The 72,089-nt window shown below is 36.3% G+C and overlaps 1 pseudogene; it reads left to right on the top strand.

Moving 5' to 3' along the window:
• Nucleotides 1–32,834: 32,834 nt before the first annotated feature.
• Nucleotides 32,835–64,047, top strand: LOC103008763 (ATP synthase F(0) complex subunit B1, mitochondrial-like; annotated as a pseudogene).
• Nucleotides 64,048–72,089: the final 8,042 nt, after the last annotated feature.

Raw genomic sequence — 72,089 nt, 5'->3', positions numbered from 1 at the left:
CCCTTTAGACTGTAAATTCCTGCAGGACAAGATTCTGTCTTATTCTTCTTTGCATTCCTAGCACCTAATATAATAGATGATGAAGAAATGCTACTTGAACCCAAGGAGATAATCTAATCCAACTTCTTTATTTTATGGAGAAGGAAACAGACCCAGAATGCGAAGTGATTTGTCCAAGTTTCTAAGATAATCAGTGGTAATGTCCTACTCTGCAGAAGAGTTTTCAAAACCAGCTTTTATTTTTTTCTGTCACAAACTATTTGCTCACTCTGTGCTGTGCAGACTCAGCCAGAGAGGAACATATTAAGCACACGAGGCCACTTGGAGACATCATAAGAGATTTTGGGCAGTGGGACCATCATTTGGCTGGTGGTCCTTGGCTCTCCACATTTTGTTCTCATAGTTCCAGATGGTAGCATAATTTCACATGCCCAGTGTCTGGCTAAATGATTTTGTCCAAACTCAGTATCAAGAAGATAATATGGTGCAACTTGGGTGGGACCAACAATTTGGAACCTACAACATAAATAATCTGGGCTTTTTAATTTAAGTAAATACATTTGTATCTTGCTACACAAAGGCTAAGTGCAGATCATTTTTATATCTTTGTATCTTCAAATCTAAGTAACTTTTAAAACTTTAAAACCTTTAGGTATATAAAACCTTTTCTCTTTGTCAAACAAAATTCTGTCACTTCCCCATTTGTACATAATACATACATACATATAAAAATATTAATTGTGTTAACAATATTAAATGTCTTAAAATTGATGAAATAACTTAGATGTTTTTAAGACATATATTAGAATGTCAGTATTTCATTACTCTTTTATTTCACAGGTGATATTATTTCCTAAGAAATTATTTTGGGGTATTTCATTGCAAGTTAATTCCCCCCGAGTATTTAAAATGGTTTTCCTACATAACTAAAGGTTTGACTTACTTTCTATAAAAATAGAGTGTATTATTCAAAATAAGAGACATTGGTTGCTTTCCAAAAAATTAGTATCAACTATTTAGTTCACATCCGAGCTATAATACAACATTGTTCCTGTTTTGACTGCTGTTTTGACTTAGAATCATTCCTTATTTAATGGCCAACAAATGTTGAATTTGAATATAGAATTACATACATTGGATTAAACGCCATATACAAATAAATACAGTATGCTGCTGTTTAAGGACTGCTGGGGTAACCTACCATCAAGTATTGAAACATTAAATCCTACTACTTTTCTACTAAGTAATAATACAGGCATGAGGTGCTCTGGAGAATAGGAGGTGATGCAGCTATTGAAATCAACAGAATCAGGCATCCTGTCACCAATTTGGGCTGGAAACTTGCCAAGGTAGATTTTATTTTATTTTTTTAACTACTGTTAAAGCTGTCAGAATTAAAATGTACACATACACACACATGCACACTACAAATAGGGACAAAAATGAATACCAGTCAAGGGGTCAGGGACTTTGGGATTTCAGTTTCTTCTCATGTAATATAGCTTAAGTTACTTGTTGGATCATTTCTTTGTCCTCACATCAAGATACCTATTTGGATACAGTGAAACTACCTTTAAATACTTGATGTAATATTTCTTTTTCTGGCTAAAGGCCAGTATCTGTGTTCAGGTCTATATTATTTTTTCCCCATTGGTGAAGCTCTACTTCTCTATAAAACAAAAACCTTTATAGAAATAAAATAGTTGCAAAAATATGTCCATGTCTTTTCTTTTCTCTTTTAATAAGCAGGGTATAATACATTCAAAGTGTATATCACCTCGGTGCATTGTGGTATTTGGGTAGGACTTAGCAAGCGCAGAAATTCTTGGCATTTCTATATGCTTTTATTTCTATTATCTCCAATACTTTCAAATTTCAAAGAACAGTTTTGGTGCTAATTACCAGATTCTGACTTTTATGAAAACCCCACACCACATGTCCTGATTTTATAGTTGCATGTGGAATCTGAAATGCGGTTTTATCAAAATAAACTCACACTTTGGTGTGTGGAATTTCACTTGTAAAGGAGAGATCATAATTTCAAAAACAAACACAAATTGCACTTGGTTTTGCTTGAAAAAATAAAATGCTTGGCTGTGATGAGATGAAAAATGTTTTACTCAAGTACTGGCTTTTCTCTGAAAAGCATCTCCGGTCAGAGCCAAGTGGTCGTGAACAGCGTCATCTTGCATGTAAACACCTTGGCATCTACTTATCTAATTGGTATTTTAAAACAAGGAGGTATTTCCTCCCCCCCACCCTTAACATTATCTCATTCTTTTTCTGAAACCCTAGGATATGTTCTAACATTTTTTGCTTGTTTGGGTCAAGAACAGTATTTGTAAGAACCAGTTACTGGGAAAATAGAAGATTCTTAAATTACTAATTAAGTCCAAGAAAAAAATTGAATCCACTGCTATCTAATGAAGAAATATTCAGTTATTTTTTGGGAGGCAGTGTAGCGGAAGACAAATCTGTATTTGAATTCTGGTTCTGCTACCTACTAGCTCTTTTACCTTGAGCAAGTTACATAACCTCTCAATGTCCAAACTCCCTCATCTAATAAAATGGCAATAATTAAAAGAATAATTTTGAAAGTGAAATGAGAAATGAGACATGTAGAATCTCTAGTGAAGTGCCTGGAACATAGTAGCCAGTGAAGCTGCTGGTGCCTGTGATAGCATTTTAAGTTCATGGAAACAGAACAAAATCAAATATCATCAGAACACTTGAGTTACTTAGATTTTTGTTTTATATGTGAAATGAGAAAGCAGTTTGTGCTAGTTTTACCTATCATAAACTCTATAAAAATTATTGATTTTGTTATGCATTAAAGCTATTTCAAAAGAATTAGCCCTCATGATCAAACAGGCCCATAGCCCAGTAACAGAAGTATGCAAGAAAAGTTCCTGCAAGAAAGGGACATACACTTGAGACTCGTTTTGAAATTTATAAGGTATACAATACATCCCTGGAGGCCTCAGAGGGGAGCATAAAGCAGAGAGAGGTGGAGAGTGTGGTCCTGTTGTCAACAGATTTGGGTTGAGAACCACTCCTACCACTTACTACTATAAAGCTTTCAGCAGGTCAATTAGCCTCCCAAAGATGAATAGTGACATTTATTGCAAAGAGTTATTTTAAGAATCAAATGAAATAATACATCCAAAGTTTTAGCAAGGTCCCTGACACGTGATAAACATTCAATAGATCTCAACATGATTATTAGTCCTCCTTTCCTTTTTTTTTTTTTTTTTTTCCCTCCTTTTCTTTTGAGACTCTTTCTTGGTGACATCTACTTACCTTTCTGGAAAGAACACAAATGGACTAGAATACACAATTATGCTTTTTTAAAAATTTGAATATTTTAATTAATTAATTATTTTAAACATCTTTATTGGAGTGTAATTGCTTTACATTGTTGTGTTAATTTCTGCTGTATAACAAAGTGAATCACTTATACATATACTTATATCCCCATATCCCTTCCCTCTTGCGTCTCCCTTCCACCCTCCTTATTCCACCCCTCTAGGTGGTCACAAAACACCGAGCTGACCTCCCTGTGCTATGCGGCTGCTTCCCACTAGCTATCTATTTTACATTTCATAGCGTATATATGTCAATGCTACTCTCTCACTTCGTCCCAGCTTACCCTGCCCACTCCCTGTGTCCTTAAGTCCATTCTCTACATCTGCATCTTTATTCCTGTCCTGCCCCTAGGTTCTTCAGAACCATTTTTTTTTTTTTAGATTCCATATATATGTGTTAGCATATGGTATTTGTTTTTCTCTTTCTGACTTACAGCACTCTGTATGACAGACTCTAGGTCCATCCACCTCACTACAAATAACTCAATTTCATTTCTTTTTATGGCTGAGTAATATTCCATTGTATATATGTGCCACATCTTCTTTATCCATTCATCTGTCGATGGACACCTACATTGCTTCCATGTCCTAACTATTGTAAAGAGTGCTGCAATGAACATTGTGGTACATGACTCTTTTTGAATTATGTTTTTCTCAGGGTATATCCGCAGTAGTGAGATTGCTGGGTCATATGGTAGTTCTATTTTTACTCTTTTAGGAAACCTCCAAACTGTTCTCCATAGTGGCTGTATCAATTTGCATTCCCACCAAAATTGTAAGAGGGATCCCTTTTCTCCACACCCTCTCCAGCAGTTATCGTGTTTGTAGATATTCTAATGATGGCCACATTCTGACCAGTGTGAGGTGATACCTCACTGTAGTTTTGATTTACATTTCTCTAATGATTAGTGATGTTGATCATCCTTTCATGTGTTTGTTGGCGATCTGTATATCTTCTTTGGAGAAATGTCTATTTAGGTCTTCTGCCCATTTTTTGATTAGGTTGTTTATTTATTTATTTATTTTAAAAAATATTGAGCTGCATGAGATGTTTATATATTTGGGGGATTAATTCTTTGTCCACTGATTCACTTGCAAATATTTTCTCCCATTCTGAGGGTTGTCTTTTCATCTTGTTTATGGTTTCTGTTGCTGTGTGAAAGCTTTTAAAGTTTCATTAGGTCCCATTTGTTAATTTTTGTTTTTATTTCCATTTCTCTAGGAGCTGGGTTAAAAAGGATCTTGCTGTGATTTATGTCATAGAGTGTTCTGCCTATGTTTTCCTCTGTGAGTTTGATAGTGTGTGGCCTTACATTTAGGTCTTTGATCCATTTTGAGTTTATTTCTGTGTATGGTGTTAGGAAGTGTTCTAATTTCATTCTTTTACATGGGGCTGTCCAGTTTTCCCAGCACCACTTATTGAAGAGGCTCTCTTTTCTCCATTGTATATTCTTGCTTCCTTTATCAAAGATAAGGTGACCATAGATGCGTGGGTTTATTTCTGAGCTTTCTATCCTGTTCCATTGATCTATATTTCTGTTTTTGTGCCAGAACCATACTGTCTTGATTAGTGTAGATTTGTAGTATAGTGTGAAGTCAAGGAGCCAGATTCCTCCAGCTCCGTGTTTCTTTCTCAAGATTCCTTTGACTATTCAGGGTCTTTTGTGTTTCCATACAAATTGTGAAATATTTTGTTCTAGTTCTGTAAAAATGCCATTGGTAATTTGATAGGGAATGCATGGAATCTGTAGATTGCTTTGGGGAGTATAGTCATTTTCACAATATTGATTCTTCCAATCCAAGAACATGGTATATCTCTCCATCTGTTTGTATCATCTTTAATTTCTTTCATCAGTGACTTACAGTTTTCTGCATACAGGTGTTTTGTCTACCTAGGTAAGTTTATTCCTAGGTATTTTATTCTTTTGTTGCAGTGGTAAATGGGAGAGTTTCCTTAATTTCTTTTGCAGATTTTTCATCATTAGTGTATAGGAATGCAAGAGATTTCTGTGCACTAATTTTGTATCCTGCTACTTTACCAGATTTCTTGATTAGGTCTAGTAGTTTTCAGGTGGCATCTTTATGATTCTCTATATATAGTATCATGTCATCTGCAAACAGTGACAGTTTTACTTCTTTTCTGATTTGGATTCCTTTTATTTCTTTTTCTTCTCTGATTGCTGTGGCTAAAACTTCCAAAACTATGTTGAATAATAGTGGTGAGAGTGGGCAACCTTTTCCTGTTTCTGATCTTAGTGGAAATGTTTTCAGTTTTTCACCATTGAGAATGATGTTGGCTGTGGGTTTGTCATATATGGCCCTTATTATATTGAGGTAAGTGCCCTCTATGGCTACCTTCTGTAGAGTTTTGATCATAAATGGGTGTTGAATTTTGTCGAAAGTTTTTTCTGCAACTATTGAGATTATCATATGGTTTTTATCCTTCACTTTGTTAATATGATGTATCACATTTATTGATTTGCGTATACTGAGGAATCCTTGAGTTCCTGGGATAAATCTCACTTGATCATGGTGTACGATCCTTTTAATGTGCTATTGGATTCTGTTTGTTAGTATTTTATTGAGGAATTTTGCATCTATGTTCATCAGTGATATTGGTCTGTAGTTTTCTTTTTTTGTGACATCTTTGTCTGGTTTTGGTAATAGGGTGATGGTGACCTTGTAGAATGAGTTTGGGAGTGTTCCTCCCTCTGCTATATTTTGGAAGAGTTTGAGAAGGATAAGTGTTAACTCTTCTTTAAATGTTTGATAGAATTCACCTGTGCAGCCATCTGGTCCAGGGCTTTTGTTTGTTGGAAGATTTTTAATCACAGTTTCAATTTCAGTGCTTGTGATTTGTCTGTTTATATTTTCTATTTCTTCCTGGTCAGCCTCAGAAGGTTATGCTTTTCTAAGGATTTGTCCATTTCTTCCAGGTTGTCCATTTTATTGGCATATAGTTTCCTGTAGTAATCTCTCATGATCCTTTGTATTTCTGCAGTGTCAGTGGTTACTTCTCCTTTTTCATTTCAAATTCTATTGATTTGAGTCCTCTCCCTTTTATTCTTGATGAGTCTGGCTAATGGTTTATCAATTTTGTTTATCTTCTCAAAGAACCAGCTTTTAGTTTTATTGATCTTTCCTATTGTTTTCTTCATTTCTTTTTCATTTATTTCTGATCTGATCTTTATGATTTCTTTCCTTCTGCTAACTTTGGGTTGTTTTTGTTTTTCTTTCTCTAATTGCTTTAGGTGTAATGTTATGTTTTTTATTTGAGATGTTTCTTGTTTCTTAAGGTAAGATTGTATTGCTATATACTTCCCTCTTAGAACTGCTTTTGCTGCATCTCATAGGTTTTGGGTCATCATGTTTCCATTGTCATTTGTTTCTAAGTATTTTTTGATTTCCTCTTTGATTTCTTCAGTGATCTCTTGATTATTTAATAGCATATTGGTTAACCTACATGTGTTTGTGTTTTTATTACTGTTTTTTTTCCTGTAATTGATATCTAGTGTCATACCATTGTGGTCAAATAAGATACTTGATATGATTTCAATTTTCTTAAGCTTACCAAGGCTTGATTTGTGACCTAAGGTATGATCTATCCTGGAGGATGTTGCATGAGCACTTGAGAAGAAAGTGTATTCTGTTGTTTTTAGATGGAATGTCCTATAAATATCAATTAAGTCCATCTTGTTTAATGTCACTTAAAGCTTGTGTACCTTGTTTATTTTCATTTTGGTTGAGCTGTCCATTGGTGAAAGTGAGGTGTTAAATTCACCTACTATGATTGTGTTACTGTTGACTTCCCCTTTCAGGCAGTTAGCATTTGCCTTATGTATTGAGGTGCTCCTATGTTGGGTGCATAAATATTTACAATTTTTATATCTGCTTCTTAGATTGATCCCTTGATCATTCTGTAGTGTCCTTCTTTATCTCTTGTAATAGCCTTTATTTTAAAGTCTATTTTGTCTGATATGAGAGTTGCTACTCAGCTTTCTTTTGATTTCCATTTGCATGGAATATCTTTTTGCATCCCTTCACTTTCAGTCAGTATGTGTCCCTAGGTCTGAAGTGAGTCTCTTGTAGACAGTATATATATGGTTCTTGTTTTTGTATCCATTCATCCAGTCTGTCTTTGGTTGGAGCATTTAATCCATTTACATTTAAGGTAATAATCGATATATATGTTCCTATTACCATTTTCTGAATTGTTTTGGGTTTGTTATTGTAGGTCTTTTCCTTCTCTTGTGTTTCCCGCCTAGAGAAGTTCCTTTAACATTTGTTGTAAAGCTGGTTTGGTGGTGCTGAATTCTCTTAGCTTTTGCTTGTCTGTAAAGATTTTAATTTCTCTGTGAATCAGAATGAGATCCTTGCTGGGTAGCATAATCTTGGTTGTAGGTTTTTCCCTTTTATCACTTTAAAAATATCCTGCCACTCCCTTCTGGCTTACAGAGTTTCTGCTGAAAAATCAGCTGTTAACCTTATGGGGATTCCCTTGTATGTTATTTGTTGTTTTTCCCTTTGCTGCTTCTAATATTTTTTCTTTGTATTTTATTTTTGATAGTTTGATTAATATGTGTCTTGATGTGTTTCTCCTTGGGTTTATTCTGTATGGTACTCTCTGAGCTTCCTGGACTTGGGTGGCTATTTTCTTTCCCATATTAGGGACGTTTTCAACTAGAATCTCTTCTAATATTTTCTCAGTCCCTTTTTTTTTTTTTTTCTTTCCTTCTTCTGGGACCCTATAATTTGAATGTTCGTGCATTTAATGTTGTCCCAGAGGTCTCTGAAACTGTCCTCAATTCTTTTCATTCTTTTTTCTTTTTTCTTCTCTGTGGTCATCATTTCCACTATTTTATCTTCCAGGTCACTTATCCCTTTTTCTGCCTCAGTTATTCTGCTATTGATTCCGTCTAGAGAATTTTTAATTTCATTTATGGTGTTGTTCATCATTGTTTGTTTGCTCTCCAGTTCTTCTAGGTCCTTGTTAAACGTTTCTTGCATTTTCTCCATTCTATTTCCAAGATTTTGGATCATCTTTACTATCATTACTCTGAATTCTTTTTCAGGTCGACTGCCTATTTCCTCTTCATTTGTTTTGTCTGGTGGAGTTTTGCCTTGCTCCTTCATCTGCTGTGAATTTCTCTGTCTTCTCATTTTGCTTAACTTACTGTGTTTGGGATCTCCTTTTCACAGGCTGCAGATTCATAGTTCTTCTTTTTTTTGATGTCTGCCCCCAGTGGATATGGTTGGTTCAGTGGGTTGTGTAGGCTTCCTGGTGGATGGGACTGGTGCCTGTGTTCTAGTGGATGAGGCTAGATCTCGTCTTTCAGTTAGGCAAGACCAAGTCTGGTGGTGTGTTTTGCAGTGTCTGTGAACTTATTATGATTTTAGACAGCCTTTCTGCTAATGGGTGGAATTGTGTTCCTGTCTTGCTAGTTGTTTTGTATGGGGTTGTCCAGCACTGGAGTGTGCTGGTCGTTGGGCGGATCTGGGTCTTAGTTTTGAGATGGAGATCTCTGGGAGAGCTCTTATTGATTGATATTAAGTGGGACTGAGAGGTCTCTGGTGGTCCTATGTCCTGAACTCAGCTCTCCCACCTCAGGGGCTTAGGTCTGGCACCTGGCCAGAGCACCAAGACCCTGTCAGCCACACGGCTTTAGGGAAGTCTGAGGTATTCTGTCATCATTCAGTAGGTGTTCTGTAGGAGTTTTTCCACATGTAGATGTATTTTGATGTATTTGTGAGGAAGAACGTGATCTCCATGTCTTACTCCTCTGCCATCTTGAAGGTCCTTTCTACAATCATGTTTTTAAAGCTTCTCTTTCTAGCCAAGATCCTCATCATTTTATTTGAATGTTTTTCTAGAGAGCTCATGGCTATATAGAGAGCTACATTCCATTTCAAGAGAATTGGGTCTTAATTATTTGAATATGATAATCAACCTCCAGTTTCTTTATTTCTTCATCTTGGATATCCTAGAGCATGTGTACACTAGTAGCTGTAGGCTTTTGGACTTCATCATGAGCAACCTTTTTATGAGCCTGTTGTTACACTCTTTATCTTTATGAGATTTATCAAAGTAAGTAACACTGCTGGTTCTGTAAGAATCTCTTATTACATGAATGTTTTACAACAAAGAGGAGCTACTTTATTAAAAGGATCTCATGCTCCAGAGGCTCTTGTGATGTCAAAGATCTAAGTAAGGGTTGCCATTACTATATGAGAAAAAATACATGTTTATTAATGAGAAATAAAATTTGTCAATTGATTGGGTAGTCCTCAATTTTTTATATTCCTCTTCCTTTGTTTCTGTCCCCTAATCAATTTCATTTGTTTATTCAACAAATATTTCTTGAATGTTACAATGTCCTAAGCCTTGCCAAAGAGGCAAGTAAAACAGGCAGAACCTCTGTTGTCAATGAACTACTAATGATTCTCACAGTGGGCTGCACATTAGAATGATTGGGGATTTGTTTATAAAAAGATCCACACCCAAGGATTATATCTGAGTCATCTGGGGTGGGTGAAGAGGCAGGTGGAATCTACTACTTCAGAGAGTCTGACAAAGGCAGTGTGTTGCACTATAGTGGTCAAGAAGTAGAGGGTAGGAGATGGATGTGGTGGAGAAGCAGGAGCCTGAGCTCAGAGCAAAAGCCCCAGAAGCTGCTACTTAAAATAAAACTGGGTTTAACAAAATATTTATTCAGATTATCAAATGCAATCCTTTTTCAGGAACCCTCCTACACTGTTGGTGGGAATGTAAATTGGTACAGATGCTATGGACAACAGTATGGAGGTGCCTTAAGAAACTAAAAACTGAGCTACCATATGACCCAGCAATCCCACTCCTGGGAATATATCCAGAGAAACACATGGTTCAAAAGGATACATGTACCCCAATATTCATTGCAATGCTCTTTACAATAGCCAAGACTTGGAAGCAGCTTAAATGTCCATTGACAGATGAATGGATAAAGAAGTTGTGGTACATATATACAATGGAATATTACTCAGCCATTAAAAAGAATGAAATAATGCCATTTGCAGCAACATGGATGGACCTGGAGATTATCATACTAAGTGAAGTAAGTCAAACAGAGAAAGACAAATATCATATGATACTGCTTATATGAAGAATCTTAAAAAAATGATAGAGATGAACTTACTTACAAAACAGAAACAGACTCACAGACTTAGAGAACCAACTTATGGTTACCGGGGGTGGGGGTGGGGAAGGGAGGAGGAGAGGGATACATTGGGAGTTTGGGACTGACATGTACACACTGCTATATTTAAATTAGATAACCAATAAGGACCTACTGTGTAACACAGGGAACTCTGCTCAATGCTCTGTAATAACCTAAATGTGAAAAGAATTTGAAAAAGAATAGGTACATGTATATGTATAACTGAATCACTCTGCTGTACACCTGAAACTAGCATAACTTTGTTAATCAACTATAATCTAATATGAAATAAAAATTTAAAAAAATAAAATGCAATCCTTTTTCAATTTTACAATGAGAGTTGGATATTAAAAAGAGCCTTCTGAAGGACTTGTGCCTCATTCCAAATATATACTACAATTTGAAATCTGCATAATGTGGTCTTCACATTAGCTTTTCAAAGCAGGAAAAATGGGCCTCAAATATCTATCGTAAAATTTTCTTAATCACTTGAACTACAGATGCTAATTCTTTCATCTCCTTTCTCTTGCAACATTTTGTTAGTAGAATATTTCATGCATCCAAATGCCATGAATTATTCACTAAAGGTTATGAACACACACTTCCTTTTTACTTGGCTATTTATACATAGTTTTCCAAGTCCATTGGTTAACTTATCATGTGACTTCAATGTCATCACTTACTTACAACAAAGATAGGATGACAGAGTAGAGTAAAATGACAGTCGTAAAAGTGTGAGAATTTTGGAATTCATTAGTATCATTGGCATGTATATTTCCTGAAACTTACTTAAAATTATATCTGGATAAAGTTATGAGTTGTGATGCTTTTAATCTGCAGCCATAATGTGGATCTGACTTAATCTTATTGCATGTTTAGAAGGATGGATGCATGCATGAAAAAGTCATCTAATGGTCTATTAAAACATTGATTTGTTTGATTCATTAATGCATAATGAAATGTATACTGTAAGGAACTACTGAAACATATTTCTTTGGCTATAATTCAAGAATGCTTATGTGATTGGAGAGAATTATTTTTCCAGGAGAATAAAGTTTAATAGTAATCAGATGTTCATTCTGGAAACACAAGGATAGTAATAATATTTTTGGAAATGATATTCCAATGTTTGCCTTATATTGAGCCTGTTGTTTTTGTTGGTGCAGAACCACACTTATAACCAGAATACATAGAGAAGCAAATCTTGCTTTTTTGGGTATTTTTAATTCTTCTTCTTTTACAGTTTGGCAGTTCTAGAAGCCAGAATGAACTTCCATAGAGAAGCCCAAGGACGTCATGGTAATACTTGCTCACTGTTCTAGCAACCTGAACCTAAGTGTAGGTTTCCTGTATCATACAGCTCCATTGACCTGTGTTTGAGTGATGCCCCCATTTGTGCAAAATGACAGTGTTACTTATGCAAAAACATTTGATTTCTGTGACATATTCAAATCTGTGAGATTTTCACACTACTGAGGAGAGTGGTTTTAAAGATTTTTTGAATGTTGTACTATAGTCAATAGGCTATTAGGTAAATATATGAGCTATATTTCTTTCATTTAATTGGAGGAAGTGCAAAAGAGATGTACTTGCCAGTAGAGAGGCTGGTAGGTTTTAGAAATATTAAGTGGAAGAGAAAGTCAAGGGAAGAGAATATCCTGAGCTGGAAACTGACGGAAGGAAGAATGAATTAAATCTTGTCAATTCTTATCTCTTTGAATTTCTTGATTCTGTGTCCTTCCATACCTCCTCACTGCCATTGTTTTAGTTCTTTCATATTTTTATCATTTTATGTAGTTGCTCTTGCAACCTCTAGTCTTAAATCAATCTTTACCTTGAACTCTTCTTCCAGAGTAATCTTTCAGGATAAAAATCCAAACATATTAGGGGTATATTCAGATTCCTTTATGACCTGGTTCTGGTTACCTTTCCAGCTTCATTTACTCTTAGCATTCTAGGCTTCAAGAATACTTTTTTGGACTTTTCCTAACACTGATATTCCTCCTTTCTCCCAGTCCTTTGCAAACTTCCTACCTTTAGTTACTATGACTAGAACTTTAAGACTTGGCTTTGACATCACTTCCTCTAGCAAGTGTTCCCTGACAATTCTATACCTCCAATAAGAGCTCTGTACAATCTTCTTGTAACTCTTGCTAAGGGGCATTTTAATCAAGTATTGACTGATGTGTCTCACCTCACTGGATTTAATCTCATGAAGACTTGGATTGGGTTTTTTTAGTCTTACATTCCCAGGATCTGACATAATGCTTGACATCTATTAATTGCTTAAAACTCATGTGTAGAATAAATGAGCAGTTAAGTGAATAAATAAATAATTAAGGAGTGAATGAAGGAGCCAGAAAGGAATGGGAAGATTTGGGAAAGCGAAGGGAAAAAAAGCCCACAGTTTTATTTTTAATATTTAAATTTTTTCCGTTAATTTTTTTTTTAGTTAAAAATTTCTTGATATTTTTGATTCTGTCATGCCAGTTACAGTATCTTCTCCCTTGACTCAAACCAATAAAGAAGACTTAGGAGATATACATATATATACACAAACATATATATATATATATATATATATATATATATATATATATATATATATATGAAGTAGCAATCATTATCCCTCATTTTTATCTTGTCCTATTAGAATCCTACACTATCTACATATCATTTGTTTTTTACTGCATAAACCTTAATATAGAATTGATTGTTCAGAAGAAGATTATTAAATCTTTACTGGTAAAGTTATACTGTGGGACTAGCAGCCTGTGAAAAGGCAGATGAGTGAGCTAAACATGGTGGGAGACAGTCCCGGGATGTAAGTCACAGGGCTATCTGCCTGGTCATCAAAGATTGCTCTTTAAAAAATAGAACTCTTGAAAGGCTAAGATCAAGAAAGATCCTGCAGGTAAGAACATGCAGCAGATCCATTTACTGGAAGTTGCATAGTTTGAATTTGCTTATGATGTCCTATGAAAGCTCCACAAATGGCAGATTAGTACATTTGGGTAGATCCATGATCATGGATTCTACTGTGATAAGGGTCAATTGGCTTAGCTCTGGTGTGACATTTTGCATGTGATAGGCAAACTATAAAGCATGGTCCTGATAAAAATGTTGACAAGAGAGGACTCAGACTCAGATAAGCAGAATTTTCACTTCAATTTACTCCTAACCTGGTAATCAAGCAGATTAAAAAAAAATGAGGGTGGACATAGCTTTTCAAAGGCTCCCCAGTTCCTCTCCTGTCAGAGGAGCACCTAAAGTTCAGGGATCAGTGTGTTTAGCCCAGAGAGGAATTCACTATGAAGCTTGTGATCAAAGATGGCTTACTTGACTTCCTATAGGCTGGGGATGTGGCTGTGCCAGTGCACAAGTACTCAACTTACTACTCTATAAGACAATTTTTACTGCACCACAGTTATATACTTCTGGGGGTCTAGTTCTTGCTGTATCACCAAGGCTATGATGACTATGGCTACAGACCTATGGCTACACACCTGCCCAGGTATTTCATGAATATATTTTGTTATTCAAAAACTTTCCTTAGGCCAGGGAATAGGACAGATAAACAGAAATTGACCTTGGCTCCTAAAACAAAACAAGCTAAGGGAAACTGTACTCATTATACTTTTATTTTAACTGGGTTTTTTTGGTTATCCAATATCCTTACTTCCCAGTTTTCATTTGGGTATCTTACTCTCCCCAAATCCTACTCTCCCCAAATCCTGCCCTCAGCTCTGTGGTGAATGCTTTAGGAAGGAACCTGTGATCCTGTTTAGTCAGTAGAACTTTAAGACTCAATCCAAGACCCTTAATTGGCACCCTCTCACTCACGCTTTCTTACAGGCTTTGTACAGGGTGTGATGTGAGGCTGGAGCTGTGGTGGCCAATTTGTCAAGAGGATGAGCCTTTTTGAGAATGAAAAGAAGAAAATTCCAATGGCAGAGGCAGAAAAACAGTATCTTGGTATCAACATTTGAGTCTTTATACACCCAGTTCTACCTCTGTATTTGCACTTACCTGGATGGATAAATCCTGTTGGCTTAAGAAAGTTTGTGTTGAATTTTTGTCTTTTAAATCTTGTAGAGTTCTGATAACACAGTATGCTCAGTTGAAGGAGAATCAGTGGGGCTGGTAAATGCACAAAAATACCCTATATGTGCAGTAAATATTTGTGGTCCTATTTGTGACCTTCTTTTTTGCCTTCCACCTAAGGCAGTAGTTGTACACTCCCACTAACCATAATCATATACATGCACTTCGTAAATGAGTGTGTCTCATAGTCTTTGTGACTCATGAATGTTGCTGCTTGAAAGCTTTCAGGATTTTAGGTGGCTCTACCTCTTATTAGTGCTGCTGTGTCCAGCAATCAAGGCCTCATCCCACTACAGAGGCAGCATATGTACTGGCATGTGAAAACTCTAGCAATCGTATTCTGTGAGAGTCAGAGATGGTCCGAGTCATCTGAACAGTCCTCCAGTGCATCTGTCTCATATGCTGCATATGATTTGTGAGAAGTATCCCTCCAGTTTTCCTATAAAACTAACATCAGTGTTTACCTATAAACAGACACAGAAGTCACTGCCGACTGTACTCTGCTTTGTATACAATCCTATTATATAAAGAGCTCAAGCAGCATGTCTGTCTGCCTAGATGTGTGTGTTCTCCTTCTCCAGCTGCCAACCACCTAAATTATTCAGCAAACCCTGATCATGCCAAGTTTTTAGTCAACAATGGAGATCCTGCCAAAGAGCTAATAATGTTAAAAAAAAAAAAAAAGGCAATGTTTGTGACAATTAACAGAGCTTGCAGCCTGCAACGCACGTTGGACTCATTTGTAAAGGAAAATTTAAATGATATGCTTCATTATAAATGGTCCCATGCAGCACATTGCTAATCAACCAAAGCAGCTTCTCCTTCTCCCCCCGCCCTTCTTTCCTATCTGATAAACCCAAATGGCAGCACTGTGTCAAGGCTCTTGGCCACTGCTTGCTGTAGCTATAAACATGGTGTGGTTATCTATCAGTATTCTAATCAGCTTAGCTCAAACTGAATAATTATCTCTAACATGGATGAATAGAGAAGTAGCCTCTTATCTTGTCTATTAATAATCACAAATATAACTTCATGGCCAAATCAAGAGGTATGTTACTGTTCCTCTGGGAACCTGTTTGGGTAAAACCCCCTGTGACTGCACCAGTCTAAGGAGTGCAGATGGGACAGTGAGCCCATAATGATGGGCTGACAGCTGCCAAACCCAGCAAGTCCTCCCCCACTCTTGGCAGAGAGAGAGAGAGAAAGACATTGATTGGGGAAGTGGGGCTGATTCTCCATACTAAATAACAATTATTTCTCAAATAATGTTTTGAGATAAAGGGAGAGGAAAGAGGACAGAAGACTGTTGCTGGATCTCCAAATTCCAGTCTCAGCGAAATAAAACTCCACAGCCCAGACCAGCCCAGCTAATGGGCAGCACATGAGCACCAGTTACCTTCACTTCTAAAGCATGTCTCTGTTCCTTCTGCTAAGACACTTCACATAAGTAAATCCTTCAGGCCATTAAAATGTTTCATTTGTAGAAATGATCCCTCTGTAAGTTTGCCTTTTTAACACAAAGGGTCAAAAGTGTTTGTAAGAAAGGGCACAATAATATTTTTAGTATCTTATATTTTTTCTTCCTGTTTTATTGAGATATAATTGACATACAGCTCTGTATAGGTTTAGTGATTTGACCTGATTACCACAATGAAATGATTACTACAATAAGTTTAGTGAACATTCATCATCTCATATAGATACAAAATAAAAGAGAAAGAAGAAAAATTTTTCCTTGTGATGAGAACTCAGGATTTCCTCTCTTGACAACTTTCATATATAACATACAGCAGTGTTCATTAGAGTAACCATGTTGTAGTCATTACATTCTCAGTACTCATTTATCTTATAACTGGAATTTTGTACCTTTTCATGGTCTTCATCCAGTGCCTCCTTCCCTCACCCCCATTTCTGGTAATAATAAATCTGATCTCTTTTTCTATGAGTTTGTTTGTTTGTTTGTTTTTGAAATATAATTGACCTACATCACTATGTTAGTTCCCTGTGCACAACATAGTGATTCCATGTGTCTATATATTACAAAATGATCACCATGATTAGTCTAGTTACCCTCTGTCACCACAAAAAGATATTACATTAATATTGCCTGTATTCCCCATGCTGTACATTTCATCCCCATGACTCATTTATTTTGCAAGTGGAATTTTGTACCTCTTTATCTCCTCCATCTATTTCACTCATAGCACCCCACTTCTGGCACCCTCCTGTTTGTTATCTGTATCTATCTATAAGCCTGTTTCTGGTTTGTTATGCTGGTTCATTTGTTTTGTTTTCTAGATTTCACACATAAGGGAATCATATGTTATCTGTCTTTCTCTGGCTTATTTCACTTGGCATAATACCCTCTAGGTCCATCTATGTTGTTGCAAATAGCAAGATTTCATTCTTTTTTATGGTTGAGTAATATTCCATTGTGCATATATGTGTGTGTGTGTGTGTGTGTGTGTGTATAAAACTTCTTTATTCATTTATTGATGTGCACTTATGTTGCTTCCATATCTTGACTATTGTAAATAACGCTGCAATGAACATAAGGGTGCATATTTTTTTTGAATTAGTGTTTTTGTCATCTTCAGAAAAAAAGCCAGCAGTGGAGTTACTGGATCATATGGTAGTTCTATTTTTAACTTTTTGAGGAATCTCCATACTGTTTTTCATAGTGGCTGCACTAATTTACCTCCCCATCAACAGTGCACAACAGTTCCCCCCCTTTTTTTTTTTTAATTTTTATTTATTTTTGGCTGTGTTGGGTCTTCGTTTCTGCGCGAGGGCTCTCTCTAGTTGCGGCGAGTGGGGGCCACTCTTCATCGCGGTGCGCGGGCCTCTCACTGTCGTGGCCTCTCCTGATGCGGAGCACAAGCTCCAGACACGCAGGCTCAGTAGTTGTGGCTCACGGGCTTAGTTGCTCCGCGGCATGTAGGATCCCCCCAGACCAGGGCCTGAACCCGTGTCCCCTGCATTGGCAGGCAGACTCTCAACCACTGCGCCACCAGGGAAGCCCCCCCCTTTTTTTTAAAACAAATTTATTTATTTTATTATTTTATTTAATTTATTTATTGTTTCTGGCTGTGTTGGGTCTTCGTTGCTCTGCACGGGCTTTTCTCTGGTTGAAGCAAGTGGGGGCTACTTTTCATTGCGGTGCTCGGGCTTCTCATTGTGGTGGTTTCTCTTGTCATGGAGAACGGGCTTCAGTAGTTGTGGCATGAGGGCTCAGTAGTTGTGGCTCGTGGGATCTAGAACGCAGGCTCAGTAGTTGTGGCACATGGGCTTAGCTTCTCCCTGGCATGTGGGATCTTCCCAGACCAGGGATCAAACCCATGTCCCCTGCACTGTCAGGTAGATTCTCAACCACTGAACCACCAGGGAAGCCCAAGAGTTACCCTTTCTCCAACATTCTCACCAACACTTGTTATGTGTTGTCTATTTGATGATGGCCATTCTGACAGGTGTGAAGTGATACCTCATTGTGGTTTTGATTTGCATTTCCCAGATGATCAGAGACGTTAAGCATATTTTCATGTGTCTGTTGGCTATCTGTATGTCTTCTTTGGTAAAATATCTATTTAGGTCCTCTGCCCATTTTTTAATTTGTTTTTTTTTTGTGTGTGTGTGTGTGTTTTTTGATGTTGTGTTGTATGAGTTCTTTGTGTATTTTGGATATTAACCCCTTATCAGATATATCTTATCCCATTCAGTTAGTGGTCTCTTTGTTTTGTTGATGATTTCCTCTGCTATGCAAAAGGCTTGCTTTATGTAGTCCCATTTTTAAATTTTTGCTTTTTTGTCCTTGCCTGAGGAATCAGATCCAAAAAAATATTATTAAGACCAATGTCAAAGAGCATATTACATATGTTTTCCTCTATACGTTTTATGGTTTCAGGTTTTACATTTAAGTCTTTAATCTATTTTGAGTTTATTTTTGTATGTGGTATGAGATTGTAGTCTAGTTTGGCTCTTTTACATGTAGCTGTCCAGTTTTCCTAACACCATTTAATGAAGAGGCTGTCTTTTCCCCATTGTATATTCTTGCCTTTTTTGTCATGGTTTAATTGGCCCTATAAGAGTGTGTTCATTTCTGAGCATTTTATCCTGTTCCATTGATCTATGTGTCTGTTTTTGTGCCTATACAACAATGTTTTGATTACTGTAGCTTCATAGTATAGTTTGAAATCAGGGAGCATGATACCTCCAGCTTTGATCTTCCATCTCAAGAATTTTTTGGCTAATTGGGGTCTTTTGTGTTTCCATACAAATTTTAGAATTATTTGTTCTAGTTCTGTGAAAAATGCTATTGGTATTTTGATAGGGATTACGTTGAATCTGTAGATTGCCTTGGGTAATATGGTCATTTTAAGAATATTAATTCTTCCAATCCATGAGCACAACATATTCTTCCATTTGTTTGTGTCATCCTTAACTTCTTTCCTCAATGTCTTATAGTTTTCTGAGTACAGGTCTTTTACCTCCTTGGTTAGATCTATTCCTTGGTATTTTATTGTTTTTGATGCAATTGTAAATGAGATTGTTCTCTTAATTTCTCTTTCTGATAGTTTGTTGTTAGTGTATAGAAATGCAACAGATTTCTGTATATTAATTTTGTATCCTGAAACTTTACTTAATTCATTAATATTTCTATTAATTTTGGGGGGACATCTTTAGGATTTTTTTTTTTTTTTTTTTTTTTATAGCTGTGTTGGGTCTTCGTTTCGTGCGAGGGCTTTCTCCAGTTGCGGCAAGCGGGGGCCACGCTTCATCGTGGTGCGGGGGCCACTCTTCATTGCGGTGCACGGGCCTCTCACCATCGTGGCCCCTCCCGCTGCGGGGCACAGGCTCCAGACGCGCAGGCTCAGTAGTTGTGGCTCACGGGCCCAGTTGCTCCGTGGCATGTGGGATCTTCCCAGACCAGGGCTCGAACCCGTGTCCCCTGCATTGGCAGGCAGATTCTCAACCACTGCGCCACCAGGGAAGCCCTAGGATTTTTTATATATAGTATCATGTTATCTGCAAACGGTGACAGCTTTACTTCTTCCTTTCCAAATTGGATTCCTTTTATTTGTTTTTCTTGTCTGATTGCTGTGGCTAGTAGGACATTATACTTTTAAAAACAAGTTCTCATGTGCACTGTGGTGCCCCCCCAACCTTGTTTTAATTCATGTGTGTCAATTTGTTTAAAGCTGTGGGCCTTCTCCTCATAAAAATAATACTCATTGGTAAATTTATACAAAATCTGCATAAGAATTAAGGGGGTTCACAGTCTTTCTAAAGACCACTTGTGCATTTTAAAGGGGTCTAATAGACACCAGCTTAAAAACACCTGGCTTAAACACAGAAACTAAACAACAAAGACTCCAAGAATAGAAGTAGAGCCCCTAATTGTGAAATGAACTATGCTTTCATAGAATTAATTGGTCCATAGAACATTGTTAAATCAGAGTTTCTGTAAGAGGATGAAAAGAGGGCTAGGACTTCCTATTCTGCCATTTTGTTGACACCATTCCCAGTGAACTGTGTTTTAAAGTAACAAGGCTAAGTTTGTCTTATAAAGATTATTTTGAAAACTCTGTGGTGGCTGTGGGTTTTTTAACAGGCTATTGCTCTAGGTTATCCCCACAGAAGTCTATTTAACCCCAATAAATCCAAAATAGGGTATACATCCTGTGGACTCTGTAATCATGTTTGTTAGGCAAAAGGGTAGAGTGTGAAGAGAGACAGATGATTGTATTTGGGAAGATGGAAGTGGTTGAAGACTTTAACAGAGAGTTTCCAGTGGCTTGCTGGGAGAAAAATCTAACAAGTGGGTTGAGGATAGAAAGAGGGATGAGAAAGTAAATGCAGATGGGAAAAATGACAACATGTTCTAATGATGATGAGATGAACCAACAGAAAAAGAAAGATGATAATGCAGGGGAAAAAAAGTATACTTGCAAGAGCAAAAACATTGACTATAAGGGGGCCAGGCTAGAATTCACATGTAGAAATATAAGGATTGTTTTTAGATAAGAACAGATATATTTTGTTCACTTCTTACAACTAATGGGAAAAATCCTATCTGGAATTACAGGATTTATGTGTTTCTTTATCTGTCAGCTTCAATTTCCTGGACTGGTTGAAACCTCTGTAGGGGATTCAGTGATTGGTAGCTCCAAACTTGCATCTTTACAGTGTCTTGAACATCCAAATTACAGATGTTGGAAATGGAGAGAGAAAAAAGCAGGTTCTTAACTTAAAAATAATAGAGCAAGAAGGCAGTTCAGAAACCAGAAGTGACTCTGACTTCCACAGTGCTTTGCTAATCCTTCAAACTCCCATGCTATTCCCCCATACCCTCCTAAAGCTTTCCCTAGGCAAGGAGAATTACCATTAGTTGCTGTGATTACACTTTCTGTGAAAACTTAAAGGCTTTGTACAACTCATTTCCAGGTTGAAGTTTATTGTGGAGAAATCTGAGGCTAACCTGAATTTCTCTCCCTATAGATGATTTGACCTTTTTGCCAATATGCATAAGGGGATCTTTATATTTGAAGTTTAGCCTCTTTACCAGGATATGACCATTTGTATCATCTTTTCCCCAATCTGGGACATAGTGTGCTTTTTTTTCTATTTGAAAAGCTTTTTTTCCTGGAAATCTTTCTTTTATAGAACCTTTGAAATATATTTCTCTATTTCATTTGTTGAGATTTCATATTTCAGGAATACCAATCATACATATATTGAATCTCCTTTGTCTCATTTGTCATACTTCATATCTATTATTATCTCTTAAAAATTTTAAAATCTAGGTTCATTTCCATTTTTTTTTTAAGAAGTTTTATTGTATTTTATTTTATTTATTTAATTATTTTTGGCTGTGTTGGGTCTTCACTGCTGTGCACGGACTTTCTCTAGTTGCGGTGAGCAGGGGCTACTCTTCATTGTGGTGTGTGGGCTTCTCATTGCCGTGGCCTCTCTTGTTGCAGAACATGGGTTTTAGGTGCATGGGCTTCAGTAGTGTGTTTCATGGGCTTTAGAGCACAGGCTCAGTAGTTGTGGCTCACGGGCTTAGTTGCTCCATGGCATGTGGGATCTTCCCAGACCAGGGCTTGAACCCATGTTCCCTGCATGGCAGGCGGATTCTTAACCACTGCAACACCAGGAAGCCCCATTTCCATATACTTTTGTTCATTTTTCTCATTCCTAACTTCCATATGTCTAACTGTATCATCAGCAGTGTTTGTTCTCTTTTGTGTTGCCTACAATGCGACCTTTGATTCTAGTTCTCCCTTCCATTTCTTATCCTAGCTTTTGCTGCTTTGTGTTTATATATCCTTCATGTATTGCTTTATTTTCCCTTTCCTAGGCTCTTCTACTGAGTTTATGGCAAGATATTTAATCATGGTTTTTAACTGCTCAATGGTAATTTTTTTGTTTATATATATGTATGTGTGTGTATATATATATAATACATATATATATAAAATGCTGACTGTTCTTTGTCTGCCATTTGTTTATTTGTAATATTTGTATATAGATACTGTTTTGATAATTATAGATAATTAGTCATTTTTGAATTATAAGAATTCTACATGAATCTTTTATTTATCAGAGCTTCATGGAGGGGAGGGGTTAATGAGGTGTTCTGGGCTAATGTTCTTGGCTCATGCTCAAGATTCTTGTGTATGTGTATGTGTATTGGGGTAGGGGGTTGTCTTACTCTTTATTTATTCCCAGCCAACAAAAATATGCAACTCTAGGGCTGCTTGAAATTTAGAATAGCTTTCCTCTTTGATGTCTCATGTACACACTGGTTCCAGCAAAAATAGTCTGACCATACATTTCCTCATTCTGCCCAGCATTGCCTCCTTCTTTTCATGTCAGTGATGTCCTAAACAAGTTATCATTTGTAATCCATGCATTCAATATCATTATCTCAATAAGTGTTTTTGCTTCCTTGTTTTCATCTTCAGGGTATTTTGACTTATTTTGGAGAACTAGTTTCTTCTTTCTTTGTTTGAGATCAGTAGTTGCAAGTGACTTTCTGTTCCTCTACTCGATCCTTAACTTTGTCATTTATTAAATTTGGTGCAATAGGCAACACTCGATTTTGTTTAAGATAGAGCTTGTGTTCCCACTCTTACTCCCAGAGACCCTTAACCTTATAAAAATAAAATTCCTTAGCACATATAAATTAAAAATCTTCTAATAGTTTTATATATAACATTGTATTTATTCTGACATCCTAAAGCCAGAAGTCAGAAATAATTTCTTAATGCTTGCTTATTACAAGCATTAAGGACATTTACACTTGAACTAGAATCTCAAGGTTTTCCTAGTATCATGAAAAAACTGATGGAAGAGAGATTTGGGCCAGGTGCACTTTCAATCTTTCTAAATTGACATCTGGCAGAAGCTAATTATATTCATCCATCCATTGTTCAGGATTCTTTTTGCTGAAAAAGAAAGAAACCCAAGTCAAAATATTTTAGCTAAAATGAGGGATTTGTTGCCTCACATGACCAGATTATGGGAAAGCGAGGAGTAGAGCTGGCTTTGTAGACAAATGGAAGTGGGGACTTAAGTACCATCAGACTTCCTTTTGCTTCATCTCTCCTCTTTGTTCCTTTATGTGTCAGCTTCAATTTCCTGGACTGGCTGAAATCACTTTAGGGGATTCAATGATTTGTAGCTCCAAATTTGCATTTTTATAGTGTCTTGAACACCCAAAAGAAAGAGACTTTTTCTCCGTCAGCACCAGTGTGAAAAATCACCTGGGGAACAATTCTGATCAAGCTGGCTGAATACTGGTGCCTGTCCCTTGCAGCTCTCATTCTAGCCAGGCTTTGCCTTGCCTATGTGTCCAACTTATGCACAAGAGAAACAATGTCGATGATTGGAAGAAAGAAGTGGGGAGGAAGGGCATGGAAGGGCAAAAACAATAGTCACTACACAAATCTAATTGTGATTATAAGGTACTATGTAGAAGTTTTTCACGTTGCCTTTCCATGAACAATGTTATATCATTTTTTTTAATATCTTTTTTTTAAAACATCTTTATTGGAGTATAATTGCTTTACAATGGTGTGTTAGTTTCTACTTTATAACAAAATGAATCAGTTATACATATGCATATGTCCCCATATCTCTTCCCTCTTGCATCTCCCTCCCTCACACCCTCCCTATCCCACCCCTCTAGGAGATCACAAAGCACCGAGCTGATCTCCCTGTCCTATGCGGCTGCTTCCCACTAGCTATCTATTTTACATTTGGTAGTGTATATATGTCCATGCCACTCTCTTACTTTCTCCCAGCTTACCCTTCCCCCTCCCAGGATCCTCAAGTCCATTCCCTAGTAGATCTGCATCTTTATTCCCATCTTGCCCCTAGGTTCTTCTGAACTTTTTTTTTCTTTCTCTTTTTAGATTCCATATATATGTGTTAGCATACGGTATTTGTTTTCCTCTTTCTGACTTACTTCACTCTGTATGACAGTCTCTAGGTCCATCCACCTCACTACAAATAACTCAGTTTCATTCCTTTTTATGGGTGAGTAATATTCCATTGAATATATGTGCCACATCTTCTTTATCCATTCATCTGTTGATGGACACTTACATTGCTTCCATGTCCTGGCTATTGTAAATAGAGCTGCAATGAACATTTTGGTACATGACTCTTTTTGAATTATGGTTTTCTCAGGGTATAGGCCCAGTAGTGGGATTGCTGGGTCGTATGGTACTTCTATTTTCATTTTTTAAGGAACCTCCATACTGTTCTCCATAGTGGCTGTATCAATTTACATTCCCACCAACAGTGCAAGAGGGTTCCCTTTTCTCCACACCCTCTCCAGCATATATTGTTTGTAGATTTTTTTGATGATGGCCATTCTGACCAGTGTGAGATGATATTTCATTGTAGTTTTGATCTGCAATTCTCTAATGATTAATGATGTTGAGCATTCTTTCATGTGTTTGTTGGCAATCTGTATACCTTCTTTGGAGAAATGTCTATTTAGGTCTTCTGCCCATTTTTGGATTGGGTTGTTGTTTTTTTGATATTGAACTGCATGAGCTGCTTGTAAATTTTGGAGATTAATCCTTTGTCAATTGCTTCATTGAGAAATACTTTCTCCCATTCTGAGGGTTGTCTTTTCGTCTTGTTTATGGTTTGCTTTGATGTGCAAAAGCTTTGAAGTTTCATTAGGTCCCACTTGTTTATTTTTGTTTTTATTTCCATTACTCTAGGAGGTGGGTCAAAAAGGATCTTGCTGTGACTTATGTCATAGAGTGTTCTGCCTATGTTTTCCTCTAAGAGTTTGATGATGTCTGTTCTTACATTTAGGTCTTTAATCAATTTTGAGTTTATTTTTGTGCATGGTGTTAGGGAGTATTCTAATTTCATTCTTTTACATGTAGCTGTTCAGTTTTCCCAGCACCACTTATTGAAGAGGCTGTCTTTTCTCCACTGTATATTCTTGCCTCCTTTATCAAAGATAAGGTGACCATATGTGGGTGGGTTTATCTCTGGGCTTTCTATCCTGTTCCATTGATCTATATTTCTGTTTCTGTGCTAGTACCATACTGTCTTGATTATGGTAGCTTTGTAGTATAGACTTAACTCAGGGAGCCTAATTCCTCCAGCTCCGTTTTTCTTTCTCAAGATTGCTTTGGCTATTCAGTGTCTTTTGTGTTTCCATACAAATTGTGAAATTTTTTGTTCTACTTCTGTGAAAAATGCAGTGGTAGTTTGATAGGGATTGCATTGAATTTGTGGATTGCTTTGGGCAGTAGAGTCATTTGCACAGTGGTGATTCTTCCCATCCAAGAACATGGCATATGTCTCCACATATTTGTATCATCTTTAATTTCTTTCATCAGCATCTTATAATTTTCTGCATACAGGTCCTTTGTCTCCTTAGGTAGGTTTATTCCTAGATATTTTATTCTCATTGTTGCAGTGGTAAATGGGAGTGTTTTCTTAATTTCACTTTCAGATTTTTCATCATTAGTGTATAGGAATGCAAGAGATTTCTGTGCATTAATTTTGTATCCTGCTACTTTACCAAATTCATTGATTAGGTTTAGTAGTTTTCTGGTAGCATCTTTAGGATTCTCTATGTATAGTATCATGTCATCTGCAAACAGTGACAGCTTTACTTCTTGTTTTCCAATTTGGATTCCTTTTCTTTCTTTTTCTTCTCTGATTGCTATGGCTAAATCTTCCGAAACTATGTTGAATAATAGTGGTGAGAGTGGGCAACCTTGTCTTGTTCCTGATCTTAGGGGAAATGGTTTCACTTTTTCATCATTGAGGACGATGTTGGCTGTGGGTTTGTCATATATGGCCTTTATTATGTTGAGGAAAATTCCCTCTATGCCTAATTTCTGGAGGGTTTTTATCATAAATGGGTGTTGAATTTTGTCAAAAGCTTTCTCTGCATCTATTGAGATGATCATATGGTTTTTCTCTTCAGTTTGGTAATATGGTTTATCACATTGATTGATTTGCATATATTGAAGAATCCTTGCATTCCTGGGATAAACCCCACTTGATCATAGTGTATGATCCTTTTAATATGCTGTTGGATTCTGTTTGCTAGTATTCTGTTGAGGATTTTTGCATGTGTATTCATCAGTGATATTGGCCTGTAGTTTTCTTTCTTTGTGACATCTTTGTCTGGTTTTGGTATCAGAGTGATGGTGGCCTCGTAGAATGATTTTGGGAGTGTTCCTCCCTCTGCTATATTTCGGAAGAGTTTGAGAAGGATAGGTGTTAGCTCTTCTCTAAATGTTTGATAGAATTCACCTGTGAAGCCATCTGGTCCTGGGCTTTTGTTTGTTGGAAGATTTTTAATCACAGTTTCAATTTCAGTGCTTGTGATTGGTCTGTTCATATTTTCTATTTCTTCCTGGTTCAGTCCCTGCAGGTTGTGCATTTCTAAGAATCTGTCCATTTCTTCCAGGTTGTCCATTTTATTGGCATAGAGTTGCTTGTAGTAATCTCTCATGATCGTTTGTATTTCTGCAGTGTCAGTGGTTAGTTCTTCTTTTTCATTTCTAATTCTATTGATTTGAGTCTTCTCCCTTTTTCTCTTGATGAGTCTGGCTAATGGTTTATCAACTTTATCCTCTCAAAGAACCAGCTTTTAGTATTATTGATCTTTGCTATTGTTTGCTTCATTTCTTTTTCATGTTTTTCTGATCTGATCTTTATGATTTCTTTCCTTCTGCTAACTTTGGGTTTTTTTTGTTCTTCTGTCTCTAATTGCTTTAGGTGTAAGGTTAGGTTGTTTATTTGAGATGTTTCTTGTTTCTTAAGGTAGGCTTGTATAGCTATAAACTTCCCTCTTAGAACTGCTTTCACTGCATCCCATAGGTTTTGGGTCATTGTGTTTTCATTGTCATTTGTTTCTAGGTATTTTTTGATTTCTTCTTTGATTTCTTCAGTGATCTCTTGGTTATTAAGTAGTGTGTTGTTTAGCCTCCATGTGTTTGTATTTCTTACAATTTTGTTCCTCTAATTGATATCTAGTCTCATAGCATTGTGGTCACAAAAGATACTTGATACGATTTCAATTTTCCTAAGTTTACCAAGGCTTGATTTGTGACCCAAGATAGGATCTATCCTGGAGAATGTTCCATGAGCACTTGAGAACAATGTGTATTCTGTTGTTTTTGGATGGAATGTCCTATAAATATCAATTACGTCTATCTTGTTTAGTGTATCATTTAAAGCTTATGTTTCCTTATTTATTTTCATTTTGGATGATCTGTCCATTGGTGAAAGTGGGGTGTTAAGGCCCTCTACTATGATTGTGTTACTGTCGATTTCCCCTTTTATGGCTGTTAGTATTTGCCTTATGTATTGTGGTGCTCCTGTGTTTGGTGAATAAATATTTACCATTGTTATATATTCATCTTGGATTGTTCCCTTGATCATTATGTAGTGTCCTTCTTTGTCTCTTGTAATAGTGTTTGTTTTAAAGTCTATTTTGTCTGATATGAGAATTGCTATTCCACCTTTCTGTTGTTTTCCATTTGCATGGAATATCTTTTTCCGTCCCCTCAGTTTCAGTCTGTATGTGCTCCTAGGTCTGAAGTTGGTCTCTTGTAGACAGCATATGTACGGATCTTGTTTTTGTATCCATTCAGCCAGTCTATGTCTTTTGGTTGGAGCATTTAATCCATTTACATTTAAGGTAATTATCAATATGTATGTTCCTATTACCATTTTCTTAATTGTTTTGGGTTTATTATTGTAAGTCTTTTCCTTCTCTGTGTTTCCTGGCTAGAGAAGGTCCTTTAGCTTTTGTTATAAAGCTGGTTTGGTGGTGTTGAATTCTCTTAGCCTTTGCTTGTCTGTAAACTTCTTAATTTCTCCATCAAATCTGAATGTGACCCTTGCTGGGTAGAGTAATCTTCGTTGTAGGTTTTTCTCCTTCATCACTTTAAATATGTAATGCCACTCCCTTCTGCCTTGCAGAGTTTCTGCTGAAAGATCAGCTGTTAACCTTATGGGGATTCCCTTATGTGTTATTTGTCATTTTTCCCTTGCTGCTTTTAATATTTTTTTTTGCATTTAATTTTTGATAGTTTGATTAATATGTGTCTTCGCGTGTTTCTCCTTAGATTTATCCTGTATGGGCTCTCTGTGCTTCCTGGACTTGATTAACTACTTCCTTTCCCATATTAGGGAAGTTTTCAACTATAATCTCTTCAAATATTTCCTCAGTCCCTTTCTTTTTCTCTTCTTTTTCTGGGATACCTGTAATTTGCATGTTAGTGCGTTTAATGTTGTCCCAGAGTTCTCTGAGGCTGTTTTTAATTCTTTTCATTCTTTTTTCTTTATTCTGCTCTGCAGTAGTTATTTCCACTACTTTATCTTCCAGGTCACTTATCCGTTCTTCTCCCTCCGTTATTCTGCTTTTGATCCCTTCTAGAGAAATTTTTATTTCATTTATTGTGTTGTTCATCACTGTCTGTTGCTCTTTAGTTCTTCTAGGTCCTTGTTAAACGTATCTTATATTTTCTCCATTCTATTTCCAAGATTTTGGATCATCTTTACTATCATTATTCTGAATTCTTTTTCAGGTAGACTGCCTATTTCCTCTTCATTTGTTAGGTCTGGTGGGTTTTTGCCTTGCTCCTTCATCTGCTGTGTGTTTCTCTGTCTTCTCATTTTGCTTAACTTACTGTGTTTGGGGTCTCCTTTTTGCAGGCTGCAGGTTCGTAGTTCCCTTTGTTTTTGGTGTCTGTCCCCAGTGGCTAAGGTTGGTTTAGTGGGTTTTGTAGGCTTCCTGGTGGATGGGACTGGTGCCTGTGTTCTGGTGGATGAGGCTGGATCTTGTCCTTCTGGTGGGTAGGTCCACATCTGGTGGTGTGTTTTGGGGTGTCTGTGGCCTTATTATGATTTTTGGCAGCCTCTGTGCTAATGGATGTGGTTGTGTTCCTGTCTTGCTAGTTGTTTGGCATGGGACGTCCTACACTGCATCTTGCTGGTCGTTGAGTGGAGCTGGGTTTTGGCATTTAAATGGAGATCTCTGGGAGATTTTCTCCATTTGACATTACATGGAGCTGGGAGGTCTCTTGTGGACAAGTGCCCTGAACTTGTCTCTCCCACCTCAGAGGCACAGCTCTGATGCCTGGCTGGAGCACCAAGAGCTTGTACTCCACATGGCTCAGAATAAAAAGGAGAAAAGAAAGAAAGAAAGAAAGATGACGATAAAATAAAATAAAATAAAGTAAAATAAAATAAAGCTATTAAAATAAAAAATAAGTATTAAGAAAAAAAAAATTTTAAGAAAAAAAACCCCCAAATAACAGACAGCACCCTAGGTCAAATGGTAAAAGCAAAACAATACAGACAAAATCACACACAGAAGCATACACATACACACTCACAAAAAGAGAAAAAGGGGAAAAAATAATATATATATATATCATTGCTCCCAAAGTCCACCTCCTCAATTTGGGATGATTTGTTGTCTATTCAGCTATTCCACAGATGCAGTGTACACCAAGTTGATTGTGGAGATTTAATCCATTGCTCCTGAGGCTGCTGGGAGAAATTTCCCTTTCTCTTCTTTGTTAACACAGCTCCCGGGGTTCAGCTTTGGATTTGGACCCGCCTCTGCATGTAGGTCGCCTGAGGGCATCTGTTCTTCGCTCATACAGGATGGGGTTAAGGAAGCAGCTGATTCGGGACCTCTGGCTCACTCCTGCCAGGGGGGAGGGAGGGGTACGGATGTGGCACGAGCCTGCGGCGGCAGAGGCCAGTGTGACGTTGCACCAGCCTGAGGCGCGCCGTGCATTTTCCCAGGGAAGTTGTCCCTGGATCACGGGACCCTGGCAGTGGCGGGCTGCACAGGCTTCCGGGAGGGGAGGTGTGGATAGTGACCTGTGCTTGCACACAGGTTTCTTGGTGGCTGCAACAGCAGCCTTAGCGTGTCATGCCCGTCTCTGGGGTCCTCACTGATAGCTGCGGCTCGTGCCCATCTCTGGAGCTCCTTTAAGCTGAGTTCTTAATCCCCTCTCCTCGCGCACCAGGAAACAAAGAGGCAAGAAAAAGTCTCTTGCCTCATCGGCAGCTCCAGACTTTCCTGGACTCACTCCCGGCTAGCTGTGGCACACTAGTCCCTTCAGCTGTGTTCACGCAGCCAACCGCAGTCCTCTCCCTCGGATCCGACGGAACCCCGAGCCTCAGCTCCCAGCCCCCACCTGTCCTGGCGGGTAGGCAGACAAGCCTCTCGGGCTGGTGAGTGCTGGTCGACACCGATCCTCTGTGCACGAATCTCTCCACTTTGCCCTCCGCACCCCTGTTGCTACGCTCTCCTCTGTGTCTCCAAAGCTTCCCCCCTCCACCACCCACAGTCTCCGCCCAAGAATTGGCTTCTTAGTGTGTGGAAACCTTTCCTCCTTCACAGCTCCCTCCCACTGGCGCAGGTCCTGTCCCTATTGTTTTGTCTCTGTTTTTTCTGTTTTCTTTTGCCCTACCCAGGTACGTGGGGAGTTTCTTGCCTTTTGAGAGGTCTGAGGTCTTCTGCCAGCATTCAGGAGGTGTTCTGTAGGAGTTGTTCCACATGTAGATGTATTATTTGTGGGGAAGAAGGTGATCTCCACGTCTTACTCTTCTACCAACTTGAAGCTCCTTCTTGTTATATCATTTATAAAATATCATAGTCAAGCTTCCTCTGCATACTTACACAAATTCGCAGGATAATTTATGATTATCTCATACACATGTGACATAGCTATTTTATTGTGAGCAGACATAAAAAGCATAAACGTGTAAATGTGTATTCATTCTGCTATTTCTCTATTACTTTTAAAAGTATTTAGACAAAGTAGTTTCTGGATAGACTGCCCATTAATTACTGGAGACAAAAGCTAAAGGGGTTCCCTTGTGAAAGGGCTGTTTGGTTCCTAGACATCTAGGGAAGTCCTTTATTAATTACACAAATTTATTTAGTTTACCTCAGTAGATAAGAATTAAACAGGAATAAAATGATTATATCGCTCTGGGGTTGTGGGGGAGAAAAGCACTAATGCAAAAACCCACTCTGTTTAATTACCCAGGATAGTTGCCCTTCACTGAGACATCAAGGGTATCAATGCTTTTTTGCACTGTAAGAGCAAAAGGTGACCTACGGAATTTATAAACCATATTATCTTTCTTGAATCTCTTTAAGTACATTTCCAAAGTATTGATGTTTATATGAAATACTCTAATTTCAAAGTGTGTGACAAATCAGCTGCTAAAAGGAGGGATGATTGCCAGCTCTCATAAGAAAGACATATTTCAATTTTATTTTATTTTATTTTGTTCTTTTCATGGCAGTGTAACTTCTTCCCAATCAGTTGTGGAGTAGTTTCATTCTGTTTATCAGGATAATGAAAGTCTCAACATTTCTTCTTTCAGGGAAAAGCGGCTGGAAAGAAATAAAATGAGCAATGTTTTCTTGTTCTTTTGTGAATTTTATAGAGACAGTAACTTGGCACAGACCCATTTTTCCAACATCTTACCCCTAAGGAGCTAGTTAGTGTAAAAAAAGAGAAAAAGAAAAAGAAAAAACCCACTTGGGCAAATGCAGGCACCAATCCCCTCTCTCAAAAACTAGAGGAGAGAAAACAACCCATGTTTTATAGTGTATTACCTGCAAGTGCAGACGTGACTGTGGTAATCTCACTTTCGTTGCCCACAGACTGTAAAATATTTATGGAGACAATGTGATTTGGGTCAAGACATTAAATAAAGTAAAAGTTGCTTTATTCAATATGTGATGAACAGTATCCATGTTAAAAACCATTGGGAAAAGTGTTCAAATGAAAAAAATATGCTTAAAACAAATTAATCTGTTCAATGTTCATAAATGTTTTAAGAAACGCAGACAAATGAGTCTTGAAATCCATATCTATTGTATACAGTTGAAAAACTAATAGCATTTATTTAATCCAGAGGCGGAAGCAACTCAAAATTTGGCTTTTAATGGTCAACAGGAAATATTTTTCCTAAGAAATTACCAAAGTGTTTGTTGTCAACCAAGCTACAATAGGGTTATAACTCTTCTCTTGGCAAATAGCTAATGTTATTAGTCTAACATTGATTTATAAAGAATAGGTTCCTTCCAAACCTGCAGAAAATCTTAAGTCCTGACTAAAAACACTGTCTAGATTGAAAGAATGTGTGTGTGAGAAGTGCAAAGCCGAGTGTTGACTTGAGACTTGTGTATTGCTCTGTGGCTATTATGCAGCAAATTAGGTAATATATTCACTCAGGGATATTATCTGGTGCTGATTAGGGTCAAACTGTGGGGTCTTGCTCTGCTGGGTCATTCTCTAATCTGTATTCATGATGGAAAAAGAAAGCTTCATAATTTAAACAGAGAAGTAAAACACAGCTACTTAGTTTAATGGTCTTTATGAAATCTGCCCCTTGAAGCCTACGTTCTGGGTTAGTCAGTGAACTTAAGGTCAAGTTGATGGTGACAGTTTCACTCACTCACTCATTCAATGTTTGCTAATTATTTATAAATTCCTTCCTTGAGAAGAAACAGAGATATCCATTTTCACCAAAGCAAACTTCATATAGGTATGAATCCAAATTCAGTCTCAAGCATTATGCAAATGAGTGTATGTTTTGCTTTCTTGTTTGTGTAAATGAAAGATGTGGAAAATCCTACATGACCCAGTTCAGGTAAGCTTGAGTCTAACTTCAAGGTAATATTAATAATAAATCCAACATTTATTAATAGCCAACAAGATAATACATATTGGGCCTGTACTAATTGCCAGGCACTGTACTAGGTGCTTTCTTTAAGTTATCAAAGTGGTTTAAATAATTTTTAGGTTTGAGCGAATCATAAAATTTAATATAATATAACATGGCAAAGAAATCTGTTTGTTTTTTCTGTTTTTATGGGCACGAGGCTTTGTGAAGCATCACCAACTAATCATAGACATGATGCCTACCAGTGAGAGGGTTTCATGGAAGACTAAAAGAATATATGCAAAAATAGTGCTAAAGTTATTAAAATCATTACAGTTCAAAGGAAATTGAAATGTTAAATGCCAATAATTGTCCTTTTAGTGGTATATTTCCTTTGCATTCATATAGCACTCTAGATTATGAAACAGACAAACTGAAAAACATTAGAATCTGAGGTTGGAAAATGAAGGGTTAAGTGACAGTGAATTTTTATATTCTACTTATAAAAATATTTCTTATCCCAAATGCTCCATGTGCTTATGGTTCTTCCAGATCAATTAAAACAGAAAGAACAAAAAATAAACTAATATGTTTAATTTTTTTTGGCAGTCTTTTTCTATTCCAGTGGTTGGTTCAGCCTGACACTTGCTTTTATACAACCTGTGAGATAATTGCGGAAATTAAAATTTTTAAATGGTTGGAAAAAAATTTAAGAAAAATAATACTTAATTACATGTGAAATTATAGAAAATTCAAAGTTAAGTATCTACAAATAAAGTTTTATAGGAATACAGCCATGCTTTTTCATGTACATATTATCTATTGTGATTTTGTGCTATAACAGCAGAGTTGTGTAGCAGCAACAGGGAATGTAAGGCCCCAGAAGTCTAAAATATTTAGTAACAAGATCATTAAGAATAAGTTGGCTATCTCTATTCTAACCCAATAAAATGATAGGCTCATTGCTAACTTGTACTAAGTCCAACTAGTTGTTTGAGACCCATCTTCAATGCGACACACCTGGTTGTCAAGAACTGCGAAGGGTCTGATATTTTACTCATAAGCTTGAAAGTTTGCCTGACACATTTCATGAATGCAAGTAGAGGACATGAAACTCCTGGGTCAGGGACAAAAGACAGTTTACTACTCAGCATTAGCAGTAGCCAGAGTATCAGCATTTCTGAGCTGGTTTTCCCCAAAGGGTCAGATGATTGCTGCATACAGGGTGGGTGGGTTGAATTGCAGGAAAAGAACTCTGAGCTTAAAGATCTGGAATCTTTCATACTTGATAGTAGGCATGCCTGCGTTTTGCTCCAGAAAAGGGTGCTATCTGTATCCTCCAAGGCCATTTACACTACAATCATCATTGAAAACAAAGGAACAATGGTAAGTCAGTGCCTCACTTGCAAGACATGAAGAAATACAAGAGAGTTATTCTGAATCATTTCCAACACTGATTAGTTTTGTTACCTTTAGTTATGAAACCAAAGAAATATTGCAAAACTGTTTAGGAAAATAGCTGAAAAATCAGAATTTACTTGAAAAATTTCAACAATGCAAATAATTTTAATTTTTATCTATAATTGTTAAAAGTCATTTAGATAGGTAACACAAAATGGGACATGGATTTTTTTTTTTATCAATTTGGGAATACACATTCAGGCCTGTATAGCTCAAAATCAAATCTCTTATTCTTTCAAATATGTAGTAAGCTGTACTGTTTACTTTATAGTGGAATTGTTTACCTTGAAATTGTGGTTTTTAAAGATTACTCATGCTATTCTGTTTCCCCGTGGCTATTAGAATTCTCATGGAAATGTTTCATTCCCTTATCTCCAAAGTAGAAATTCATTGTTAGCTCACTGTTTACCAGCAGGCTGCAAGGGCACTAAACTATAGCCCTAGACTGGAATCCATGATCAGGGAAGTCAGGCTGGCAAGGAGGCTGCATCAGAATCATAAAATTACAGAAGAAACATCTTTCGAAAGTACAATGCACTCCTTCACAAACACTGGCTTCCTTCCAACAGTTTCTGTCTTAGAAGGTAAGTACTCAGAGAGGTAAATGATATTAAGGGTTTGACAAAACAGCTCTGGGAATCCAAGTCCATTTAAAGAAAGTAACGTATTATCTCCCAAATATGTTGAAAAATAATTTAATAATTTAAAATAATAGAATGTAGCTTTGCTAAACATGTTATCTTCTTGTTGTCTAAGGATCAGTTGTTCCTGAATGAGCCAGTTGGACAATACATTTTGTGTTCCTTTCCATTGGGCTGTCCAAAGACTCTAAAAGACTGACTGCTTTGGGATTTGCTTTTCTTGAATAGACATCAGTAGGGTATAACCCCAAACTGCTTTATTTATACATATATTTTTTTTCCTCTTTGCCAGCATTTTCTTTTCCAATTAATTATTACTAGAAGTAAATAAAACAATTTTTAAAACAAATTAGTCTCAATCACAAATAACATACTATCAAAATGTCCTTTTAAAATGGCTGTTTTACTTTATTTTTACTGAAAGTGAAAAAAAAAAAGAAATGTTACAAACTGAAACTGTCTGAAGTCAGGTAATTGGTGAGGCAAATACTTTTTTTCTCATCACTGTTACTGAGTGAAGGAAAGTTTTGAGATGCTTTAAATCACAAAGCCTTTAAGATATACTGAATTAAATTTTTGGATCACCTTGGTGACAGTGCTCTGAAAGGAATTTTACATCATCAGTACCCCCAAATTTAGTGGTAGAAATAGCTTCTGATCAGTTCTTTGGAACACTGACAGGTGAGAAGTGAAAGTGAGAAGTCTGGGACACCATATTTAGGTAGTTTTTTAATCTTGAAGTTGAGGAATGTCATTTATACATAACATCTTGTATTTTGTGGTAATGAGACTTTGGGGTAGTATTTTCCAGTTAAATACACTGACCTCCTCCAACTCCCAGAAATCCTGCTCCTGACAGATAGTGGAAGTTGGATGACTATAGCTTCATGTATTTCACCTTCCAAAAGATAGACACTATACTTTTTGTTTCCTTCCAGATTTATTGAGATATAACTGACACATAGGACTGTATAAGTTTAAGGTGTACAGCTTATAGCTGTATTTCATGTATTTAGCTTCATGTATTTCACCTTCCAAAAGGTAGACACTATTCTTTTTGTTTCCTTCCAGATTTATTGAGATATAACTGACACATAGGACTGTATAAGTTTAAGGTGTACATCATAATGATTTGATTCACATACATCATAAAATGATTACCACAATAAGTTTAGTGAACATTCATCATTTCATATAAATACAAAATTAAAGAAAGAGAAATGTTTTTTCCTTGTGATGAGGACTCTCAGAATTTACTCTCTTAGCTTTCATTTATAATATATAGTAGTGTTAATTATATTTATCATATTGTACATTACATCCCTAGTACTTTTTTATCTTATAACTGGAACTTTGTACCATTTGAACTACACTCTCCCCCACCCCCTCCTCTGGAAATCACAAATCTGATCTTTTTCCATGAGTTTATCTGTTTGTTTGTTTTTGAAGTGTAAGTGGCTTCCAACACTCTGATAGTTCCTTGAACACAATATAGTGATTCGATATTTCTACACATTTCAAAATGATCACCATGATAATTTAAGTTATCTGTCACCACAGAAGAATATTACATAGTTCTTGACTATTTTCCCCACACTGCACATTTCATACCAGTCACTTATATTGTAGTAACTGGAAGTTTGTACCTCTTAATCTCCCTCACCTATTTCTCTCCTCCCCCAAACCTCCTCCCCTTTAATTATCACCTATTTGTTCTCTATATATATGACTGTTTCCATTTGTTCATTTGTTTTGTTTTTTAGATTCCTCATATAAGTGAAAACATACAGTATTTTTCTTTATCTGTCTAACTTATTTCACTTAACATAATGCCTTTTAGGTCCATCCATATTATTACAAATGGCAAGATTTCATTCCTTTTTTATGGCTGAGTAATATTCCACTACATCCATCCATCCATCTATCCATCTATCCATCTATCCATCTAGCTAGCTAGCTATCTAATCTCCTTCTTTATTCATTTATTAATTGATGGGCACTTAGGTTGCTTCAATATCTTGGCTATTGTAAATAATGCAGCAGTGAACATAAGGGTGCATATATCTTTTCAATTTTTCTTCCAATAAATATCTAGAAGTGGAATTGTTGGATCGTATGATGCTTCTATTTGTAATTTTTTGAGGAACTCATACTGTTTTCCATAATGGATGCTCCAACTTACAGTCACACCAACAGTGAACAAGGGTTCCCTTTTCTCCACATCCTCATCAACACTTCTTTTTTCTTGTCTTTTTTGATAATGGCCATCTTAACAGGTGTGAGGTGATATCTCATGGTGATTTTGATTTGCATTTCCCTGATGATTAATTATGTTGAACATCTTTTCATGTGCCTGTTGACCATTTATATGTCTTCCTTGGAAAAATGTCTGTTCAGGTCCACTGCCCATTTTTTAATCAGATTTTTTTTTTTTTGATGTTCAGTTGTATGAGTTCTTTGTATATTTTGGATATTAACCCCTTGTCAGTTTTATTATTTGCAAATATCATTTTCCATTAGGTAGGCAAGATTTTCTTTCTGTTGATAAGTTTATTTTGCGGTGCAAAAGGTTTTTAGTTTGAGGTAGTCTCACCATTTTGCTTTTGTTTCCCTTGCCTGAGGAAACAGATCCAAAAAAATATTACTAAGACCAATGTCAAAGAGTGTACTGCATATGTTTTTTTCTAGGAGTTTTATGGTTTCAGGTATTAACTTAAAGTCTTTAATCCATTTTGAGTTTATTTTTGTGGTGTGAGAGAGTTGTCCAGTTTGGTTATTTTGCATGTAACTGTCCAGTTTTCCCAACACGATTTATTGAAGAGGTTATATTCTTCCCATTGTATATTCTTGCCTCCTTTGTCATAAATTAATTGCCTATGTAAATGTGTGTTCATTTCTGAACTATTCTGTTCTGCTCTGTATTCTGTTCCATTGGTCTATGTGTCTGGTTTTGTGCCAGTACCACACTGTTTTGCTTCCTGTAGCTTTGTGGTATAGTTTGAAATCAGAGTGCATGATACCTCCAGGTTTGTTCTTCTTTTCAAGATTTTTTTTTTTTTTGGCTAGTTGAAGTCTTTTGTGTTTCCGTTCAAATTTTAGAATTATTTGTTCTAGTTCTGTGAAAAATGCCATTGGTATTTTGATAGGGATTGCGTTCAATCTGTAGATTGCCATGGGTAGTATGGTCATTTTAATAATATTGATTCTTGCAATCCATGAGCACAGTATACCTTTTCATTTGTTTGTGTCATCTTAAATTTCTTTCCTCAATGTCTTTTAGTTTTCTGAGTACAGGTCTTTTACCTCCTTAGTTAGATTTATTACCAGGTATTTTATTCTTTTTGATGAGATTGTGAATGGGATTGTTTCCTTAACTTCTGTTTCTAATAGTTCATTGTTAGTGTATGGAAATGCAATAGATTTCTGTATATTAATTTTGTATCCTGCAAATTTACTGAATTCATTGATGAGTTCCAGTAGTTTTTTGGTGGCATCTTTAGGATTTTTTTATGTATAATAATGCATCATCTGCAAAGAGTGATAGTTTTACTTTTTCCTTTCCAATTTGGATTTCTTTTATTTATTTTTCTTGTCTGATTGCTGTGGCTAGGACTTCCAATACTCTTTTAAATAAAAGTGGTGAATGTGGGCATGCTTGTCTTGTTCCTGATCTTAGAGGAAATACTTTCAGCTTTTTACCACTGTGTATGATGTTAGCTGTAGGCTTGCCATACATGGCCTTTATTATGCTGAAGTATGTTCCCTCTATACCCCTTTTGTTGAGAGTTTTTTAATCAAAAATGGATGTTGAATTTTGTCAAAAGCTTGTTCTGCATCTATTGAGATGATCATATGGGTTTTATTCTTCAATTTATTAATGTGGTGTATCACATTGATAGATTTGCAGATATTGAAAACTCCTTGCATTCCTTGGTTAAATTCCACTTGATCATGGTATGTTATCCTTTTAGTGTATTTTTGGGTCCAATTTGCTAATATTTTGTTGAGGATTTTTGCATCTATGTTCACCAGTGATATTGGTCTGTAATTTTCTTTTAGTGCTGTCTTCATCAGCATTTTGTACCAAGATGATGCTGGCCTCATAGAATGAGTTGGGAAACCTTCCTTTCCCTGCATTTTTTGGAATAGTTTGAGAAGGATAGGTGTCAACTCTCCTCTAAATGTTTGGTAGAATTCACCTGTGAAGTCTTCTGGTCCTGAACTTTTGTTTTTGGGGAATTTTAAATTACTGATTTGATTTAATTACTGATAATTATTCTCTTCATATTTTCTATGTCTTCCTTATTCAATCTTGGGAGATTGTACATTTCTAGGATTGGCCCATTTCTTCTAGGTTACTCATTTTATTGGTGTATGATTGGTTGTAGTACTGTCTTATGATCTTTTGTATTTCTTTGGTGTTGGTTGTAACTTCTCTTTCATTTTTGACTTTGTTGATATGGACCCTTTTTTTCTTGATGAGTCTGGCTAAAGTTTTATTAATTTTGTTTGTCTTTTCAAAGAACCAACTCTTAGTTTAATCAGTCTTTTTTAAAAAAAAAATTTGTCTCTATTTCATTTATTTCTGCTCTGATCTTTATGATTTCTTTCCTTCTATTAACTTTGGATTTTGTTTGTTCTTTTCCTAGTCCATTTAGGTGTAAGATTAGGTTGTTCATTTGAGAATTTTCATGTTTCCTGAGGTAAGCTTGTATTGTTGTAAATTCCCTCTTAGAACTGCTTTTAACACTTCCCATAGATTTTGGATCATTTTGTTTGATTTTTATTTGTCTCCAGATAGTTTTGGATTTCTTCTTTGTTTTCTTCAGTAATGCATTTGTTGTTTAGTATCATATTGTTTAGTCTTCAAGTGTTTGTGTTTTTTGCAGTTTTGTTCTTGTGGTTGATTTCTAGTCTCATTGCATTTTGGTTAAGAAAGATGATTGATATAATTTCAGTATTCTTAAATTTACTGGGACTTGTTTATTGGCCTACCATGTGATCCATCCCGGAGAATGTTCCTTGTATAATTGAAAAGAATGTATATTCTGCTGCTTTTGGATGGAAAGTTCTATATGTGTCTATTAAGTCTATCTTGTCTAACGTGTGTTTTAAGGTCAATGTTTCTGTGCTGATTTTATGTTTGGATGACTTGTTCATTGCTGTAAGTGGGGTGTTAAAGTTTCCTACTATCTTTGGGTTACTTTTAATTTTTCCCTTTATGTCTGTTAATATTTGCTTTATGTATTTAGATGGTCCTATGTTAGGTGCATATATATTTACAATAATTATATTTTCTTCTTGGATTTATCCCTTGATCATTATGTAATTTTCTTCTTTGTCTCTTGTTACAGTCTTTGTTTTAAAGTCTATTTTGTCTGATGTATGTATTGCTATCCCATCTTTCTTTTCACTTCCATTTGCATAAAATATCTTTTTCCAACCCTTCACTTTCAGTCTGTGTTTTTCTTTAGATCATTAATGAGTCTCTTGTAAGCAGCATATGTATGAGCGTTGTTTTCGTATCTATTTAGCTACTCTATGTCTTTTGGTTGGAGCATTTAGTCAATTTATATTTAAAATAATTATTGATATGTATGTACTTATTACCATTTTGTTAATTGTTTTTACTTTGTTTTTGTGGTTCTTTTATTTTCCTTTCTTCTTCTTTTGCTCTCTTCCCTGTGATTTGATGACAACCTTTAGTGATATGTTTGGATTTTTTTTCTTGTGTGTGTGTGTATGTGTGTGTATCTAGTATAGATTTTTGGCTTGTGGACACTAGGAGTTTATATATAGCAATCAGTATCTATATATATTTCTATATCTATATGATTATTTTAAGTTGCTGATCTCTTAAGTTCAAACACATTTTAACAATCCTGTACTTTTACTCCCCACCCTACCAATTTACTGTTTGTGACATTAAATTTTACATCCTTTTGTTTTGTGTATCCCTTAACTACTTATTGTGGATATAAAAGATTTTACTACTTTTGTCTTTTAACCATCCTACTAGCTTTATAAGTTGATTGATCTACTATATTTACTGTATATTTCCCTTTAACAATGAGATTTTTCCTTTTATAATTTAATATTTCTAGTTTCAGCCTTTTCTTATTAGTTTGGAGAAGTCCCTTTAGCTTCTTGTAAAACTGCTTTGGTGGTGCTTTTAGCTTTTGCTTGTCTGTAAAACTTTTGATCTCTCCTTCAAATCTGAATAAAGCCTTGCCAAGTAGAATATTCTTGGTTGAAGGTTTTTTCTTTCTTTCATCACTTTAAGTATATTGTGCCACTCCCTTCTGTCCTGCAGAATTTCTACTGAAAAGTAAGCTGATAGCCCTTTATGAGTTCCCTTGTACACAATGTTGCATTCTCCTTGTTGTTTTTAATATTTTCTCTTTATCTTTAATTTTTGCCATTTTAATTATGATGTATCTTGGTGTGGTTTTCTTTGGAAACCTGTTTGGGACTCTCTGTGCTTCCTGGACCTGGATGTCTGTTTTCTTTCCCAGGCTAGGAAAATTTTCAGCTATTATGCCTTTAAATATGTTTTCTGCCCCTTTCTCTCTCTCTTCTTCTTTTGGGACCCCTATAATGCCAATGTTAGTTCACTTGATGTCCTAGAACATCTCAAACTGCCCTCATTTTTTAAACTCTTTTTTTTCTTCTGTTCAGCTTAAGTGATTTCCACTACTCTGCTTTCTTGTTTGCTGATCTGTTCCTCTGTATCATCTAATCTATTACTTTTTTCTTCTAGTGTATTTTTTATTTCAGTTATGTATTCTTCAGCTTTGATTGGTTCTTCATTACATTTTCTAACTCTTTGTTAAAAACTTCTAACTTCTTTGTTCATCTAATCTTCTCCCAAGTCCTTTGAACATCTTTATGATCATTACCTTAAACTCTTTACTGGGTAGATTGCTTCTCTACTTCACTTAGTTCTCCTTCTGGGGTTTTATCTTGTTCCTTCATTTGGAACACATTTCTCTGTTGCCTCATTTTGTCTTACTTGCTGTTTTTATTTCTGTGTATTTTTATGTAGGTTGGTTACATTTCTTGATCATGGAGGAGTGGTCTTATGTAAGAAATGTACTATGGGGCCCAGCAGCACCCTCACCTCTGATTATGAGAGCTATATGTTTTGGGGGTGCTCTTTATGTGGGCTGCATGTGTCCTTCTGCTGTGGCCAGGCCAACTCCTGTGAGCATGCTGATAGGTGTGGCTGGGCCCTGGTCCAATTGGTTGTCAGACCTTGCCTTGTGTGGTGACTGCCTGCTGCTGGTGGGTGGGGCTGGGTCCTGGCACTAATAAGCTTGAGGAAGGATTTCAAAATGGCACTTAACAGCATTAGTGTTCCTGTGGTAGGATGAGCTTCTCAACATGGCTGTTGCCAGCATGTATGTCCCCAGGGTGAGTTTTAATTGCCTCCTGCCTCACTGGGAGGCTCTGAAGGATCACCAAGTGGGTATGTCCCAGGTTCCTTTCAGATTGCTGCTGCCCTGGATCTCACAGTGTGTGAGATTTTATGCATTTCTTTTAAGAGAGAAGTTTCCATTACCCATAGACCTGTGGCTCTCCCAAATGTAAGTCACACTGGCCTTCAATGCCAAATATTCTGAGGGTTCCTCTTCCTGGTGCCAGACCCCCTGGCTGGGGAGCCTTATGTGGAGCTTGGATCCCTTGCTCCTTGGGGAGAACCACTTCAATTGTAATTATCCTCCCTTTTGTGGGTTGCCTACCCAGAAGTATGGGTCTTAACTATATGTGTCTCTGTCCCTCCTACCTGTTTTACTGTGGTTCCTTCTTTATATCTTTAGCTGTAGAAGATCTTTTCTGATAATATTCAGGTTGTTCTCATGGATAGTTTCTCTGTAAATACAATCTTGGTTTGCCTGTGGGAGGAGGCGGGCTCAGAGTCTTCCTTTACCACTATTATGGCCACTCACTAAGAACAGAAGCTATTCTACTTGGAGCTTGCTGACAGCATCTGAAAATTCTTTGTCACATATTTTATTGGAGGGAAGTCATGTTGAAGTCAGTAGTAACATGGAGAGAGTCTCAGCAATTTATGGAATCAAAGTTGTTTGGTTTTGATATTCATTTTTGCTTGGGTTCTAAATAGTACACCTTATTTCCACCCAGAAGACATTACACTGGTATATCATGATATATGGCAGCTTAACCGTTCAGAATGGATTCTATTCTAGCCTTAAAAATTCTATTATTTGAAGTTTTAAAATGACTTACAGTTTTAGTTTTCAGTTCCACATTGAGAATTCTAAGATGAACAGTGATTTAAAAAATATTTAAAGTCTACAGAGACACAGACAATATTTTCTTAATAAAACATGAGTTGGTATTTTTTTCCCATTCTTAGCTAATTTTTCAAGACAAATCACTCTACCTTTGAAACTGTATGCTCATACCCACCGGGTTAAAATAAGGCAAAAGATGATTAATTAAGATCCTTTAGCTTAGTTTGCAGAAAAATAGGAAAACTACAGATGAGAAAACAGCTGCTGACATCTTCCTTTGACTGAACATCACTCAGATGTATTTAAGGACTAGAATGATCAGTGAATTTTAGATGTCATGGGCTGAAAATTTACTGCATTAAACACATGGACCCCCCTGAATTTACACATACAACCCATGAAGAGACTTGAAAGACAGTTGCACCTACTCAGAAGACTCTTAACACTTCTCTCTACCCTCCTACCAATCATTTCTTAGTCCCAACACCCTCTTATTCCCTCCTCCCACAATAAATATGCCACACAAAACCTGATTGGGGAGACAGAACTGAGCCTTGTCTTCTGTCTCTTTGCTTGGCCACTCTACCTTAAAGCCTTTTCTCTCTGCAAAAGGCCGTTGCCTTGGTATTTGGACTTTCCATTGAACAGTGTGAAACGAGCCCACTTGCTCAGTTACACTATCCAAGAAGTAGCTAAAACTGTATGTTTATCTTCAGAATACTCGAATGCTAGGGATTTGACATAGAGATGTTTGAGAAAAGCAAAGACAAAGGCATAAATGTAGGAAATAGTAGGACATATTCATCCAAGGAATTTAGTATGATTGGAGCATAAAGTCTGTGAGAGAGAAATAAGACTTGAAAGGTAGCCAGAGGTAATAGCTTGAATCATTTTAGTCTGAGAAGTGATTTGATCACTTTTAAGTTTTAGGAAGCTTAAACATGCTGCTGTTGTGTGAACGACAGATTGGAAGGGTGCTAAGCAGATGAACTGGAAGCTAATTGGGAATGATTTGTAATAACTATGGCATGAATCAAGGTAGCACCAGTTAAAGCAGACTGTGGAGCTTCATATGAAGGTACTTAGGAGATAGAATGAATGGGTTCCATAACTGATTAGATGTGGGTGTAATAGAGAAGGACTAAGATGAATCCCAGGACAACTAATTGTACAGAAGTTCCATTAACAGATATGGAGGACACCAGAGGATAATCAATTTGAAGGGAAGATTATGTTATACTTTGTCTGTGGAGCATCAGAGTATAGACGTCCAGGCTGAAAAATAAAATGGAATTAAGGCAGTGTCAGTCAGTTCTGCTGCAGTAACAAACATCCATAAAACTTAGTGACTTAAAAACAACAGTTTTATTTTCTGCTGATGTTACATATCTCTCTAACGCTTACTTAAAGACATCAGATAAAGGAGACTTTATCAATTGGAAAGTGACTGGTCCTTGAATAGGAGAGAACTTTGTATCAATAAAATTGCACACTGTCTTTTAGAGACTTCTGCCTGGAAGTCACACATGTCTCTTCTGGTTAAAGTTATACTGGCCAAAGAAAGTCACACAGGCATGTGTAACTTCAAAGGAGTAGGAAAGCACAATCTTACTCATATATATGCCTAGAAGAAAAGAGCAGAACCAGAACATTGATGGACAGTAACATAAATTGGGAACCATCAATAATAAATGCTGTTTGAAGGTATTATAGTAGATAAAATCAGCTCAGGGATTATATATATTTTGAAAGTAAAAGAAAGCTAAGAACAGAATCCTGGGGTACGCCAACATTTAAGTACAAGAATTCTTAATAAAGATGACTATAAAAGGAGACATCAGAGATCTGGGTGAAGAATCCACTACAAAAACTTTGGTAAAACCATCAACTAGAATTGACAAAGCAATTTCACATACAATATCATTTTAAAATCCTCATTAAGTATTTTGAGACTCTAGGAAGTTGAGTAATTAAGTTTTGTTCTATGGAGTTGAACCTATTATGCTTTCCAATATTATCCAAGTGACTGACTCTTTAGGAGACTATGGAAAGTAGGTAATCATTAGTAGGACAATGAAGCTTTTTTTTTTTCCAAAAAAATATTAAAAAGGAGGCTTAACAGAGGTAAGAATGCATCGCAAATCCTGTGTCCTAGGAGAAAAAAATACCTAGTAAATAAAGAAATATGCACAAGAAAGTGACCAGTGCAGGGCAGAGTCTTGGCTGTCACTTCATCGGTATATGGATAGGTTTTACAACGGTGGTAACCTTTCATTACTATTTCCTTAAGATAACTTCCCAGAAGTGGAATTGTAAGGTCAAAGAATTGCATATTTTTAATACACCTGATATCATGTCTATGAAGCCTCCAGAAAAATTATATCCATCTATGCTTGAGTCAGCTGGGTTTAGGAGTGCTTATTCTTGAATTGTTGTAATGTAATTGTTTACATTTTTCGAACTATAAATAATGTTAGATAATGTTTTGTATAACATTTTACTTTTCATTTCTATTGAGGTATGACATTTATATATATGCTTTTATTCATCTGTATTTCTTTTTTTTATTAATGAAATTGCCTGTCATATTCTTCTCTGATTTTCTTTTGGGTTTCCATCTTTTTTTCTCATTGATTTTTTTCCTTCCAGTTTTATTGAGATATAATTGATGTACAGTACTGTATAAGTTTAAGGTGCACAGCATAATGTTTTGACTTACTTACATACATCATGAAATGATTACCACAGTAAGTTTAGTGAGCATCTATCATCTTATACAGATACAACATTAAAGAAATCGAAAAAAAATTTTTTTGCCTTGTGATGAGAATGCTTATGATTTACCCTCAACAACTTTCAGGTATAACACACAGCAGTGTTAATTACATTTATCATGTTGAACATTTTTTCTTGCTGATTTTTAAAAGCTTTGATAAATATGTAGAATATGTGTCAAATATATACATATAAAAACTGCCTGTATGTCCAAAAATACGGTATTTTAAAATTTAATTTTGGTATAAATTTTCGTACATTTACCCAAAATATGTTGAACCCACAGGTTTCCGAATATTCAGATAGAAGGTTGGGGATAGCACAGTGAATAAAACAGACATGACCCTGTCCTCATTGATTTCATGACCAAGAAAGGTAGATAGACAAGAAGCAACTAAGCCAATAAATGAAGTGTTTATTATTGTGACAAGTGCTAAGAGAGAAATGTGAGGATGAAAATAACTGTAGGTTGAAGGACACTTCTTTAGATAGTATCACCAAGAAAGCTTTTTCTGAGTTGATGATATTTAAAATCAGAGCTGTTGGATGAGCAGTGGCATACAGTCAGCATTCCAGGTTGAGAGAACACCCTGTACAATGGCTCTGTGGGGAAGAGACATTTTAAAAAGACCCGTGTGGTTGGAGTGTGGTGCATGAAGGGGAAGAACCAAGGAATAAGGCTGGATGAGTGGCAAGAGTGGATTACCCAGGGCTTACAGGCCATGCTGAGTTGATTGGATTGTATTCCAAAGCAGTGAGGAAGTGATTGAAATGTTTTACAAAGGAAATAACATGATTTTATTTCCATTTTAAGACAATCACTCTGGTTGATCTGTATAGAATAATAGAAGGGCGAAGAATAAATTTAGCATGTGTGTGTATCTATTATAGAATGTTGTATCAGTTAACTATTGCTGCCTAATAAGCTACCCCCAAATCTATTTGCTTAAAACAACCACCTCTCAAAGTCTATAAAGAGGTCTGAAGGGAAATTCTGTTGACTTGGATCTGTTTGCTACAAATGTGCTGCAGTCCACTGGCCTAAGCAAGTCACATGGCCAAGCTGAGGGTCAGTGTGTGAAGGTACAAGAACAAGAATGAACACAGGATGGCATGAAAAATTTGGACCATATATTCAATCAATTTAACACAAATTTCTGTAAGTGAAAAGGTACACTATACTGATAACAATTATATATAAAGTTATATGTGTAATATAATATTTTAAAGAAAAAAGCTACTTGAAAGATATACAGTTTATCATTGAACAACACAGGGCTCCAACTTTCCTTGAAGTTGAAAATCCATGTATAACTTTATAAGCCCTTCATATCCATGTTTTTGAATCCTCAGATTCATCCACCATGGATCCTATAGTACTTTAGAACCTATTTAGTGAAAGAAATCTGCGTGTAAGTGGATCTGTGCAGTTCAAACCTGTGTTGTTCAAGGGTCAACTGTATAGTGTATTGATATGTTAACTGTGATTATCTCTGGGTAGTGGGATGTAAGGTGGTTTGAGTACTTTATTTTTCTGTATTTGAAAAATTTTCTGCATAGAGTTTGTAGTAATTTTATAATAAAATGCTATTTCAGAATTCTAGACAAAATCTTTGTTTTATCATAGAGAATGGAGGTGAGGGAATAAAGAAAAAGAAAAGAGAGGAATTGAGTTTATTTGTCACAATAATCTCAGAGGTCAACCTGTATCCTGATCACATCCTAGCTCCCTAATCTGTCAAATAAAGCTAGCTAACTGTAGGTATTGTTTTATTATGTCAGCTTCTCATTTCTTCTAGGTAACCCTAGAAGAACCTGCTCAACAAATATTTTCCTTGCAGAGCAAAAGAAGTCCCGAACATTCATGTCATCTTCTACCTCTCTCTGGCAGGACCACAGTTCTGTTATTTTCTGATTTAAGTGTAACAAAACAACTCTTGGATGGATGCACCATGGGTAGTATCAACATAGAATTTTCCACTATTTATGAATCTATTTATTGATTGTTTTGTTTTGATTGCATTGTTTTGTTATTGATTGCATTGTTTTGTTCTCAAGTTCACCTGTGCTTCACCCACTAGTCTCTGGAAATGACATTTCATGTGAGGGGAGGCTGGTCAGTATATAGTGAGAAGAGTATGGTCTCTGGGGTAAGAAGGTCTGTATTTGAACTATTTGACCACATGGACAACTCATTTTATCTCTGAGGTGTCAGTATCCTTATTCGGAAAAAAAGGGATAAAAGAATAATAATACCATCTACATATGGCTACCCAGAGGAACAAAAGTGATACCATGTGTAAAAGTCCTTTTTAAACTGTAATGCTTTCAAAATGCTTAGTCTTTTTTGGTACCATCTATTACTTGAATTAAACATAGACTTTTTGGTTGTCCTCTTTTGAAAGTCAAAGAGCTCTGAGAGGAATAAGATCTTATGATAAATGCACCTACATAATAATAAAGTCTTACTGTCAGAGAATAAAAAATAAATGTGCCATAACACATTGAGTTCAAAAGTTGAGGAGAGAAATGGTTGAGTCAAATTTTAAGTGTTTTAAAGTTTGCCTAAGACTGACATCCATTTTCTTGATCAAAAACTTGAGGTGTTGAGGAGAGCATGTTCAATAAAAGCATTTACTATTATCAATGGATTTTAAATTGCTTTCAAGAAAATTGTTCTTGATCAAATTTGTCTTGCCTTGTAGTTTAAAAAATGTAAATATAGCAGCTGCATAGCACAGGGAGATCAGCTCAGTGCTTTGTGACCACCTAGAGGGGTGGGATAGGGAGGGTGGGAGGGAGACGCAAGAGGGAGGAGATATGAAGATATATGTATATGTATAGCTGATTCATTTTGTTATAAAGCAGAAACAAACACACCATTGTAAAGCAATTATACTCCAATAAAGATGTTTTAAAAATGTAAATATCAATGGGTTTAGCAACAAATAATCTTTATAAAATAGACACTATTAAGTATATTTGAAGGCAGTTAAGTCAAACAGGAACATTCTGTATTTTGACCTTGTTCTAGGCATAAAGGAAACTCCAGGAGCCCTGCTATTCCTATCAGTTCAGATGAAGTGATTGATTTCTTTTCAGTTGAAATGAAAGCTTGTTTTAAATATTTTGAAAATTGTCCAGACAATCATAACTTTCAAGCTGTCAGAGAAAGCAGAACTGTGACAAGAAAAATAGTACTGAATTCAGTTGTCCTATCATATGTAACTGCGTGCACTTTTGTTGTCATGAGGCAGAAGGGAGAACAGAAGTAATATTGATGATCAAATATGTGAACTGCTGATCTAAACCCAAATGAAAACTTCTTGGTTGAAGTTGCAGAAAGGTAGATCTATGGCAAAAATTAACTCTCCATATGGGAAGTTCACTACTGAACACCTCCTGCACTAAATGAATGTAGTGTCAACACACTGTTCCTGGTCACTTGGTATCCACTGAGCTCTCTCTTTGACCTTGTTATTTATGAGCTTTGTGACCTAGGTTCAGTATTAAATTTCTGAAAAACTCATTTTCCTCTTTTACAAAATTTACTTTATGCCATTACAAAAATACACTTTATTTAGTGTCTATACACCAGGCAAATGGCATACATTATATCTTTTCATTCTCAAAACAGTACTACGAGTGAAACTGAGGCAAAATAGAAAATAAACAACTTGCCCAAGATCACATAGCCGTTAGGTGGAGCAATCTTAATCTAAGTCTAGTTTTCTACCACTTCACACTGCCCATCAGGACATGGCATAAAATAAACGCTCCCCAAATGTTAAATCTCCTCTCTTTGTTCCCTCCTACAAAGTACTATTGTTATTGAGAGGGACTCTCAACAAGATTTTCTGTGGAGAAAACCTGTAAGGGTAAGAAAAAAACAAGACTTTCAGGAATATTTCAATACTTTCAGTGGCCCACTAGGCAGGTTGGTGGATAAAAAAAGCTTTATTGATGGGAAGAGATGACAGGAGAGATGGAGGAAGTGAGGGGTGAAGAGAAAGGCAATAGAAAGACATCATAAAGATTATGGGGGTCGAGGGGGATGGTCAGGGATAGAAAAAGGTTTTAGCAGGAGCTTTAAGTTTGAAATTCTAGGGGAAGAAAGTAGTGTCTAAGGAGAAAAATCTAAGAAGGTTTTCTATGTGAAGAACTGTGTGAAACTACTACAGTGCTCTTTAAGGAAACTCAAAACAAAGATCTGCCTTATTGTCAGAGAGAATCTGCCTTATTGTCAGAGAGAATGGATTTGAGTTGCTGTTTTTTTGTTGTTGTTTTTTTAGTGAGATGTTGTGCAGACACTGGGCCAGGCTATTTATGCAAACTTCCTGCTTCAGGAAAGGGTCACTGCATGTTCATAACCATTGTCTGCAATACGCAAAGAAGTATAATCCAGAAAGAACTGTGGGGTCATGGAAGAGCAGCGAGGAGAAGAGGAGAGTCCAAGTCTTGGACTTAATTGCTAGAGTTAAGTAATATACTCCTTTGTATACTGGGGGTCATAATATCTGTCTCAAAGAGATGTGAGGCTTAGGTGAGCTGATAGTGTGTTATAAACTATAAAAGCTTCATGAAGGACTTCCCTGGTGGTGCAGTGGTTAAGAATCCACCTGTCAATGCAGGGAACATGGGTTCGATCCCTGGTCTGGGAAGATCCGACATGCCGCAGAGCAACTAAGCCCGTGGGCCACAACTACTGAACCTGGGCTCTAGAGTCTGCTAGCCACAACTACTGAAGCCCATGCACCTAGAGCCCGTGATCCACAAGAAGAGAAGACGCCGCAATGAGAAGCCCACGCACCACAATGAAGAGTAGACCCCGCTCGCTGCGACTAGAGAAAGCCCATGCTCAGCAATGAAGATCCAACGCAGACAAAAATAAATAAATAAGTTAATAAAAAAAAAAACTTTATGAATGTAAGTTGTGATTATTATACAGCACCTAGATTTGTTAGCTCCCAAGAAGTTCTATGATGAGCAAGGACCACCTTACTAAAAGGCACATTTGGATTTTTCTCTTTCTTGGAACTTAGTGGCCTTCTATAAATTAGTAGGTGTTACATGGTTCTGTCCTAGATGAGGTTTGGAGAGTCAGGAATTTTGGGGAATTGTACTTTAAGAGTAGGTTCTGATGATAAGTCAGACAGCAGTGATCATATTTTCTAAATCGAAATTAAAGACATATGATCAGACAACAGGACAGAGTATTTCAAATAGTATATATCTGGAAAAATCTAAGGTCATTGGTCACCAGAACTATAAACTGGTATTTCTAGCAAAGACGGTCCAACCTCTTCTTCTTCAAGGTCTTTGATGAAGGGCAAAATTCCAAGTTTATGAAGAAGTGCACTGCAAGTCTTTTAATTTTCCCTTCTGCACCAAGGGCGACAAATAATTAGCACTTTCCTAGGTCTAAATAGGAGAACAGAGCCCAGAAATTCTACTATCAATGCTAGCGCTTTCCTAGGTCTAAATAGGAGAACAGAGCCCAGAAATTCTACTATCAATGCTAGATTACTAGGAAAAGACATACTTGTGCCATGCATCGCTAAGGATTATAACAGATTAGGAACTAAATTTGAGTTAATTAAAAATAATCAACAATAATAAGAAGAGAGTTTCCAGAAAATTACCATATTGATCAAGTTGCTGTCTAAACAACTTGGAAAACACAGAACAAATTTTGGAGGCCCAATGCCAAGTATCTGAAGAAGTTCATTAAAATTTACTTTAAAATGTTACAGAATTCAATTAACTTTATTAATAATGATCATAAAAATACATAACAAATAAATAGCTAGAAGGAGTTTAAGCTTGAGAGTCTATATAATAATGCAAAACTTAAAACGTAAAATGTGACATGACTTTAAGAAGTTAGGATTGAATGTGAAAGTTGAAAATTAAAAAAAAAATGAAAATAACAATGTTTGACAATAAATAAAAATGTCTGATGTGCTATGAAATACTTGAATGGGGACCTAAACTTTGAAATAGATAATACTGTATTTTGAAAGATAGATTCTTTTAAATCAAGGGCTACAAGGCTTGCCACTAATTTATTTAGGGGGAAAACCTATAAAAATGAATCTTAGTGTCTTGCATAGTTATAGCTTGGTTGGATTTAGATCTAGTTATGATCTACTTTAAAGATTTTTTAAAAATCTCTTCAAACATTGTCATTTGAGAAACTCCTAATTTATCAAAGTGAGTGTCTTCTTAGCGAAATAAAATGTTTATTACATGAAGCTTTCAGGGTCTTTAGATGAATGAAAGTAGATTTTGTAAAATGGATTACCTGGTCTAGCTTCCAAAATTGTCATAAAACACACTGGATGACACAAATTAACCACAGTTAAAATGTTTCTACTGGTGTGAAAATTAATAATCTATATTTCATTTGTCAGATTTACTTGTATACAGCTATTTCCCAAAAGGATTTATGATAGCTGTTTGTTTTCTTGAACATTGTTGTCTGCTCTCTTGTTTCAATTTTGTGACTCCTGTTCTCTGTTCAATAAAAAAATATACATGGGAAAGGTTGATTGAGAAAACAACCTTTCTAGGAAATAAAGGCAGAATCCAGACTTGGAGGATAACCTCTGCCAAAAGTCATAAGCAAACTTTTCCTTCAACCCACCAACTCTGAGCTCACTCATAATCCATAAAGTGAAGATATCCATCACTCAGCTAGGCAATACCTACACCAGTGGGAGGATGAGAGCTTTGACAGTAAACTCTTAACTATGATAGAAGTTAGGTGCCCAAAGGAGAAAAAGACAAACACAGGCCCAGGGCTCCTTAGTAAGTTATTTCAAAAATAAGATGAAGAGTGATGTAGAAATTAGAACTCAATATCATGAACAGCTAAACAGTTCTCATTCCTTCCAAGTTGTCTAGGTGATTTGCAGAAGACTGGGGAATTACTTGATTCCCCTTTACTTTCAGAAATAGGTGAAGTAATTAAAAATCTTCCCCAAGAGAAAGTTCTTGGCCCTGGTGGATCTACAGGAGATTTCTATAAAACCTTTGGCTTAGCCCTATCTGTACATTTGCTTGACAAGCTCAATCACTCAGGGGACTCAGGTGGATTCATCCCTGCCAGCCCTTACATCCAGATTATCTTAATTGCTAAAAAGGATAAAGATACAGAAAACTGTACCACATCTAGGTTGAAACCCCTGATTAAAGTGGATATCAACTCTTGGAAGGGATCCTGATAGTTCTCATCATTATTTGAAATCTGGGGCATAGTAATTAGGCAGTCGCTTGGGGATGGGTCATTCTTTGCATAAAATGATTATTTTTTTACCTGGATAACAGTTTCTGTCAGCATGACAGGGCACTAGCAAACCCATTTTTCATTTTTCTACTAAAGGACAGTTTTTAATTTTGGGCAGAGCAGTGAGTATCAGGGATGTACTATAAGCTCAGCAATCCAAGGTCTTCCATTATTTAATAATATGTCTTTTGCTTCTGCTCCAAATGAGTAAGATAATCTCTGTTTTGCTATTTCTCAATGTCGTCAGAGCTGAAGTGGGGAGGCTGGTGTTACATTATACTATTAGCCTGTTGCTACACACACACATACACACACACACACTCACACATGGAGGTGTGGAAGGGATAAATTAAAAAACATCTTGCAGTATGATTCCAGCTATATTACATTCTGGAAAAGGCAAAACTTTGGAGATAGTAAGAAGATCAATAGTTGCCAGAGGTGGGGGTGAAGGGCAGATGAATAGGCAGAGCACAGAGGGTTTTTAGAGCAGTGAAATTGTACTGTATGATACTATGATGGTGGATTCATGTCACTATATATGTGACTAAACCCATAAAATGTACTACACTAAGAGTAAACCCTAATATAAACTATGGGCTCTGGGTAATAAAGATGTGTTGATGTAGGTTTATCAGTTGTAAACCTACATCTGGTGGGGAATATTGATAATGGGGGAAGCCATGCATGGATTGTGGCAGAGCGTGTATGGGAAATCTCTATACTTTCTGCTCAATACTGCTGTGAACCTTAAACTGTTCTAAAAATTAAAGTCTATTAAAAAATACCTTGCAGGAAAAAATTATTTTTTGTTCTTAAAAGTACAAGTAAGTGGTGGTTGAATAAATGAATTATTTAATAAAGGAGGGTGGGTTTTCAGCCTTCAAAATTCCTGCCTCTAATGTGGTATTCAGAGCACTGCTTTTTATATCCACTCCAGAACAGCCAACACCTGGTAGAATTGTCTCTGTATCTGAGATTTTATTTTATTTATTTAGGTTGCGCCAGGTCTTAGTTGTGGCATGCAGACTTTTTAGTTGTGGCATGCATACTCTTAGTTGCAGCATGTGGGCTCTTAGTTGTGGCATTCATGTGGGATCTAGTTCTCCAGCCAGGGATCAAACCCAGGCCCCCTGCATTGGGAGTGCGGTGTCTTACCCACCGGACCACCAGGGAAGTCCCCTGAGATTTTAAAGTTCATGCCCAATCTAGGACGTTTAGCAAGGGGGTGGGGAGGGGCTACTGCTAGGCAGTTCTGTGTACCAAGTGGTCAAATGCTCCCAACTGTGTTTTCAAAAGTTGTGGTGTTTTTTTTTAAAACTGGAGTTAAAGAATGGTATAGAAATGTGAGTGGGAGAGAAAAGAATAATCTAACAACAATAAGAAAAGACAATTGTCACCAGCAAAATTATTAAAAATTCATGATTTTTCTCAATTGTGAAATGCCTATAGTCATACCACCTGGGGTTAAGACTTGACATATTTCAGTACCTAAAATGTATCTCACCTTGTAAGTGTTTGGGGGGGGGGGGGAATTCTCCAAGGAAAAGCACAAAATGCAAGGGGAGGAAGTCTCGCTTAAAGAAGCTTTCGTTAGGAATTTGGACAGTGAGCCATGTGGCGTTCTGTACGAAACTGTCCTTCAGATTTACACCAAATGAGGTGTCAAGTAGGTAAGTGTGAAGATAATCTCAATTTTCTGTGTGGTTACCAAACTTTCCACGTCTTAGCTTGTGAAGCAATTATCATAGGGCACTGCTCTGAATTCCAAAAGTGGAGGGCTTTGTCTGAAGCTCTGTGGATTAATAAATTTGGTTCCAGAAACAGTATAAAACTTCTCTAGTTTGAGGACATAGGAGGCTAGAATGATTAATGAAATAAATATATTTTTAAAAGTGGATTTGGTATCACAGACAGTCCAAATTCCCTTTTTGCTATAATCTTCAGATTTTAATTATTTGTGTAAAGCCAGCTAGATATAAGATATAATTGGGCACACAATAGACAAGGACCCCAATCTCAAGTGTGTATGGTGCTCAGAAGTTGAGGCTTCCAATTAGAGGAAAGGCTCTAAGGTGAGAGTTGGGATGGTAAGATCAAAATCGGAGTATTACTCCAGTAAGGGAGTGAGAGCCAACATAAACACTCAAAATGAAAGTGGGGTTTGGAAAAATCACACTAAATGGAGAGAGGGCTTGAGGGAACCAAGAAAGGAGGAGTAGTATAACTAGGATGGAATGTGATATGAACCCAGATGAATTTTGGAGGTTCAGGACTTAACTGAAATACTGGGCTCATTTAAGCATTCAAAGCAGGGTGAAAAGTAGACTTTTCATATAATAATAAGCAAGTACTGTGAGGATAGTCAAGGTTGGGAAGAAGCCTGTCTTTTTATTCCTCTTATATGTTCCCTATTTTCCCTTCTGATCACGTGGTATGTAGTTTATTCCACGGATTAGCCTGTGAATGTTTGGGAGCCATGGGATCTTGCCCATTTATATAAAATCAAATATGAACTGCCTTGTCCTCATGCCTTTTATATTCAGTCTCTTTCTATTGGACTCCAGTTTGTATATTGCTTCCAGGAGCTCTCTGTCACAGTGCCGCTTGGCTCATGAATTTACAGTGACTTCCTATTTCTTCAAATCCATTATGCAGATATCAGGATCTCCATTAACCCCAATGTATCTTTCCCAACTCACCTTTCACTCTTCCTACAGGGTCTTCTATTCTAACAAGGGAAGTAATTTTCTCTCCTCCAGTCCGTACCTATTCTCTTATAATTCTTTTCTATTTGCTATCCTTCAACCCAAAGTGTCCTCTTCTTTCAAAGCTCATATTAAGGTTCACTGGGTATAATAAGCATTTGCTTATTAAGTTTACCTTACTTACACTTTGGTATTTTATTTTATCATAATATATACCCTCTTAAACTTGCATGTAGCCTTAGAATTTTTTCCAAGTTGACTCATATATGTGTAGGTTTCTGCCCTAATTACATGGTAAGTTCCTGGGCAACATACTTTACTTCTTTTATATTCTCTTTGATCCTCAAAATGGAAGCTTGAATACATAGGAGGCACCTAAGTAATGCTTATAAAACAGATGATGACATCCCCCTACTGTGACTCCCTATTATAGAGTAATAAGAATTGGTTTTGTAATAGAGCAAATGTTTAATTTTTGTGGTTTTTAATTAATAGTGTATATAAAATTCCATAATTTATATTACTCAGAGTTACTGTGTACTGTGTCTTAATATGGGAATTTTAGGGTAAATTATTTTACATTTATAAACATTTATACCTATTCCATTTATTTGGGGTGAGAAAGAGTTAGGTTGCTGCTTTGGTTGGTAGTGTAGTACTAGAGAGATTCAAATAAAATTGGACTGCTTATTAGCACAGGTACATTTTAGGTTCAATCAGCAGAGCACAGTTTTCCAAAGCTAGGTCCATGGGTGGAAGGAGCAGATGTTAATCTATAGAATCCTACTACAGGCATATAAGTAGCTATATAGGTATTATTATAGGTATAAGTACACAGATAGTTATATAGTTAGCAGATGGACCTGTAATATAAACTCCTGTAGCTGGTAGTGAGTAGAACCTCTATTTCATATACAGCTGTCTTATTTGTTGTCAAATCTTTGGTTAGGAAAAATGTTGTTGTGTGGTCTTTTATCAATGTCACTGGTATTCTAATAACTTTTTAAGGATGACTTGTTCTATGCCCCAGATCTTATTTCCTTGTGTTTCAATCCAACAGTGAGTATTCTATTAATGACTGTTCTGCATACTGAATGGAGAGCGTTTTGTTTAAAAAGACCTATTTTTCTTTCAAACCAGTGAGGATATCATGTGCCAGATGGTTAATTCCCATGAGTTAATGAGTGTACCCACACACTTCATGATTTGAAATATCCTGCGGACATGTCCTTTGGTGAAAGGATTGCTAGATTTTAATTTACATCTGTATAAAGTACATATTTGCTTTTTTTCTGCTGATACCTGGAAATATAAATTTTTATTCATCATGTGTGAAATATTTGCCATTTTAGTTATATAGTCCTCTGATGTTTGTGACTTAAATAATTTACAGAAATATAAATTCTGATCACACTTTAAGATTACATTTTAATTATCAATTGCATTTAAATTAGAGAGTGAGAACACAGCTTTCTGATGTATGTGTGAAGAGTAATAGTTGGCAATATTCAAATGAATAATTCTTGTGTCCCTGTGTCAATAAGATTTATATTTTTAACTGATGGAAGTTCTTTATCACATCCAATTAATGGACTAATAGTTTATAGCTATTTAAGATGAAGGAGATTCTTGTAAAGCAATAATGTTAAAATGTCCAAAGATTGGCAAAGGTAGAAAATAACATTTGAATCTGCTTTGAGAAAAGCCTAAAATAAAAACCATCAGTACATTAGATATTTTCAAGTAGTTGGGTAAGGATAGTTGATCCATATAGCTGAGCTTATATAATAGTTTATGCTGTAGTGATTCCAGGATATAAAGGATGAACTTAAAACACAAATTCATAATAAAATATTTATACTAACAAACAATAAATTTATAGGTTTTTAAACATAAAAAATAAAATATTTTTATAATACTCTACAAATGACTGTAATTTGTATATGCAACAAAATTATATGGGTTATTAGCAGCCTACAGTCCATGGTGCTGGCCACAACCTCTGTAGCTAAGCAAAATACTCAGAAGTTTCAGGGCTTCAAGGTAAGACAGATAACTCATCTCTAGGTGCTAGAATCACTTCAGGTTTTTTATACCCTGTCTCAATTTATAATTACTTGGACTGGCATGACTCCTTCTTTTGTTAGGTGAGAATGAGGGAGGCATCATTTTCTCATTGGGCAATACACCTAAATTTACTCAGGAACTGACCAAAAAATCAAACCGTAGAGCTGCTGGTAAGAGGATTTCAGGTAACCAAACAACTGATAGGGCTCAATGAAAGCAATAGCTGAACAAACAAACAGATGAAACAAAATCTTGGGTATTCCTTGGGTAAGTAGTTGAGATGTGAAGTTCCCTCATCATTTTACATGTTTAGAACAGGACAAACTCAAAATGTTGAAAAATAACTTTGTATCCTGTGTCTTACATACCAGAATGCAAATACTCGGAAAGAGAGAATTTGGGGACAAATTTACAGTGGGAAACTAAATACAATGTAATAGGACTTTTTTTTCTGAGGAAAGGAGCTTAATAAACTAGTTAAGTAGTCTTCCTAGCATTTCAACATAGACACACTGAGGCAGGATCAAGATGGTAGAGAAGGAAGACTGTGAGCTCACCGCCTCCTAGTTTTGACACATCAAAACTACAAGAATGTATATAAAAAGTCTCTCTGAGAATGATCTAAAGACTAGAAGAACAGCTGTTCTACAATTAAGGACATAAAGAAGAAAAAAAAAACACACTGAGACAGGTAAGAGGGGAAGAGAAGCAATTTAGTCAAGACCCACACCCCCAGTAGGCAACACAAAGTGAAAGGAGATATCTCAAACTTGGAGGTCCTCCCTAAGGAGTGAGAGGTTAGAGTCCACTTTGGGCACCCTAGCCCTGGGATCAGTACATGAAAGACAACTCCCCCCTAACTGGTTTTGAAAACCAGCAGGGCTTAGGACCAGGAAAGCCAGAGGGCTGTAGAAAACAGAATCTACTCTTACAGGGCACACAGACAAATTTACTTGCTCTGAGTCCCAGCACACAGGCATCAGATTGAAAAGTGCTTGACACTCTAGCCAGCCTTCCATGGCTATTCCAGCATGCACCCTAGCCCACACTAGGCTCTGGCTCCAACACCACTGCCAAAGTAGTGGCTCCCAGCACACTCTGGGAAAAGCCCCAGCTGGTGTTGGGCTTTGGCTCTAGCCACCTTCCACCAAAGCAGCAGCCCTGGATGCACCCCAGGAGAAGCCCCAGCCTGTGTCAGGCTTTGGCTTTAACCCCTCCAGCTCCAGATCCCTTCCCCAGACACACCAAGGTGATGGCCTCGGCATGCACCGGAAGAGGCCCCAGCTGGGGCTTGCTTTAGCTCCAGCACTCTTTCTAAAGCCACCGGACACACTCAGTCTACATAGCGATGCTCCTACACAAGGACACATCTTCAAGACTGGGACAGGTAACTGTTTTGTCTAACTTATAGAGAGAAACACAAAAAGTCAAACAAAATGAGACAACAGGAATATGTTCCAAGTGAAAGAGCAAGATAAATCCCCTGGGAGGTGCGGCGGGGGGACTAATGATATGGAGATAAGTAATTTACCTGATAAAGAGTTCAAAGGAACTGCCACAAAAATGTTCACTGACTTGGAAGAAGAATTGAGGAACACAGTGAGAATTTCAATAGAAAATTTTTTAAAAAGTACTTATCAAAGTTGAAAAATACAATAAATAAAATGAAAAATAGGTTAGAGGTAATCAACAGCAGATTAAATGATACAGAAAAATGCATAAGCAACCTGGAAGAGAGAATAGCAGAAATCACCCAATCAGAACAGTACAAAGAAAATTTGAAAAAATGAGGATAGTTTAAGGGACTTTAGGGACAGCATCAAGAATATTAACATTCACATTACAGTAGTTCCAGAAAGAGAAGAGAGACAGAAAGGGGCAGAAAACATATGAGATGACTTAATGGTGAACAATTTCCCTAACCTGCAGTAGGAAACAGACATCCAGGTCCAGGAAGCATAAAGAGTCCCAAACAAGATAAACCCAAAGACATCCACACTAAGGCATATCATAATTTAAATGGCAAAATTTAAAGTTAAAGAGAGAATTTTAAAGGCAGCAAGAGAAAAACAGAGTCACATACAAAGGAACTCCTTAAGGCAATCAGCTGATTTTTCAGCAGAAACTTTGCTGGCCAAAAGGGAATGACATGATATAGTTAAAATACTGAAAGGAAAAATACCTACAACCTAGGATATCATTCAAGCAAGGTTATCATTCAGAATTGAGGAGAGATAAGAGTTTCCCAGACAAGAAAAACTAAGAGTTCATCGCTACTAAACTGGCCTTACAAGAGATGTTAAAGGATCTTCTTTAAGTGGAAAATAATAGGCCATAATAAGATATGTGTTTATATGCAAAGGAAAAATATCTTGCCAGTAAAAGCAAATATATAACAAAGGCAGTGGATCAACCACTTAAAAAGCTAGTAGGAAGGTTAAAAGACAAAAGTCATAAAATCACAATAACTGCAGTAAGTAGTTAAGGGATACATAAGAAAACATAAAATATGATATAAAAACATGAAATTTGGATGGGGGAGTAAAAAATGTAGAGCATTTAGAATGCGTTTGAATTTAAACAACTATTGGCTTAAATATATATGTACATTTACATATGTATATATACATATGTTTTTAATCTACATATAAACATACCTCATGGTAACGAAAACCCAAAAACCTACAATACATACACACACACAAAGAGAAAGGAGCCCAAACATTACATTAACAAAAATCATCAAATCACAAGGGAAGAGACTAAAAAAAGAAGAAAAGAACAGAGAAGAACTGCAAAAACAATCAGAAAACAAGTAACAAAAGGGCAATAAATACACACTTTTCAATAATCACTTTGAATGTAAATGGACTAAATGCCCCAATCAAATGACACAGGGTAGCTGAATGGATAAAAAAGAAGACTCATCTATATGCTGCCTACGAGAGACTCACTTAAGAGCTAAACACACACACGGACTGAAAGTGAGGGGATATAAAAAGATATTCTACGTAAATGGAAATGAAAAGAAAGCTAGCTGGGGTAGCCATACTCCTATCAGACAAAGTGGACTTTAAAACAAAGGCTATAACAAAAGACAAAAGGGCATTATATCATGATAAAGAGGTCAATCCATAAAGAGGATATAGCATTTGTAAACATATATGGACATAATATAAGAGCATCTAAATACATAAAGCAAATATTAACAGACATAAAGGGAGAAATCGACAGTATGTAATAATAGCAGGAGACTTTAATACTCCACTTACAAAAATGGATAAATCATCCAGACAGAAACTCAGTAAGGAAACATTGGCCTTAAGTGACACATTAGACCAGATGGACTTAATAGACATCTACAGAACATTCCATCCAAAACAGCAGAACATGCATTCTATTCAAGTGCACATGGAAGATACTCCAGGACAGATCACATGCTAGGCCACAAAACAAGTCTCAATAAATTTAAGAAGATTAAAATCATATCAAGCATTTTTTCCAACAACAATGTTATGAAAGTAGAAGTCAATATCAGGAAGAAAACTGGAAAAACCTCAAACACTTAGAGACTAAACAGCATGCTACTAAAAAACAAATGGGTCAATGAAGAAATAAAAGAGAAAATCAAAAATACCTTGAGATGAATGAAAATAGAAACACAACTTTCCAAAATCTATGGGATGCAGCAAAAGCAGTTTTAATAAGGAAGTTTGTAGCTATACAAGGCTACCTCAAGAAACAAGAAAAAATCTCAAATAAACAACTTAAATTTACACTCAAAGAAATTAGAAAAAAAAAACAACAGAAAACAAAGCCCAAAGTTAGTAGAAGAAAGGAAATAATAGAGATCAGAGTGGAAATAAATAAAATAGAGACCAAAAACAATAGAAAAGACCAATGAAACTAACATCTGATTCTTTGAAAAGATAAACAAAATTGATAAACCTTTAGCCAGACTCATATCAAGAAAAAAAGAGAGAGAACACAAAGAAAATTAGAAATGAAAGAGAAGTTACAACTGATGTCACAGAAATATGGTCATAAGAAAATACTACCAACAATTATATGACATTGAATTGGACAACCTAGAAGAAATGGATAAATTTCTAGAAACATACAATCTTCCATAAGTGAATCAGGAAAAAATAGAAAATCTAGTATTGAAATTGAATCAATAATCAAAAAATTCCCAATAAACCAAAGTTCAGAACCAGATGGCTTCACAGGAGATCTACCAAACATTTAAAGAGAAGAGTTAACACATATTTTTCTCAACCGAGTTCTAAAAAATTGAAGAGGAGGGAACACTTCTAACTCATTCTTTTTTTTAAAACATATAATTTTTAAAATAATATATATTTTAAAATTTTATTTTATTTATTTATTTATTTTTTGACTGCGTTTAGTCTTTGTTGCTGCACATGGGCTTTCTCTAGTTGTGGCGAATGGGGGCTACTCTTTGTTGTGGTGTGAGGGCTTCTCATCATGTGGCTTCTCTTATTGTGGAGCAAGGGTGCTAGGAGCGCTGTCTTCAGTAGTTGTGGCACATGGGCTCAGTAGTTATGGTTCTTGGGCTCTAGAGCGCAGGCTCAGTAGTTGTGGCACACAGGCTTAGTTGCTCCATGGCATGTGGGATCTTCCAGGACCAGGGCTCGAACCCATGTCCCCTGCACTGGAAGATGGATTCTTAACCACTGCACCACCAGGGAAGTCCCAAGTTCATTCTACAAATCCAGCATTATCTTGATAATAAAACCAAAGACCCTACCAAAAAAAAAAAAAAAGAAAGAAATCACAGGCCAGTATCCCCAATGAACATAGATGCAAACATTTTCAACAAAATATTAGCAAACCGAATTCAACAATACATTAAAAGATTCATACATCATGATCAAGTGGGATTTATTTCAGAGATGCAAGGATGGTGCAATATCCACAAATCAATCAATGCAATACACCATATTAACAAAACAAAGGATAAAAATCACATGATCATCTAAATAAATGCAGAAAAAGCATTTGATAAAATTCAGCATCCATTCATGATAAAAAAAAAAACTCTCAACAAAAATTGTATAGAGGGAACATACCTCAATATAATAAAGTCCATTTATGACAACCCTACAGCTAACATCGTACTCAATTGTGAAAACATTATGGAGTTTCCTCAAAAATTAATAATAGAACTGCTACTGGGGCACCAAGACTGCTGTGTAGATGCTACCGGGTGGTACTTTCTGCTGCTGCTGCAGCAGTACCCTCTCTGAAGAACGCAGCCCTCCTCAGTCCAGGGGTATTACAGGCAATAAGGATCTTTCATACAGGGCTGCCAAGTCTTACCCCTGTACCACTTCTTCCTGAATATGGAGGAAAAGTTCATTTTGGGTTGATCCCTGAGGAGTTCTTCCAGTTCCTTTACCCTGAAACTGGTGTAACAGGACCCTATGTGCTCAGAACTGGGCTTATCTTATATTTACTCTCCAAAGAAATATACGTGATAACTCCAGAGACTTTCTCCACAATATCAACAATGGGATTGCTTGTCTATGTAGTTAAAAAATATGGTGCCTCTATTGGGGAATTTGCTGATAAACTCAATGAGCAAAAAATTGCCCAACTGGAAGAGGCAAAACAGTCTTCCATCAAACAAATCCAGGATGTGATTGATCTGAAGAAGTCACAGCAGGCACTGGTTCTAAAGCTCCATTACTTTTTTGATGTCCAGAGGAATAACATTGCTATGGCCTTGGAGGTTACTTAACAGGAACAGTTGCATAGAGTATACAAGGAGGTAAAGAATCACCTGGACTATCATATCTCTGTGCAGAATATGATGTGTCAAAAGGAACAAGAGCACATGATAGACTGGGTGGAGAAGCATGTGGTGCAGAGCGTCTCTGCACAGGAGGAGAAGGAGACAATTGACAAGTGCATTGCACATCTAAAGCTGCTCGCAAAGAAGACTAAAGCACAGCCAGTTCTGTAAATGCATCTATACCAACTGAGAGAGCTAGAAATTGTTGACTGACTAAATGGAAACTAGCCTATGTGACAGAATCTTTGTATATTGCTGTCTACTGAAGTTAGAGTTGACCTTTCCTAAAAATGAAAAGTTTGAGTTTCATATAATGCGAGAAATAAAACAATCTATTGGCCAGTAAGATGTTTCTCTCATCATTCTTGCTCTACATTGAATTGTTCCATGATCACTTCTGAATAAGTAGTTTGCTTTGAATAAAATTTGGTACCGGACTAAAGATTATCAAGTTATAGTTTAAATTTTTAATTAATTCAACCATCTTGCAATAAAGTGACAAACAAACAAACAAAGACATAGAACTTCCATACAATCCAGAATTCCACTCCTGGGTATTTATCTGAAAAATGAAAACACTAATTTGAAAAGATAATGCACTCCTATGTTCATTTCAGCAATATTTATTCAACACAATAGCCACAATATAGACGCAACCTAAGTGTCCATTGACAGATGAATAAATAAAGAAGATGTGGTTATTATTAGCCATAAAAAAGAATGAAATTTTACCATTTTTGACAACACAGATGGGCCTAAAGGGCCTTATTTATGTGAAATAAGCCACACAGAGAAAGACAAATACTGTATGTTCTCATTTATATGTGGAACTTGAAAAACAAAACAAACAAATATAATAAAACAGAAATAGATTCACAAACACAGAGAACAATCTAGTAGTTGCCAGAGGGTAATGGGTGAGGGAATGTATGAAATAGGTGAAGGGTCTAAGAGTTTCAACCTATCAGTTATAAAATAAATAAGTCAGAAGGATATAGTGTACAGCACACAGTAATAGGGTAATAACTTTGTATTTCGCATAATCTATAAAAGTATGGAATCACAGTTTTGTACATCCAAAACTAATATAAGATTGGCAGTTAACTCTACTTCAATACAAAAAAGAAAAAAAGAAAGAAATCAATTCAATAAATCACTTAAAAAGAAGGCAAAAAATACATAGACACATTAAGGGGTGTACTAAGGGTATTTAATAAGATAAAGTAAAATCAAATAGCATTTAAACAAAAGTATAAGAAAAGTCTTCATGTTAAAAACTTTAAAATTATTAAATGTCATTCAGAGCAAAATAAATGAAGCTAGGTTTTTTGGTATCCATTTAATGTTGGACTTTAGAAAAGATTCGTTAATAACTGGCTGAGGAGATAAAACTAGAAGCCATGTGGGTTTTTTATTCACAGATATTTATCATATCATGTAAGAATCAATTCAGATATCTGCAAAGAGAATACATTATGATGTCAAAGCTTTTCTCATATTTTTACTTTGTATTTAAATCCAAATCAGATAATGGATACAACACATCAAAGAATTCATTTCTCACTGGAGTCTGGCTATTTTGCTTTGATATTTTCAACTAACTTATTTTTCCTGTATTACATTTTACTTTTTCTTCATCTTTTTTTTTTCACATCTGTACATTTCTTTTTTTTTTAAATTGAAGTATAACTGATTTACAATGTTGTGCCAATCTCTGCTGTACAGCAAAGTGACTCAGTTTTACACACACAGACTTTTTAAAAAATATTCTTTTCCATTATGGTTTATCCCAGGAGATTGGATATAGTCCCCTGTCCTATACAGTAGGACCTTGCTGTTTATCCATTCTAAATGTAATAGTTTGCATCTACCAACCCCAAATTCCCAGTCCATCCCTCTCCCTCCTCCACATTGTACATTTCTTTGCTTCATCCAGTTCAATTTACTCTGCTAATGTTTAGAAAGAATATTACAACTCAACCTTAGTGTAATAGTTTATAACCTCCTGATAATGTGATCTTTTTAAGGACTGTTATATTGACAAGTAAATTATACTTACTTCAGCCAATTGTATGTACTTATGTACTTCAAATTTAACTTTATCACTAGTTGTCAAATTCTCCCCTGTGGCCTTTTTAATGTTCCAATGTATTTGGCAATATATGTTTTTTATTGACATTTCAATTTTGTTTTGCAGCATGCTAAAGTTACAAGAAAACAAATGACTGAAAGTTAAACCTGGGTCAATCCAGGCTAAAGTTAAGTTTCAGGAGTCTTTGGGAAGACCTTATTTTTGTTGAATGGGTTGACTTCTGGACCCTCTAGAATCCAGAAACATTCAATCAAGATCTGGATGTTGAACTTTATTTGGTAGGACGTAAGAACAGGGACAGGAGATCCTCACAAAACAAGTCCAGAATTTAGACTTTCTTTTCACTAACTCTATGTTTTCATTTTTTGTTTTGTGGTCAATGAAGGAAACCCCAAATCGTTTAAACATTTTGCTTTTTAGTATATAACATTTTCCTTTAGTGAGTTAATTACTATTTTGCTTCTTTTGTTTCTTATTTCATGACCAATTCATCCCAGATGCTATAAACTGCTCTTCACAACTTTGTTTACCTTGATGTCTCCTATTTTCTCCTGTACCTAGTACCAGGCATGATGCCTACTAGATACTCTATCTTTTTGATGACCTATAGTTGCTATGTCTCACACACAGATAACTCACACATAAACATTATTATAAACAGAAACATGGATTGCACACTACAGATTTTGATCTGTGTGTTTTTCCTTTAATTTTATTAATTTTGGAAAATAAAAGTAATGGACGTTTTTGATTTGACAGTTCTACTGACTACTTGTGCTATAAGCATTTTAGAGTTGCACTGTTCAAAACAGTAGCACTAGCCACATGTGCCTATACAAATTTAAATTTAATTAAAAGTAAATGAAATTTAAAATTCATTTTTTTCCAATACACTTGCCACATTTCATATGCTCAATAGCTACATGTGACTATTAGCTACTGTATTGAAGAATGCAGACTATAGAAGATTTTCCATATTGTAGAAACTTCTTTTGGACAATGTTGCCTTAGAGTGCTCTCTTAGAAGAGCACCCCAAGTAGACTATTGCAGAATGACAAAAATTCCTTCCTTTTTGATTTCATATTTCTTGAGAAAATTTCTGCTACTTCAGACATGCAATATAGGCACAACCATTCCTGGCACTAAGTGGATCAAAATGACCTTAAATTGACTGCCAACAAAACCACAGAGTAAGATTCAAACGCCAGGAGTTATATCTGTCAAAGGACTTGTAGTGGTTCCCTTGGTTCTTTTCCTAACAGTTTCAATAATGCACCAATGTTTTTATAGATTGACCTGGCCTATTTCTATAAGAGATTACTGTCGGACAATGGAGAATGTCATACATATAGCATGTTTTCTGGGTATTCTGTCCTCAAACAGAGACAAAAATCACTGGGAATATTGAGAGTAGATACCTCATCCCTTACCCCACCTCTTTTAGTTGTTACAAGCAAGTGTTCAAAAGGAAGTGTTCTGGTATCTGCATGTCATTGCCTAAGGAGAGACACATTTTCCAGTTCAGATTTATATCAGAAAGTTATGCTTCCTGCCAAAAGGATATTTAAAGACTACACCACCCCTGCATCACAAAGAGAAAAAAGATCACCCAGAACCCAGGAGCAGATAACAAACAGATCACTCTAATTAGAAAAAAGAGATGCAATATCCAAGAAACAGAGGCCAACCACCTCTGGGCAGTAAAAGGAGTGAACCTTTAAGAGACCTTTTGTTCATGTTCTTAAAATGAACCTTTAATAAATTATACATGATGACTACGATTAAGGGCCTCCATATGAAACAATGACTTTCTATCATAGACCAGCAAAGATCTAGAAAAGTGTGGGATATTAACAAATAAAAAATGGAGAATGATCCAGATAAAACCAGAACATGAGCTATTCCTTTTGCCATACTGCTGAGGAGTTTTCACCAGCTCTGCATGAAGAGGAAATAGAAATTGTTATCAGAATCCCACTGTTTTGCTGATTATATTTATAGAATTTACCATTTTCAAAATGTGTCTGCAAAACCGTTAAGTGGCTAAGGAGAAAGTTTCCATGGTAAATAAGTTTAGGAAGCAATGAGTTAAATAAGATTAAATAAATTGAAAAAATAACTATAAGACTTCTCAAGACTTTCACCATGCTAATGTGTATTGAGATTCTCTAAAAGGCTGTGGGAGGGAAAAAATATTTCTTACGCTTTTGTAATAAGTATTTGGGATTTTAGGTAAAGCCCCCAGGCAGAGGAAAATTGGTGTAAGTAGCTTCATATTATAAAGAATAGCTACTAAACACATTGTCACAGAACTTAAGGGTGACAATATGATAATAACGATGCTGATGTAAATATTTAATGTGAGTACTTATAAAACTCTCAGAACAGTGCCTTGCACATAGTAAATGCTCTGAAGTGATAGTTATTATATTATTTGGGGACTTGATGGGCTGTGGGAGATAGAAGACATATGGACACACTCTTGATCAAGCAGAAGCAAGGATGCTGTATAAATCTCAATGACAGGAAGTCAAAAATTGTGAAGTGTTCTCACAGGGCCTGGAGGATTGGTTCATGCCTTATCCCCTCCCACATGTGAGACTGAGTGATGGTCATGGATTGCTCAAAGAGCCAAATGTGGAATGGTGGTTGGTGGTAGTGTTGGGGGTGGAGGGAGCTGGCTGATGAGGAAACAAGCTAGAGGCTGTAACTAGACGTGAGCCAAAGCCCTATGGAAGTGGTAAACCTTAAAATTCAAATTGAATTCATCTCTTGACAGCAGTGAACAAGCTTTTCTTACTGATTTTAATGTTGGGGCACAGTGAGCATGCCAGAATTTTATATTTATTTATCCAATGTTGAAAGAGCAGGAAAAAAAAGTCAGATACAATATCCATAATTTTCTACTCTGACATTAGTTACTACTGTCCTTGAAAAGATGTCTGCTCAAGACCATATCTCTCAGGCCTGAGTCTCCCTAGCTGAGTCTCTTTAGGTAGGATATTTGGTGAAGCACGTTTTGATTAAGACAAATTTTACTGGAGAGGAGTAAGCCAGGTCCTAACAACTAAAGTCAAGACCTGGAAGGTTTAGCAAGTGAAAGAGAAGGATTCCAAAGGAATTCAGTCCTTGAGGAAAGGAATTTATCAGAATTCAGAAGGTTGAGAATTGGTTCCCAGAATCTACTTCTCTTCTTTTCTCCCCTGCTAGTCCCCAATGGTACTTTCCCCCTGCTTTCAGTACTATCACACACCTCCATTCTAAGACCACTCCAGCAGAGACCTTGGAATTGATGGTGGTCGAAATTGACTCTGGGGAAATAAAAATGAATTATAAATATAAAAGATAAGAGATTCCCAATCAACTTAAGAAATGAAAATTAAAATAAGGAGATAACTAGATTTTAAGCACATGAAAAGATATGTTCAGAATACTTTCCAAATGAGGACAAACTTGTTGGAATCAGAATTTTATTGTAACATTGATTTTCTGAGTAAGTCTCAAGGCATAAATGATTTAGGTTTTAGGTTTTTTAATAAACAAAAAATATAACATTGTTCCAATAAAGATAATGATAGTTTGGCATTTAAAAATATCATGAACACTGTAAAAATGAGTGCTGCAGCTGCTTCTACCACTCTCACATGGATAGTCAGGATAAATGGTGGTAAGTCCTGTGTAGTCTCTAAAATAGTCTTGACCCCTGTATCAGTTATCTGTTGCAGCATAACAAACCAGCCGCAAACCATAGTGGCTGAAAACTTCAACAAGTTATTACTTGTGTTAACTGGGCAGTCCTTTTGCTGTTCTTGCCTAGCTCACTCATGAGGCTTCAGTCAGTTGAAGGATCGGGCTAAGTGGCTGGGATGGTTGCAATAGTTGGGACTCTCTCTCCATGTTTTTGCGTCTCTGGAATTTTCACAGTATGGGGGTCTCAGCTTCTGCAAGGGCAGAAGCTGCAAGGTCTTTTCAGACAGACACTTGGAAGTCACACAGCTTTCCTTCCACCACATTCCGTTAATCAAAGCTAGTCACAAGGTCAGTCCAGATTCCAAGGAAGGGGAATTAGATCCCACCTCCTCATGAGAAGAGTGGCAAAGCCACACTGCAAGGGGACCTATGTCTAAGGAAGAGAGATTTGTGGTCATTTTTGCAAATAATCTACCACAGCCTCTTAGCCATTACTGAGGAGTAAGAAGGAGACTTAAGAGAGGGATAATTATTTCTAAGGAATAATTTTGCCTCTGTCCACCCTTAAAACCTGTAACTTTAGACCTTTGGCCTAAATGTTGACTGTAATTTTTATATTGATGTATAAATGTTAGAACTGTACTATACATTGTATTTGGGAAGTAGATAAATTTCTTCAAAGTTTGTGCTGACTTTTTATTCATAAATTGACTTTCAACTTTGTAATTTATAAGCTTAAAAAGAGTAGTCCCCATTTATTTTGCCCTCTTTCCAAGATATAATCTTTGTAATCATCAAAGAAGCCAGCATATTTTAATTCTAAAATTGTTTTAATTATGTTATTTAATTATGTCAACATTGTTGACATTATGAGCTTTTGAATTGTGAATTCAATAAAGCAAAATACAGTTGATGTTTATATTTTAATTCCTTTTATTGTTTGCATTCCAAATGGCCAAACAGGCTGCAAAGACTGACAAGTTTCTTGCACCTGTGTCTGCATTTCTTCAAAAGTCAGGATACCAAATAGAATAATTTGTTCATAAATAGAAGGCCTTATTAGTGTAGATGACACTTCTGGGCTTCTGGAAAAAAATCACCATAAATCTGACCATGAAATCCACTAGATTATCATTTAGAAAGTCTTTTGTTAATGGTCATAGACCCTCTTTTTAAGTTCTCCCTCTCTTCTTTTATTCTCTTGATGATAAATAGGTTGAAATCAATTTTTAGTGTGTGTGTTTGTGTATATATCTATGAATTTCTGAAGGAAAGGAGAGAGACAGAGACAGAGATACAGAGAAAGAGAGACAGAGAGAAAATGAGAAAGGTTGAAGGTGCTCTACTCATCCCACATGTTTTGACCTCATCCTTGTTTTGTTTACATTCTTCTTGCTTTCTGGAGACCATCATGCTTAACTCAATTATTCAATTTGAGTCTCCAAAATCTCCCAAATCCCCCCAATTCAGTGGCTTTCATTGTCCTTTTTGGAAACACCTCTGATTATTTTTAAACATTTTGGAAAATTGTACACTTATATGTAACTGTCCAATGTGATGAGAAGGATGATGGTGATGAAATTGTTTGTCTCAATATTTATTGAGTACCTCCTTTATTCCAGGAACTTGCTAAATATTGAGGATACAGAAAAAGAATACATCGTGTTAATTTCTCTCAAAGAATTCTTCATATCAGGAGTTGGTGAACTTCTTTTCTGTAAAGGGCCAGGTAGTAAATATTTTAAACTTTGTTGGCCATAAAGCCACGGTCACAATTACTCAACTTTGTCTATATATAGCACAAAAGCATCCTGAGAAAATACATAAATGTGTTGATGTGACTGTCTTCCAATAAAACTATATTTACAGAAACAGATGGTGAACTGGATTTTGCCTCTGAGCTACAGTCTGATGACCCCTGTTCTATATAATTGAGGGACATAAAATTTAAGAGCAGTACAGTGTTATAAGTAATTTGCTAGTAATAGGTACAGGGGCATGAAAGAGAAAGTGCCAGTTCTCTGGGGTAGAAGTGGTCAGAAGAAACTTGGTATAAGAAACGAATAGGTTTCTGTCAAGTGTACTAGGAAAAGAACAGACAAACTAACATTTCCCAGGAACTACAAGTGGTTTGGAATGACTGGGCCACAGAGCATAACCACCATGTTATGCCAGTCATGAAATTTTTAAGCTCAAGGGAATTTTAAAGTTTCTCTACCCAATTACTCATCAATCCAGTGATACTTTTACAACATTCCAGAAAGAATTTGTGAAAATGGCACGTAGGGATCAGTATCACTACATGCTTTAAACCTTATGTATATCAAATATCTATTAAAACAAATATCTTTACATCAAACAAATAGTTAAAGCAGAGCTGATAGCTCATTTATTTCAAGCAGCCACCAACACAATAACATTTTCATTTCC

Source organism: Balaenoptera acutorostrata, chromosome 17 (assembly GCF_949987535.1).
Source record: "Balaenoptera acutorostrata chromosome 17, mBalAcu1.1, whole genome shotgun sequence".
NCBI lineage: Eukaryota > Metazoa > Chordata > Mammalia > Artiodactyla > Balaenopteridae > Balaenoptera > Balaenoptera acutorostrata.
This window is presented reverse-complemented; position numbering and strand designations above follow the sequence as displayed.